The sequence below is a fragment of the Lepisma saccharinum genome, chromosome 1 (assembly GCF_977018435.1).
Source record: "Lepisma saccharinum chromosome 1, izLepSacc3.1, whole genome shotgun sequence".
NCBI lineage: Eukaryota > Metazoa > Arthropoda > Insecta > Zygentoma > Lepismatidae > Lepisma > Lepisma saccharinum.
This window is the reverse complement of record NC_139229.1, coordinates 43,292,790-43,364,878: the sequence shown is the minus strand read 5'-3', so window position 1 is coordinate 43,364,878 and position 72,089 is coordinate 43,292,790. Positions and strand designations below refer to the sequence as shown.

The following is a 72,089-nucleotide window of genomic DNA, read 5'->3' as shown; positions in this document are numbered from 1 at the left end:
TACCGTTTAATTGAATTGAATTGGAATTTTTGGATAAATTGGAATCACACAGACCCTTTATATTGTTAATATATTTGTGTATGTCTGTGTGTGTGTGTGTGGTGAGAGGCGGTAATACATAAGGTTGAAACAGAGAAAACATCTTCTTGTACCCTTGAATTTTTGGAAAGTTCGACTTGAAAACTGGGAATTATACTTGAATTTTATCAAGGTCCTAAAGTAGTCACCCTGTCATTCTTGCATATAGAATTTAAATTTTTCAAAAAGGTGCAGTGTTTCATCTTCAATTTATCCCATAGTAAGAGAAATGTATCTAAGGACTTGGTGAAACAGCGCTTCTTTTAACAAAGGAAATATTGTTTTGTAATTCAAATATATAATACTTTTAGAGGTATACTAATGAACAAATAAGACAGAACTGAAATATAGTGTATAGTTTTCAAGATATGGCATGTTAATTCTGCCACGTGGTCTGGGCAAATTTCAAACATCTGGCCTTTACCCCCCACTCCCCTCCTAAATCCTTACTTGCCGGACTTTGCTTAAAATGATGCTTTTTACTCATTCTTGCTTGTAGAATGTAAATTTTTCAAGAAGATGCAGTAGGAGTCCTCTATCTTATAATATTATGGGGGGGGGCAACTAAGGGAAACAAAGGATTTTTTCAAACGGCACTTGTTAATAATAGTAACAATAGTATATTGTTTTGTAATTTGAGTATGTCATACCTTCATGTCTGTACTTAAGACCGAAAATGACAATGGAAATATCGTGTGTAGTTTACAAGAAATGGCATGTTAATTGCTGTGCTGTACTGTTGGCCAACATGTCAACCATCAGGCTGCTAAACGTTAATCATTCAAAACTAACTCTATGTTATCTTCAGGAACCAATAACTTCTTAATAATTTTAATGCTTTTATAAATAGTAGCACAAGAGTTTCTGTCAATTGCTCGGGGGTAGACTTTGTATAATTTAATCAGTCATTGTCCAACTGAAAATTTACCAGAGATTATTTGTGGAATTTCCACTTATTTTAGCCACAGTGTGTTCATTTCATATACTTCCTCAGCATTCCTTCATGTCTACATTATATTCACAATTTAAATTGTTTATCTAGAAATATATTTCGGGGGTGTCCGACAAAGTGTCTCAATAATAATAATTTATTTATAATAATTATATTAAATTAAATTAGAATAATATTAATTAAATATGTACATTAATTAATATTGTATTGTTATTATTACATGAATAAGTAAAAGTGTGGTAAAAGAATAGAAAGATAACAGTACATATTCATTATCTAGCTTATGTATAGTTAAGATTGCCAAAATTTGTATTAAAAACAACTGTCCTGGCAAGGAAATAATGTCAAATAGATAATGAATTGAATATTTATGGAATATCAAAAAGAAGTTAGATTAAATTTACGAAATGTAAAGTTCCTGATTAATATTTTATGGATATTTTCGTAAAGTAGTGTGCATAGATCTTTGGAACTGTCCTTTAAAACCGTATGATCCCAATTTCTTGCCTTCCAATCAGTTCGGCTGTAATCAATAACCATGGATGTAACAAATGCTAAAAGAGTATATTTTGATTATTTTATTTTAGTACATGGTAAATCTTTCATGGGGGGGGGGTCCGGACACCCCCTCCCCTAAATATGCCTGCAAGCAAACAATTCTGAAAGGGTAACAGTTACAACTAAGACCATCATTATTTTACCAAGTTTAAATAAATCAGTAAATTAATGTGTTTATTTTAGTATACTTTTTCCATTTGATTCTCCATTTTCCATAAGGCCATGTAATTTTAAAATAGCTTTGAAAATTTATGAAATTCACTCCTCAAAACATTTCAAGCATTTTGAAGAAACTTTGACATATTCAAAATTAACATAAAACTAATTATGTGTTTTGTCTTTCAGGATCAGACTACTTTTGTTTGTGTTTGCATAGCAGAATTTCTGTCGCTCTATGAAACTGAACGACTTGTACAGGAACTTACAAAATATGGAATTGACACACACAACATTATTGTGAATCAGTTGCTCTTCCCTCAAAAAGGTGGCCCACCATGCAAAATGTGTGCTGCTCGCTGTAAAGTCCAAGAAAAATACCTTGATCAGGTAGGAGGTCATTTTACACTAATAATTGCATCACTGCATGGTCCTTTTTTCGTTAGTATTTCTACATCTTTCATTTTGTTTTTTAGTGCCAATGTAATTTCTTTTCCTATGCATTTTTTAATATAACATTGAAAACAAACATTTGCACATATTACTTTATTTTGAAAAATGAAAAAGTAATTTAAAAAGTGTTCTGATTTAATTACACCACAGTAGTTAAGTAAACTTACTCTACTTTCACAGCATCGAAACTAAAACAGAAATAAAAATTTCACTTTCAATAAAGTGTATCGTACCCAAGGCATTGGGTAGAAGTGACAAGTCTTCTGTTATTCTTAACCTACCAGGAAGCAGACAAAGGAATGCTTAATAAATAATGACTGAAACGTTAGGTTATTGACTTGAGAGGCTGTTGTGTAATCAAAGGGGGAAAAGAGGTGGAATCGGCAGAGAGCGGGACAGTTGGCGACTGAGCAAGATGGAGTGAAGATCGGGAAATGAGAGATCAAGGAAGTTGGGGGACGATTATTGAACTGTGGTGCGTGAGCAGAGTGAATTCTGACAGGGAAGTCAGACATAATAATTGAGATTATTGAGGACAATGTGTGGAAATATGCTTCATCCAAACGTGAGGCAAGTAAGATCCTTTTCCTAATAATGTCCATATTGATTCAGTCATGGAAAGTATAAAACTCATTTATTGTACATGCCGATTCTTGCAATTCTTCTCAAGTGCGAACTCTCGCACATTCCATATTTAGGCCAAGCGAGTGATGAATTTCTGAAGATGATTGATGAATAGCTACGCCACCCAGGAGACAATTCAGGGTCTCTGGTTCGATCCCGATGTAGTATTAACACTACGTTACGAAAGTGTACTCGGTTCTCCCTTATGTATTTTATACATGCAAAAGTTGTGTAATAGTTGCAGGCCGAGTATAGCACATTTTGCCAAATTTCCATGATGCCTGTGGAATGTTTTTTCTGTTTATCACTTAAGGACTGCATTCATGGTCTTGAAGCGACATCCTAGTAGAGGATCTTGTAGCTTCCAAAACACCTCATGGGGTTGCTTTAGCACCCAATCCCAACACTCAAGCAGTTGTCCAACTGAATTGTAACATGGCATCTTGTGTTGTGGTCCAGTACAATTGAATCAGAAGTGTTGGTTGTTTCTGACAAAAAGCTGGACAAAGGTGATTCTCCAGAAAGTTACTGTGATACTCAATGTCCATGGTAACTACGTTCGGTACTGTGTGGCAAAGGTAATGACTTCGTAGTCGTAGGCAAAAACAGCATCATTTTAGTGTTGCTAAGTTCTCTGTGACACTTAACACCATTTCTTTCACATGCAACTTAAATTTTGATGAATGTAATTTGTTCTTTTCGTGAGAATGTTGTTTTAGAGTGCACTACTTAATATGACTAGTCAGCCTAGTGCTGCCACATGTCAATCTGTGGAACTACGGCATGTCACATGTAGAGGCGGGAATAAAGCCATGATCTGAACCTATGAATAATTGAAGCTACCAGTGAAAAATGGAGGACATATTGTTGAGTAATCACTTTTTTTAAAAAATGTTCTTGTATTTTACTCTTGCATGTATACAGAGCAGCTTTTATCACAAATTTCAAGGAATGTAATATATGCAGTGGCATTTTTTTAGAACATCAATTCCATAAGGGTCAGTCAGTCAGTGGAAAACAGGCCACCTTGCACGACTTGACGTGTAGATGCTGCGGCTCCATGAAACTCTTGTCCTGTCACTCGCATCACAGGCTTGTGTAAAGCAGTGTGAGTGTCAGCCGTGTGAAGTGCAGATGTGCATGGACTTACCATCCGGCATAACATGGAGGGTAATAAGGAAGAGCAGCGAGCAGTAGGGTGGTCCATCATAACACAAAAATAAAATTTTCTCTGATTTGAATGCATAGTTGCTAGTTTTGTTCTGTGCAAAATTTTGTGGCAATAGAAAAATATTTATGGGTCGCTCAAACCTCTCAAAAATGTTCCATGCCGTCTATATGAAGTATATGTTAATATCATCTTGTTATAAAACTTAAAAGAAATATTATAAGTAGGGATGGGACCGATTAATCGGTACTCTATCAGTATCAGCCGATATAGGCATATCGGTGTATCAGTAAAATTACAGATTATTTTACTGATCTGATATATCGATAAATATCTGATAATTTAGTGCAAAATTCTGCCATTTTCTTGTAATTTTTATGGATAATCGCCATGCCCTACTTTCTAAAAAAATAAATGTCTAAATATGCAATTTCTTTTGCACTGCAGTCACCTTGAAACACACATTTATTAAGGAGGTCAATGAGCCTTTCAGGTTCTTCAAGGACCATTTCTAAATTTATATTGGATCAGTAGAATATCGGTTATCAGTATCGGTAAATTTTATATCGGTATCAGCCAAAATTTCATATCGGCCCATTCCTAATTAGAAGTATTATTTCTTAGCATTCAAATAAATGTATTTAGTCTACTAAGATGAAACAAGTGTTTGAAGCACACCAACACTGGATAAGAAGTCCTTCAACAGCAGTATTGATGTCATCCAGTTCATTGTTTCTTTTCTTGTACAAGTGAAGGTGGAAAGGGGCGGGGGGGTGAAATGTTGCCTTGAATTTTTTTTCGAACCTTACATTGTATCAAGCATTCGGACAGAATGCTCATGGCAGCTATTATTGCCACAGCTAATGGCCAGATTCTTGACAGCGGAACACTATTAGGTTTCACACTGAGGCACAAGCGAGTTGTCCATCAAGAAATCATTGACAAAAATAGTTCGTGAGGAATTTTGTAACACCAAAAAAGTTCCCTTAGTCTTGCACTGGGATAGTAAGTTGACGAAAGATCAAACAAATCAAACGAATCTGAAAGCAACTGTGGATAGACTTCCAGTACATATCTGTTTCAGCTTATGAAGTTTACAAAATATTAAGTGTTATAAAGCTACCACATCTGGAACAGGAGAGGTACAACCGTGGAGAAACCATGCAGCAGCTTGCTGCTCTTTTGAGAGGTGCTGCATGATTTTCGATATAACAGCTTTTAAGACATGAACGATGAGAAGTGTCTGCATTCTGTTGGAAAAGGTATTGCAATATATATATATATATATATATATATTTCAAGTTTGTTTAGGAGATTTGGCCAAAAACGTAGTCAATATAATTGTAAGGTGCTGAAAGACTTAACATGCCACAAGATGCCTCAATCAATGACCTACTTATATTCAGGTTGACTGATGATCTGCAAGGAACAAGTTTGAGGCCCACTTGCAGTATCTTGGGAGCTCATCTGATTCCAAGGAAAGGCAAGAAATGACAACCAGTCTTAAGGCTTGTGATGAAAACTGGAGTTCAGTATGCATCAAACTGACAAGAGTTCCAAAGCTTAGATATAAAATGTTAATTTGATTTGATAAATTCAGCCTTCCTTTGCATGTTAGGTTTGTGTCCAAGTGTTGATTTCAGGTTCCAAAATGAACCCAAGAGCTGGAGTGGCTCGCACAAATTCTAAAATGTCAAAGCAATCGTTCAGTCACTGAAGGTTGTCAACAATACTGTTGAACGTTCAGTGGCTCTTATATCCAACTTTAATGAGTCTATAACAAGGAAATAAAGTGAAATGCAGATCCTAATTCAGGTCGTTGGGGACTATGGAAGACATGTCTCAAACACTTCAAACACCATTTTAAAAATTTAACAACTTCCTTAATAAGTAGAGCCCGGAAGTTCAGGCATTTATTTTCGTTAAAATAGGCAGGCAAAAAGGCATTTATAATGTGGAAAATAGGCACTAAAAATGAAAAAAAGGCAAAATAAGCCGAAAAAAAGGCAAAATAAACCGAAAAAATGGCACATTTGGAAGTCGCTTACTTTTATATATAATTTCTGGCAACATGTTAAAATCTACATTGGGAAGAGCATTTCAATTTTCTCCATCTTGATTGCATATAACTACAAGGTGTTTTTTTAAGTTCTCAACATTCATTGATAGTCGTCTGTCAGAGAGAATATTTCTCATAATAGAAAATGATCTTTCTACTTCGACAGAAGTTATTGGAGGATACAGAAAACAAGCTAATGTAGCTGGACTCATTTTGGTAACAGCATTTTCACCTTTTAGAATATCACAAATTGTTTTCAATTGTTTCAAGTCCTTATTTGCACTCACTACCCGTTTGCACTTTTTCGCAACAGCTGACCCCTTTTCTCCTGGCACTTCCATCATCTGCTGCATAGATTCCTCGAAGATTTTCATGGATGCTATAAGAGTCTCACCTCTTTTTTCTAGCTTTGTAATTGTCTCTGGCAATGCACCATAATGTGCAAAAATAAACGACAGTTCATTCTTCAGTTCTGAATAGCACAGGAGTCTTTCACTTCATGAATTGAAGCCGCTTCATTTTCTGGATGAGCATCGATCACCTCACTGATTTTTTCAAGGTTGTTAGCATAGCTGCTGATATCCAGGTTCCCCATCTTGTCAAGACTGGTTGCGGAGGAAAACTAAGCTCAGGCATAACTTCCTGAAATTTTCGGGTTCGAGAGGGAGATTTCAGAAATATCTTATTTGTGTTCGAAATCAACCTCTCCACTTCAGCAGTCAATTATGCACAAGGAAATGTTAACCGAAAGGCTATATCCTAACTCAGCATGAAGTACTTTTTTCTCACACTTTTCTCCTTCAGCAATGTTGAAACATGCGTGAGTTCAATATTACTTAAATAAGGCGAAAATTATTCACGTAATAAACGGAAGAAAAATAAATGCCAACATTTTTTTAAAAAAAATGGTCAAATTTCATTGAAAAAGCCATTATAATTAAAAATAGGCAGTGGGGTCCCAAATAGGCAAAATGAAAAGGCTTCTAAAACATTCCAAACAACATAATAAACGTATATCCGGAAAAATTTTATCAATATATGCAGTAAATAATAAGAGGCATTTTGCCAAACTTCCGGGCTCTATTAATAAGATTATCTTTGGATTTTAAAGAAGTTGATTTTGAAATGAACACCGACTGAATATTTAAATTATCTTAATATTTTCGTAATAAATTGCAATTGTTTAATAAGTAATTGTAGCATTGTGATAAAAATTCATCTCATAGTGCAAGTAGTACAATTTCTTTATTAATTATTGAATTATATGTATATCCCATATACGTTACATATACATCCTTATGGCAAAACTTCATGTCGCTTGAGGAACTTCTAAATTTTATTCAGTTGGGTAGATTATTTTGCAGTAAAATATGTTCGTGGAAAAGGAACAAAATTACAGGGTGTCTACTGACCTGGAAAACCTGGAATTAGCCTGCAATCTACTTTTGTACCTGGATAACCTGGAAAAAGCCTGGAATTTTTCTCAAAATTACCATTTTCACTGCATATGTCCACTTCGCTTAGGAGCTTATGTTTTGTGAGTACGTGGATGGCGACCACGGGGATACCTGAGCAGAGTCTGTCACTGCCTCCACTTGCATTTTGGGGGGAATGCTGCGATTCAAGGGATTTATTCGTTAATTTTGAGGAAGACAGTGAAAGCTTGTTCCTGGGTAACCAAGTATGTATGAGTATGAGTACATTTTGTAAAAATAAAGTAACTGGCTATTCCCCATCCAAGATGAATATGCAGAAACATGTAATTTTATAAATTAACATATGCTTATAATTTTTAGAACTTTTGTAGAAAAAACAAAATGTAAAAAATATACTACTACCAAGGGATATGAATTACACGGCAGTTAAAGGTGAGAACTCAGCTTGCTTTTGTTAGTTACTGCAAATATTTCTCAACTGGCCTTCTGGTAGGGGTTATTAACAATAACAATTTTTCTTTGTTTAAAAAAAATATAGACCTGGAAAATAATATAAATAGACCTGGACAAAACTCGAATTTAAAAACACATTTAGTAGACACCCTGAATTAGCAACTATGTGAAATTCAATTTTTTTTTAAAAAAAAAAAAACACCCTAGCGAGCAGTCATGTGTTTCCTGGTGGCGGAAGGTGTTGGTATGCAAGACATTCACCGTCGAATGATGGCAGGGTATGGGGAACATTGTTTATCTCTGCAGTTGGTGTAGGAGTGGAGTCGGAAGGATGGAGGGGGGGGGGTGGCGAAGAAGGAAGAACGTCAGTGCAGGATGATCCATAACCTGGACCATCCGTCACTGTAGCAAATTCAACGTTGAATGTCTCGCGTACTAATGCCTTCTTCCACCACCAAATGCATGACTGCTTGCTCCTCTTCCTTACTGACCTCCATGTAGAGCTGTGCAATATCAATTGGATATTGAATATCGATATCGACAATATTGATTACATCGATATCCATATCTACTATGCCGATAATATCAATAACGACATCTAAATCAATTGTAGTGTTATCTACAGTAAGAGAATCAGAGAATTGTGTTGTTCTTTGTTGGAAGCAAAACTAATAGCCCCATAACACAATGGCATCTGTAGTTCTTAATCACACTAATCGAGGAACTGAAAATAAGCAAACTTGAATGGTGGTGCTGCATTCAGTACTTGTATTCCGTATATATTGGGTTGGTGCGAATGAAATGTCCGGCACAGGTGCGTCATTGCCAAAGGCCAAAAAAATCAAAACTACAATACCTGGTTAATCAAAATAGTCGCCGTCTGCAGCCACACACTTTTGTCATCGCTCAGCCAACAATTGGATTCCATGGCGAAAGAAGTCTGGAGTCTGTGACGCAAAGATCTCCTCAACGGCATGTTTCACCGCCCGATCATCAGCGAAGGTCTTCCCTGTCAGGAAGTGATCGAGATGCCAGAAGTGATGGTAGTCAATGGAAGAGAGGTCGGGAGAATATGCTGGATGAGGAAGGGTTTCATATTGCAACTCATAGAGAGCCTGCACCGTTTTTTGTGCGACATGTGGGCGAGCATTGTCGTGCAACACGAGGACACCATGTCTGTGGACCATTGCTGGATGCTTGTGGACAAGTTTGTGGTGCATTTCATGGAGTTCAGCACTGTAACAATTTGCATTGATGGTTTCACCTTGCCTGAGAAAGACATGATGGATCACACCCAAGATAGACCACCATACCAGCAACAACACCTTCCGTGGGTGGAGAGGTGGTTTCGGAAACGTTGATCACGATCCAACCATTGTCCTGATCGTTTATGATTGTCATAGCAGATCCATTTTTCATCTGAAGTGACAATCCGATGCAGGAAGCCATCCCAGTTATTCCTTACACTCAGAGAACTGCACACCTCCAGACGGCGAGTCTTGTTGACCGGTGTCAAATCATGTGGTACCCATGCGTCCAACTTTTTCACTTTACTGATCGCACGGAGCCGCCAAACGACAGTGGTATGGTGTATGCCTAACTCGTCTGCAATGGCATGAACACTTTTCCGAGGGTCCGCTTCCACGGAGTTCCTGAGGAGCTCATCCGAACATGATGTTGATCGATGGCCACTGGGTTCATTTTGCAATGCTGTGTCACCAGAACGAAATTTGACAAACCAGCGGCGAATGGTGTGTTCATTTACCATTCCTGGCCCAAATGCACTGTTAGTGTTTTTGGCGGATTGCTGAGCAGAATGTCCCAGTTTGAATTCGTAAAGACAAATTGTGTGTTCTCCATAGTGCACTTTCAGATGACCCTGTTCAGCAACACACTGCCTCCTGACTGTCTGGTTGCTCCAGCCTGTTTGCTGGACATATACAGAGTTTATGACGTTAGACCCGTGACCTCAGTTAATCCCTGTGTTGTGTTGTTGATGTGAGTTTCCCACCAGACGCCAAAGCGGACATTTCATTCGCACCAACCCAATAGAAGTTAAGTCAACCACAAGGTGGTTTATGATGACAAGTAAAGCGCTCATTGCGGGTACAGAACTTGGTAGGTGAGTCATGAGATTTTGCTGCTATGTGCAACATCCAATAAAAAGAGTAAGATTCCTACTTCATAGAACTTGCTGGTTACCTGTGTGTGCCCCATGGGGTTGCTATCGGTACAATACGGGAGATGGCATTTGGGAAAGGCTCGGTCTCAAGTTGTAAATGACTGCCTGGTTCTTGGTCTCGCCTCGATATGTAAACACCGGTCTAGGTCTCGATTTTGTATAAACAACATATACGGCATGTCTTTTGTAATAACATTTTTCTGTTCGACACATTGTTTCAACGCTACGAGCAGTGACAACGCTAGGAGAGGCCCAGTCTCCTCCCAGAGAAAACTAGATAAATAAATAAGTGTTCTTTTAGCTTAAATATGAATTGTTGTATGGTGTTTAGAAGTTTTCTGCCTCCCCACTCATTTTTCTGGCTCTGCTGCTGTCTACACACCCTTGAAAAACATTTGTTTGCTATGGCTGAAGAAAGAGCATAATAAAGCAAATTTGGTTCAGATAAAACTTTTGAATGTCATGAGGCAATGAGGAGACCGAGAAGGGGCATTTGTGAATCATGCACCATTTTGAACTGTTTGCTGTTGCTAAGTGGCATCAAGCACTACTGAAAGCATGTACAGATCAACATGTATTTTAATACCGACAAATATAAGAATGGCTATACAGACATTTGATGTCGATAATATCGATGCTTCGATATTTTGAAAATATCAACTCTATATCGATATATTGCACAGCCCTCCTCCATGATATGCAAGACAGCAAGTACCTGCATGTCTGCACTTCACGTGACTCGTACTGCTTCACACAAGCCTGCAACCAGAATCCCATAGCTGCGCGTGCACGGAAACATGCTTTAGTATTCTGTGCCTGCAACAGAGGTATATTTCTCAGTGTAGAGGTGCGTACTTGCGAGCAGCAGGAAGTTGAAATGGCTGCTGTAACAGAAAATCCCGCCAAATGCGAGGTGAGGTCGGTGATTAGAGTTCTCAATGCAAAAGGACTGAGTGCAGCTGACATTGATCGGGAATTGTGTGCCATTTACGGACCAACAGTAATGAGTGAAGGAAAGGTAAGACAACGATGCCGTGCTTTTTGGGAAGGACGTTCAAATGTTCATGATGACGAGCAAAGTGGCAGGCCTAGTGTTCAGACAGATGTCCTTGTGCAACATGTTGATGAGAAAGTGCGATCCAATCACCGTTTCACCATTACTGATCTAAGCAAGGAGTTTCCTACAGTGTGTGTGTGTCTCTCTCTCTCTCTCCCCTCCCCCCCCCCTCCTGATAAAACATTGCACAGAATTGTAACAGACAATCTGGGTTATCGCAAACTGTGTGTGAGGTTGGTGCCAAAAATGTTGACGGAAATCAGCACGTGTTTTTTGGCCCAGTGGGAGAAGGATGGGGATGACTTGTTTTCTCACATAGTGACTGGAGACGAAACCTGGATATCGTACGTCACTGGTGAGTCGAAGCAGCAATCCATGCAATGGCGTCACTCCGTTTCACCGAAACAACTGAGAAATTCAAGCAAACACCGTCACATTGCAAAATCGTGGCAACCGTGTTTTGGGACCAGAAGGGTGTAATCCTGGTGAATTTTCTGGAACTGGGACGAACTAGCACAGCAGATGTGTATTGCCAAACACTGTCTAATCTGCGACGTGCCATCCAAAACCAGCGAAGAGGAATGTTAAAGGTCTGAAATTCTGCTTATTCATGACAACACCCGCCCACACACAGCTGACCTTACTGTTGCGACAATTCAAAAATTCCGGAGGAAACGTTTTAATCACCCACCATACAGTCCCGATCTTGCCCAAGTGATTACTTTCTGTTCCTTCATCTCAAAAAGTGGCTTGCTTCGCAATGTTTCGAAGATAGTGAATTTCTCAAGACATCAGTTCTCGACTGGCTGGGATCCCTGGCAGCAGATTTCTACGCAGAGGGTCTACGTAAACTTGTTCCATTGTACCAAAAATGCTTGGAGTGTCATGGTGACTATGTAGAATAATAGCCAGGGTTTGCACTTGTATAGCATCAAAATAAAATAAAAATTCTTGCTTGATTTTATTCTCTGTAATAACCAATCAGCCCTTTTTTTTAAATGCCCCTTGTACTAGGTGGCCTGTTTTCCACTAACTGGCCCTTAAATTAGCTTTAGTGGTCACTTTGGATTAATAAATGACTCCTCTCTTTCAGATTGCAGACTTGTATGTGGACTTCCATGTAACGAGACTTCCCTTACTTGACCATGAAGTTAGAGGATCCGATGAAGTGAAAAAGTTTTCAGATAACCTCATGGAACCTTATGCACCACAATAACTTTACATGGCAAATAATTTAATTGATTACTGCAATTTGTCTTTCATATGAGGGATGTTTATCTACCTGAACTGAAGAAAGAGTGAACATGTGTGCATCAAATGTGAATGAAATTAACTTTTTTTTTTTTTTTAAATAATGCAAATTGAGTATTCAGTTTTTCTTCTTTTCAAGTTTGAAATACACAAATATTTTAAGTTTTTTTCACCTTAAAATTGCAAAGAATTATCAAAAGTTTATATTCTGTTACTATTTTTGCAGCTTTCTTGAGTAATAGTATTAACTTGAGCTTCTTTAATGTGAAAAAGGGGAAGTATGCGAAGTACAGGATGAGAAAAAGTAAATATTTTTTATTATTTTTCTGTAAGTGTGACTTTTTCTACTACATTAATGAAATATTTGCTAAATTTGTGTATGACTAATGGACTCCTTAACATATTATTTGGAAAATGAATTAGTTTTTCTACATTATTAGAATATAAATTTCATCTCTTACTGGATCTGTTTATATATATATGAATGTATATATTGTTTATAAATAGGATATTAATTTTGTAAGTAGTGTGTGTCAAAATTTTTAATATGCAGTAATGAATTTCATAAATTAAGACAAGAAATAAAAATGAAAAATTAGTGAATAGTACTTGTGTGTAAAAGGCTATTAGATGAAAATAAAGTATATTAAGTTTTCAAAAATTATTGTTCATTTCTAATAATTTCACTGGCATGTCAGAAAATATATTGTACAGTGAGAAATGCTATTAATAAATTTAAGATATTATTTTAGTAAATGAATAATGTAAATGATTTTTTCCCACACTTTTATTTGTGTAGGATGTGACAGGCCAAATTAGCAGATATCCAAAAGTACATTCAGTGTGTGAAGTGTGACATCCATGGGGTCATACTGCACCATGCTGTACCTCACAGGCAGACAGTCGATGCAGTGTCTGCATAGCTGGCAATGTGAGGTACTGGAACACCTGCTGTATTCACCGAATGCGTGCCTGTTGATTATGATCTCTACTAAAAAAAATATATCCTATACATTGATTTCCCTTCAAAATGGAATATCAGTCAGTTTTGATCCTAAATTTCAGCCATTTGCATTAGATGTGGTGTAAAAAGATACGGAACATAAAATGTAGCCTGAAATGTACTGAAAACAATGTTTTTTACCCCAGATTTCTATAATTTTTCTTAGCTGAGTTATCATAATTATCGCAACTGTCTGCATAGGCCAAAAATGTTGCAAGTCATGGAACAAAAATGGCTGCCATTTCCGAATGAATTATAGTTTTAGAAAAATAATGCCTGTTTTGAACTACCTTTGTACAGGGGTTACAACGACAAACAAATGAAAAATTTTAAAAATGGTCGAGCGACCAGTGCTGGCCAATTTGGTACGGATTGACCCTGAAATTTTAGGCAATTTCCAAAAATCGTAAAAGTTTCATTAAAAGGAATAAAAAAACAAAAAAAAAAATTGTAGAGAAAGAGCATGTCTTTGCAATGATTTTCAACATCAAAAGATTTTGGTTCCATCATACCCGCATGATGAAAATTCAGGTTTTCGTAACCTAGTTTTCCCACCACAAAAATTAGGCTACAAATCCATTATTAGTCTTTTTATAGGCATTTGTAAAATTTTTTGAGTGCTGATGTATTTTTTTCTGAAATCCTCATTATTTCATTGAACTTTGTGTAAAATTTCAGAGAGATCTGATAATTGGTTAAGGAGAAAAGAAATAAAATATAAGCAAGGGTATCTTGTGTCGAGTGTCTCAAGAGTGACAGACAACACTGATTTGATGACATTTCAAAGTGCTGTAAAAAGAAAACCATTTGAGATAGAGTGAAAAAAATTTAGGTGGTTTTTTCAACCATAAAGGAAGGGTGTATAGCAAATTTCATCGAAATCGGAGTTGGTGGGTGTCATGACATCGTTGAAAATGGCTTGGAATGACCCAAAAGGAACCCAAGTCCAGAAATGCATCCAAAAAAGTTTGGGGCTGTCTATAACACCGGAATAAGACTACTGAAAGATGCGGCTTGTAGATTTAATATGGACGTTACTACAATGTATCGTAACACGCTATGACAAAAACATTAAAGTAGGTGTTCAAAATGGAGGTTTTGATGGTGGATAGGACGATGAGGTTCTGTTTCTTGGCCAGCTTGTTTGCGTGATCTAACCTCACTATATTTTTTTCTTGTGCGGTCATGTCAAAAGTGTTGTCTACGAGACACTGGAAGAGAGTGAATGGGACTTGCTGACAAGAATCCTTGCTGCCTGTGATACAGTCAGAACGACTCCATGGATGTTAGAGTGGAGTTTCTTACGATGCTGGGGGACGTCATTATGAACAACTACTGTAACGTTTTCATCGTAGAGTGCTACGATACACTGTATTAATGTCTGTATTAAATCTGCAAACAGAATCTTAAGTTGTCTTATTCCACTGCCATAGACAGCCCCAAATAGTTTTGGCTTGTAACTTTCCTATGAAGCATTTCCGGACTGTTCCTAATCTCATATTGGTAATTTAAGGCAAGAATACAAGAGGAAATTGTCAGGATGCCTGTTGCAATGTTAGGTCGTATCATTGGTCAGTCATCTGTCGGATGTTATCTTCAACAAATAACTCAACAATGGCATACTCTGTACTATTCACCAGCTTCACTAAATGTTTCAAAGGTATCCGTTCTATTTTATTAATCTCCGTTCCAAAATTCCCATTATTTTGAGCCACCCTGTATATTTTCTAGTATATTTATAGCACATGTAGGTATATAGTAGAGATGGATATCGGAAATTTGATATCATGATATATCAAGAAAATATCAGCACAGACAATACAATATTTTTTATGTATCGTGATATTGGGATCGTCTTCACGTATATTGCCAGATATCATGACGATATATTGCTGACACGATATATATTGCCAAATATCGTGATGATATATCGTCTAGTTGCTATCGCCAGGACAACATTTTTTCAATGTCGCTATATATCGCCTAGCATTAGTATATAGTATAATCATGGTGGATTTATAATGCACTGTCTTTTGCACCCAGTTTAACCAATGTAGAAGCTGATCAAAGTACTCTTGCATGTCACTACAGTAGAATTGTTCCAGGTCTTGCAGATGAAGACCTTAGGGCATTAGAGAATCGAGAACACAGCAGATTATTACAATAATATAACAAAATGCTTATGTCGTATTCTGAAAATTTGATCTGGTTTACCTTAACAAATTTATGTATTGTATATATTTATTAATATATTAATTAGATATAATACCGAAGTTCGGCAACTTCAAAATTTCCAGCAATTTCTATGTTCATGAAAAAAGTTGATTTACCAGCAGTAAACCAGATAACCAGTGGCGGCTCGTTCAAAGATGCATGCTACAGGTAGATGTGTTTTCTTGCATTTATAACCCTCCCCCCACCCCCACCCCACACACACACACACACTCACTCGGAACCGCTTGCATACGCGGGATTTTTTCCCGAGGGGACTGGAATTATAGAAGTGGGTATAACATAGCTGCTTTCTAGGTAGGGGCAAAATAAATATAAAATATTTTGTAATCACCACTTTAAATCCTCATTTTAAAAGCTGTTCTAAGACAAAAATGGTAATCGAAATTTTTTTTTTTTTTCTTATTCTTTACTGCTTTCATCCGAAACGTATAATTTCAGAATGGGATGTCCCCATGAACTCTCCTGCCCCAATGCCACTGCTTGGAACAACAAAACACAACTGATCCATCACAATGACTGCATGCCACTCGCCTGACAATGAACCGTGCAAAAAAGAAAAAAAATCTAAATCTGTAAAGTAATCTGCAAACTTTCTTCTTATATTGAGATGGCAACACTTAATCATGCTGGTGATCTGTATAGAACGCTAGCAGACGGTTTTCCGGAGCTGAGATCCCACCTCCCAGAACGGAGGGGCATGACAGGGGTGTATTCAGGCACTACACGAGGTGGCACAAAAGTGCTATGAAGCCAATAGCCCGGTATACATTTTAACAACGTGTGGTATACATACCATGCTGTAAACTTTTGAGCCTCTTAATGTGAAAAATTTCATTTCATTTCACTTCAGTGTGCTATTGAACTCCTTAAATCTATGAAATTTGTCCCTTTTTCCTTTTCATTTTAGCAAATTGATTAAAATGCTCTAGCACTGTAGCACGTATTATGCAGCCACCACTGTAGATAACATAGGAGAAAATGCCACTGGGAAACACAATGGCATGTGTATTAGTATTATTATTATTATGAGTGCCACAGAAATGAATGAAATCCAATGAGTGCAGTATTCACAAAAAGAGATACTGTACCTTCACACCAAACTGCTGGGAGATTAAACTGGCCAACTTGCCTTTTGTCAGATGTAGATTAACCTGTTTTTTCTTCGGAAGAATTAATGACCCTTACTGTATGCTCCACTCTGCTTGGTCTCAACAGCACCAGGGGTGGATGGTTGGGTTTGACTTCCAGCTCTCATCACATTCTATGGACTTATCAGAATTTTCCTATGGATACCATTTTTAAACTTTGGTATTTCTCAGGACTTGCTGAGTTTTCGTCTGTACAGTTACACCATACAAAACTACACTGGCAGAGCTATTAACCCTAGTAAGCTAAAGCGTGGTGCTCATGTGGAGCTGTTTTCTTATTTCACCCCCCTTCCACTAATATCTTCCGCTCCCCGTCAAACTTATGTCCGGTCTACATTAATTTGGATCGGAGAGACTAACAGGGAAGTATTGGTGTCCTTTTACAAGTGTTCCTTCAGTGTGTTTTTAATTTTGTGTCATCTGGCGGACGAAACATTAGTGTCTACGTACACGCAAAACTTCTAAGATTTTGCTAGAAATGCAAAAAAACAAACTAATGCAGATGCTCAACAACAAGAAAGGAAAATCTGTGCATTCTGACCCTCAAACAAGAGGATGATGAACAGATTCTTCTGCTGCCGTTGCTCCAAAGCCATGTGTGATGAACAGCGGTCAAAGTGTTGTTTTGAGTGCACACAAGACTTAATTGTAACATTACATTCCTGCCATGCTGTTCATGTATTTTAGAAGTAAAAACTAACTTTTGTAGTAAATAAAATAGTTTTTGCAAAATTTAGGCTGTGTTTTAATACTGAGAAATCAGTAGACCAGCAGACGAATGGTTAGCTTTAACGTTTGGCACAGGACACGTTAGCTTTCTAGGGTTAATGGCATCAACAACAGCCAATCAATAAAATTGGACTTACCAGGTTCCTCCCAGTCTCTGTGTGTGTGTGTGTGTGTGTATGCAAGTGTGTTGAGAGAGGACAGTGGAACTGGTCTGTCAACCCCTTTCCCTTGAAATTAGCATCATTCCTTTCAATTCAAAAACAAGAGTGGAAAGCTTTGTTATTGTTAATAACTAAGGCCCACATAATTATATGTTTATCCTATTATGATTTTTTGATCATGTTGGTGTTTCATGCCAAATACATTTATTTACATATTTTAGTCCATGAGTACATATATTTCCATATTTCCTGACATTTTCTTATTTAATAAACATTTACAATACTAATCCCTGAAATGACATATGTAATGCCCACATATACAAAATGGAATGAATGGCACAGAACAGTCCGTTTTGAAATTGTTCAGTCCCACAGTTGCTTCTCTGGAAAGTGTGGAAGAATCATGTAGGGTGGGGTTGGGTTGTGCAGTGGAGAAAAGAAGTCATCCCTCTTGGAGATAAACCTGGTTTACCATAGAATCTTAAGTATTAACTGGGTGCTAAGTGCAGCAATAGTTACAATGCACTGCAAACTTGTGAATGTAGCAGAAGATATATGCAAATTTAGATACGCACCATTACTTCATGCGACGCGGAAAGATTATTTAATCAATACAAAGCCCTCTTAACATGACATGAAAATTTCAAACATATTTGTTATTTATTGTTTCTTACTCTTGCGGAAATCGTGTATTGGAAAAGCAACAAGAATATGTTAAATATTGTATTTGTGTTGGTTTGTCCTATTGCAGCAATTTATTTTCATAAAAATAAGATGGAAATGCTGGCAACATAATGCTTTTGATGCTACATATTTCTTACTTTTTCAATGCTTTCATTACATATTGTTGGATTTTTGATACATATATATGTTACAAATTTATCTGGACCCTATTAATAACAGTAATAAAGTTCAGTTAGTATTCAAACAGAATAACCAAACTAAAAACTTTGTGAGATCAAAAAATTGAGCATAAAATACAGGAACCATATTATGTTCTCATTCTACCTTATTATGAGAGAGGCCACGCAACATAAACTTTGACGGTAACAGTATGGTATAGGGAAAACACATTTCTTCAAATTTACAGAAGGTACTTACGGAACTGAGTTTCTGTAGACTCGTGGAAGTGTTTTCTTCCTTCGTTCAACTTATTCGGCTGGTAAATCATATATTTTTCGACATTAATATGTCTCCGATGCACAAAAGCTGTCGCCTCCATTACATTCAACTACGTGAAACAAATGTTCTGTACGTTCGATGACGTAACCCCCGGTCAGTGTTTCTAAACTCGCCAGTTTTGCCAGAACATGACAATTTTAACTATGCCTAACCTAACAGAACCTAACCTAACCTTGTGTGCATGGATCGTGGGGTTATTTGTGAATGGTTTGTGGGGATATCCTGCATGGTTCATGGGGCTATTAGAATGGTTTGTGGGGCTTCGCGTGCATGATTCGTGGGGCTATTTATGAATGGTTTGTGTATTTATGATTGGTTTGTTGGGCTATCTGTGAATGGTGTGTGGGGCTACACGTGCATGGTTCATGGGGTTTTCGAACCCGGAAAAAAAATACAGAATGAGTAACACGAAAGTAGGTATTTTTCGGTGAAGAAGGTTGCAAATGCAAACCCACTGATCATGGACAACGCTAGTCAAGATTTCTCCGCCATATTGTGTGTGAGGGGAACGAACAATAATTACTCGATATGTGGAAAATTGAAGCTATTTTCGTGAAAGAAGTGAAATCCCACCTTAAACAATGTTTCGCAATGCTTAATAGGTAAGTACGAATGTAAAAAATGACTAAATGAACGAGTGAAATATCTTTTCCCTATACCATACTGTTACCACTTTGACTAAAGTTATACCAAAATATAATAACTATGCATTGTAGCACACAAATCAACCAATAAAAAAATATTTTTTGAACTTTTAGGGTTCGGTTTTTAAGATTTTTGGTTTATTTAATTTATACAAAATTTCAGAATTTGCAAAAATATGACAACATTTTGAAATCTCTAAAGAGCTGTAGATCAAACACTATTTGACCTGGAGAGCTCAAATTAGTGTAATTCTCTTCTTTTTTTTTAATTAACTTTAGTTTGAAATTGAACAGGACTATTGTTTTGGAATTTTGTACTCATTTTTTTTTTTAAATATATGTTTTAAAGAGATGTGTTGTGCCTTTTAAACACACAATTTTTGTTACAAATTACAAAATTCAAATACCATAGTCATGTTGCATTTCAAACTACGAGAATGACACCAATTTAAGCTCTCTAGATAAAATAGTGTTTGATCTACAACTGTTTAAAGATTTCAAAATGTCATTTTTTTAAAATTATTGAGTTAATACAGTAGAGCGTCGATTATCCGAACGTCGGTCAACCGAACGACCGCTTAACCGAACTGTGTACTCGCTCACTTTCAGATATCTGTAATGAAAAAAGTACGTGACTTAGCTGCTCGTAAGCGTGTAGGCTTGCTTAGACAGACCAAAATAAAAGATTTTTTTAAACGTTAATTTTGTGTACTGTGTGTATTGTTCATGCAAAATGCGTATGTAATATGTACATATTTTTGTTTAATAAACTGTACCACATACTATATATTCCTACTAAAGTTGCCTTTGTACGTTACTTTGTAATACATACTTAAAGAGATGCCTGTTTTTATGAATAAATTTACTGTACAGTACTTCTTTTTGGCAAATAAACATGTACAGTTCGATTATCCGAACAAACCAGTTTTCCGAACACCCATGTCCCCCAATTACTTCGGATAATCGACGCTCTACTGTAGCTCAAAAGCTAAGCAAAAAAATAAATAAATAAATAATAAATAAAAAAATATATTTTTTAGGTTTTGTCAACTTTACAAGTACTATCACTATAAAATAATATCAATTTCTGGCATGTCTGGAATGACTGAAATGTAAATATACAAGGGAAAACAGTTGTGCTGAACATCCACTGATCTGGTGGAATGAGTCGAAAAGTATCTCCAAGTATATAAAAATAATAAATTTAGAATAAAATTAGTTTATTTTTATCAGTTTATAATAGTTATTATCTACAATCAAAACCATTATAATTATTCTATTCCTAATCAACAAAATTTTCTGGTGATTCTACTTTCTATCTGAGTATGAGTGATTAGTTTAACCTTTAAATTGTCAATAGCTTAAACATGACTGACATTGCATGCTTATCAACAATTTCAGATAAAGAAAAATTAAAAGACAATTACCGAATGATTAGTCAGACAGCACATAATATGAAACTACGAATGTAGAAAAGAGTAACAGATAAATCAGTGAAACCTCATTATGAATCCAATTTAACTTCCTTAACTTGAAAAACCAAATCACAACTTGCTTTATGTTTTTTCCAATGTTTCACTTGACATTCTCGACCACAATACCACTCTTCTTTACACCGGGAACATTTTTTACTTGCTGGATCTCTACATCTTGCACATCTGTAGTTCTCAGGCATTAGAGCTTCCACAATGTCAAAGTTATAGGTGTCGACTAATCTTTTAGCATGTTCAAATACTTGTGCTTCATCACACCTAAATAGAACTTTAGCTTGATTTTGTGCTATTTCCTCCCATTTATTAGCTCCACTTTCCAAGATGGCTTTTCTTATCTCTGGAATAACTTCCAATAGAGGAAAATGTCGAGGTGGTGGTACATTTGTTATTGATAGTTTGTTTATGTAGTACTTCAAATCTAACATGGGAGGTATTTGATCGATTAGAACATCATGGAGATAGCCCTGTAGTTTTAATAACTGTTCTTTTCTGAAATCATTGATTTGATAATATGACAAGCATGATGGTCCAAGTAATAATTGCCGTATGGCTATCCAAGTCTGCCCTTCAGGTTTGATCACTTTAAGTTTGAATGTTGCATCTTCTTCTTCCCATTTTCCATTTTCATAAACAAAAAACTTACCACATTTGTTTTTTCTCCATGGTCGCTTTACTATAAGTTCAGTTAAGAGCAAAAGCACGTCGTGAGTTTCATATAATTTCTGTGCTGCACTCAGAGGGAGGCACTGTAAATATTCTGATATGTAGCGTATGATAGAAATGCAACGAATTCCTATATCAAACTTCAGTTTATTACTTTGTGATACAACTTCATCTTTACTGGAACATGGTTCGTTAACTGTATCCACTTCATTAGTATCGAAAACAACCAGTTCTGCAAGTTTTGGCATGCAGTAATCTATAAGATCAATTACACAGTTTTCTAAACACTCGCAACTGTCTTCATGATATAATATAGTTTCCATTAGTGCAACTGCCAATGCTTCATGATAAAGAACCATATAGGGCAGAAAGGTAGTTGTAGGTTCTTCATTTATACTCAAAAGTATTGGAAACACTTTTTCTCTCCAAACAGATATACAAATTGCTTCATGCACAAGAATAGGTATTTTCCCGCATGAAATAAACATTTCTTTTACAACTTCGTTTGCAAGTTTACCCGCTTCATAAGCGGCTTGCAAATTCAATCTTTGTAATCGTTCGTGTGACTGAAACCACCTCGTAGTACCAAGTTCCTCAATATTACTCCGTTCTATGCTTTGAACACAAAGTTCTATTTCTCCAGGTAACATTAAATGTCCAGCACTTGCTTCCATTTTCACAACGTTTATCTAAAAAGATAGAGAGAAAATTCAAAACTTATACTTGCATGAACTTATTACTGGAGTACACACACCAAACAACTCTACGGTAACTAAGCAACCATGTAAATATCAGCGTTGCCAGAGTCATGCGCACAGAATACACGGAATCAGCTATGAGATTGCCCTCCTCTTGGTCTGGAAATTGCGATTTTATTTCCGTCCAGAACAGTGGAATTATACACATTTATTATTATAATTCGCGATTAAAATTACCACCTGAGCGCTAGTATCGCTTCCAATATGGCATCTCTTTATAGGATAAATCTTCGCGATTAAAATTACCACCTGAGCGCTAGTGTCGCTTCCAATATGGCCGCTCTAAGTAGGATAGATCTTCGTTTACATTCAGCAGTATTACAAAAGAGCAGCGTGTTGTCATGACTGGTATGGTAGAAAACGTTTAAATTACGCATTATTTTTAAATATTGCGAATGCGATGTGAATTCCAGGTACTCTACCAAACGTGAAGCTGTACTGAGAACGAAGCATTTAATTATGATAGGCATAAATAACACGGACAATGCAGACGAAACTATGTATACGCACTGGTTGTCCAAGGCAGTGCTGTATCATCTGCACGTCATGTAACTGGGGTTCTCGGAAATTATTTGAAAATAAAGGAATTGAAATTGACCTGTACTTGAAAAGCTGGGACAGGAGAAAATTGCGAACATATCGTTACAGTTCTTTCTCGAAAGAGAAAGGCTGGTTTAATAATAATATTCACGATTTCATGACCAGGCTATACTCAACGAAAAAGGACATCGTACCCCGTACTGAATGAAACAGTAACATTAGCATATCCACTTTTTTCTAGTTACATTTGACATTAATTCATTCTCAAACTATTTTCATCTTCCATCTTAATCGACTTGCACCTGTTCCTAATTTCACACATACGTAATACCGGTAATACATGGACGCATTGGGTAAGACGCTTCATGATTTTTCCGAAAAAAAAAAGCTTTATTTATAAAGTACAATTTAAAACTTTACTTTCATGGTAATATATATTTCTCTCTCGAAAAATGAAGTAAGCAGACTTGTGCATTCTTCGTAATTTTCTTTGCCGAATTACAGTGTTATATCCCCCATACCAATCTTATGTCAATTACGTTTTCCCTGATTTATTAACAAATTTCATTTTGTTGATTCCACGGGGTGGAAACATGAAAACTTCTAATTTATTCTGACCCATAAAACGATTTAGAGCAAAAGAACCTGAACAGTAGACCTTACTCTCTCGCATATTCCCCATGCTTTAAACGACTTCAACACAACGTATCCTACTTAGAGTACTTCCTGAAAGTCACACCAGATGGCATATCGGTTAATTTTAATCGCGAAATCGACGTGCACCTGTTCCAAAATTTCATGCATAATACTTTTTTTTCGAAAAAAAGTGTTTTATTCATAAATAAAAATTTAAAACTTTAATTTCAAGCAATAGAATCATCTTTCGGAAAATAAAGTGAACAGACTCGTGGGGTGGTGTGCCCAGGATTTTTTAAAGGGAGGGGTTACTTATACTTTATGTTGGTAGTCAGCCCTTATTTTGTCATATTTTCCTACCTTTGGCGTTCTTATTTTTAGAAATACTGGACAGAAGGGGGATTAACTCCTACCAACCCCTTGGCACGCCACTGGACTCGTGCATTCTTCGTAATTTCCTTGCCATATTTTTTCCCGATCCCGGTCCCGACTTTTGTGGTTCTCGCACACCCATAACCACCCATCGACCCTGTTTTTTGGTTCCATTTTGTTGGTCTTGGAAGCACCTCTCTGGCAGCACTGCTTTTCTGCTTCTCACATCTCTTGAACACCTTTTAGTGAAAAATCCCCGCCTTTCGTGTATTAACGTAATCGAAAATTATACTTATTGTTACGGTCTTTTTAAGGCTATTAGCAAAAGTACATCCCATTTTTGTGGACTCTTACTTCAAGAATAATATTTGTACATAGGAACTTAAGCTTAACATAACAACAAAATATATTCAGGCAAACATTAGAAAATGAAGGGCGGGGCTTGACCAATGAAAGGTGTTTGTGAGCTTGAGAATTGTGCGATAAAAGTCTGAGCACATGTTACCCTTGATGTTACCCTGCGACCAATTCTATGGCTGGAGATTGAAACAATTCTTCACCCATTAACGGGTACAATGATTAGGTCGTTAACTAAAAAGTATAGTAAGTAATTGCTTTGCTTAGTAAACTAAGTTGAGTCCAAGTACTCCTCATATAATCTGTGGATAAAACATAACTATTTAGTGTCACATAACTTGACGAGTTGTTTTGTGTTTGCGTACTGATAACGGAACGACTTAAGATGACCGGACCCCTCTCCGATTTTCTTCATATTTGGCATACTCACTAATTTAGGTCTCCTAATCACGAATGTGGATACTAATATGATATTCCCATGACAGATTTCTTTATTTTTACAGAAGAAATTAATTACGGTAATAAGTTCATTTAGCATTGTCTAACATCTGCAAGGTGTTTTGTGTGATGTAACGGATTTCTTCAAATTTAAAACTTTGGGGCCAGGTGACTCTGGCCAATCCCTCAAAAATTTCAAACAAAAATGTTTTTTTAGTTTAAATTTCCCACCGATTCCGGAACGAAAAACGTGAATACACCTTGAAGTATGGGTAATATTATAGTATAAGGGAAACGGATTTCTTCAAATTTGCTGGAGAAAGTATTTATGGAAATCATTTTCTGTAGCGTTGTGGAAGTTCGTGAATCTAGTTTTGATCCATTTTAATGCGAAAAATGGAAGTTCGTGAATCTAGTTTTTGATCCATTTTAATGTGAAAACATGTCTTTTTCTACGAAAATCTCTGTCCGACACGCTGTTTCTGCTGCCGCCATTTGCTGTCTGGGTAACACTTTATTATACCGGAGACGGATTTCTTCAAATTTACAGGAGAAAGTACAGGGTGTCCCACGAACGGCGCAACTGGGAATTAAGAGTGGCGTTACTTTGTAACCGAAACCTGTACATACATAAGTCATACACCAAATGTTAGCCCTGTCCAAGTAGATATTTTTAAACATAGAAACAACAAACGGGGTGCAGTGTTGTTCATGCAGTGTTGCCAAATGTAAGTGAAAGTGTAAATTTATTTTTCCACAAAGCATGGAAAATTGCATGTCAAACATTCGTACGGAAATTTGGACGTCAATTTCCACCTTGGGTAGGTGGACTATTTCGCCATCTATAGTTCAGAGAAGAAAATCGATCGTTTTCGCGTATAGCCAATCCTGAAATGCCTCGTAAAGGCGTACCGGTCCAAATGGGTGTTTTAAAAAAAATATGAGGTACAGTGGCAACACTGTTGATGTTTGAAGGCAACAAAAGGTGTGTTTAGTGATGGTCTATGACATGGAAATACTGGAAACAGGAATAAAGAAAATGAAAATTATGGTGAAAAAAGTGTTACTGCCTACTCCTGGCAATCATGCAATGCGATAAGAGTGCCCACCGAACGAGAACAAAATAATCAGTTAGTTGTGTACTCAGAACTGTTTGAGCCGTGCATTTCGCATTGTTCGTAGGGGAAGATTAGAATTGTTCTGTGAAATGAAGTACTCTTTGGAAGAGAGGGTGTTCATTGTGGAACATTATTTTTGTTCAAAATCGTACGCTAGTGTAAAAACTGTGTTTCGCGAGAAATATCCGAATAACAGTGTTCCAGAAAATTCAACAATATATCGACTTGTTTCCAGATTTCGTGAAACAGGATCAGTTAATGACAAACCCTACCACAGACAACCACCAGTTTTGACACAAGGTGTGCTGCAGGATGTGGAGCAGAGAATATCACAATCTCCCAGGAAATCTGTTCGTAAACTTGCTGCACAGTCAGGTGTATCAAAAACAACAACTCACCGAGCGTTAAAACAATTGCACCTACGTGCATATAAGGTACAGGCTGTGCAAGAATTGAAGGAAGCAAACAAAGGTGCACGTGTAAGATACTGCCAGTGGTTTAGAAATTTTATTAGAGACAATGGTGTAAATATTTTGGATAAGGTTTTTTTCACAGATGAAACATGGTTCCACTTAAATGGATATGTCAACAGTCAAAATTCTCGACACTGGTCAAGTAACAATCCCCATTTGTTACATGAACAATCACTTCATCCACAAAAGATCGGTGTGTGGTGCGCGATTTCACGGAGAAAGATAATCGGTCCATTCTTTTTCAAAACAACAGTTGACGGAATAGTTTATCGTGACCTTATCACACAGTTTATTTCTCTGTTGGAACGTGATGAACGTGATTGTTGATTTCAACAAGACTCCGCAACATGTCACACGTCTAATGAAACTTTAGACATGTTGGCAGAGTTTTTTGGCGATCACATTATAAGCAAAAACTTATGGCCCAGTCGCTCCCCGGATCTGACGTCTCCAGATTTTTTTCTGTGGGTTATTTGAAACAAACAGTTTACACCCAAGAACACTTGATGATCTAAAAATAAACATTTGCACAGCCATTAACAATATAAACCAATCAACCTTGCATAAAGTTGCTTCCAACATGATAAAACGTGTTGATGAATGTCTCAGGGAAAATGGTTGTCATTTTCAACATCTTTTGTAAAGCTACACTGCCTGTTACGTGCATTGCATGGTTGCCAGGAGTAGGTAAGTAACACTTTTTTCACCATAATTTTCATTTTCTTTTTTCCTGTTTCCAGTATTTCCATGTCATAGACCATCACTAAACACACCTTTTGTTGCCGTCAAACATCAACAGTGTTGCCACTGTACCTCATAATTTTTTTAAAACACCCATTTGGACCGGTACGCCTTTACGAGGCATTTCAGGATTGGCTATATGCGAAAACGATCGGTTTTCTTCTCTGAACTATAGATGGAGAAATAGTCCACCTACCCAAGGTGGAAATTGACGTCCAAATTTCCGTACAAATGTTTGACATGCAATTTTCCATGCTTTGTGGAAAAATAAATATACACTTTCACCTACATTTGGCAACACTGCACCCCGTTTGTTGTTTCTATGTTTAAAAATATCTACTTGGACAGGGCTAACATTTGGTGTATGACTTATGTATGTACAGGTTTCGGAGTGGCCGCGGTGGCTCAGTTGGTAACGCATCTGACTACCATGCTAAAGGTCCCGGGTTCGATCCCCGGCCGGTTTAAATCCGGGAACTTTTCTAACGTTGGAAGCGACCCTGGTGCCCACCCAGCGTCGAATAACATGGGTACCTGGGGGAAACCCTGGGGGGTAAAGGCGGTCAGGGGCATGTTGCTGATCACATCACCCCCACTCATGAGCGGATCAAGAAAGTGTGGGGCGTTACCCCACACCCCCTATACGCCTTCATGGCATGGTGCTAAGCACAGGAGAACACTTTACCTTTATTTTTAATTTTTTTAATGTACAGTTTTCGGTTACAAAGTAACGCCACTCTTAATTCCCAGTTGCGCCCTGTACTTACGCAAATCATTTTCTGTAGCGTTGTTGATGTTCGGGAATGTAGTTTTGATCCATTTTAATGCGAATGCATGTGGTTTTCTACGAAAATCTATTTCCGATGCGCTATTGCTGCTGCCGCCATTTGCTTTCTGCACGAGACCACAATACACGATATTGCTGCTGCTACAAGCCGATGTCCGTATATGCTAAATTGAATGAACGGAGTGCTAATGGAACCTAACCTAACAGGCTTAACCTAACCTAGTAGGCATACCTCGTCCCCGTGATGGTTCGTGAGGCTATCGTGAATTTTTGGGCTAACATCAATGGTTTTGGGTGCTACCAGTGGATGGTCTGTGGGGAATAAGGAACAACAGTAAGTACTCGTTATTGTAAGAAATAGACAATATTTTCGTTAGAAATTCATTATTTCACCTTAGGAAATGTTCCGCAATACAGAATAGTACATTAGCAATGTAAAAAAGTGCGAAATACATGATTTATAGGTGTTTCCCTTATGCAGATAGGTAAGAAAAAATGGTAAATATGCGATATCGCCCAGACGGATTTCTTCAAATTTACAGGAGAAAGTACTTACTGAAATGAGTTTCTTTAGTATTCTGGATGTTCTTGGAGGTATTTTCTTTCACGGGAAACTAAAAATGTCGTATTTGAATGCTGCCGAACAAGAATTAATCACTTTTTACGTAAGAAACTGGCATTGCCTGCCATATTTTGCCGTTGTTTCCATTGTGTGCGTGCAGATGGCGAGACCGTCGAAAGTCACACGGTCTCGTCATTGTTTCCAAACGTGCATTTTTTTTACGAGAACTTTTTTTTTAACTATGCTTACCTAACCTAACCTTGCCAGAAATGGTTTCTGGGGCTATCATGAATGGTTTTTGGGGCTATCGTGAATGGTTTTTTGGGGCTATCCGTCAGTGGTTTGTGATGACGTAATGAACACGAAAGTAGGTATTTTTCGGTGAAGAAGGTTGAAACGCTGCATACCCAGAACAAAACAAAAGCACTGCGCGATGATCCATGACTAGTGCATGCCATATTGTCTGTTACCCAAGCAGAACAAGGAAGACAAATGATCACTCGTAATATGAAAAGTTGACAATTTTATGGAAAAAGGCATAACTTCACCTTAAAGAATGTTCCGCAATGCAGAGAATGATAAAATTAAGGAAATAAATGAGTTAAAGGTGTCCGGGCATTATCACATATTTATCGTAAAAATGTCAAAAATTGACAAAATGAAGAAGTTTTAGGTGTCAGGTTATTATCAGATTTTTACCCGAATCTGAAGTTAAAAGTTGTCGGAAATGTCTAGAAATTGCAAAATGAGCGAAAATAAGGCGTTGGTTTTCGGAATAGAAACCGTCGATTTTCGCGAAATTTTTGTTTCACAAGCAACTATATATACAGGGTGATTGGTAATTCGACCTATTCCTGGAAAGGGGTAATACTAGAGCACATTTGCAACAAATATGACCCTATGCACCGGGGGTCGGACATCAATGGGTTTCGAGTTATTGTAGTTTGTAGATTTTCATGACATATTCCGACTTGTGACCAAAAAACTACTAATTGTGAAAAAACTACTACACCCTGTACACTTAATCGACATGTTGCTAACAGCTGACGAATGAGTGACTACTGGGAAAAAAATTCATGCCCAAAATTCCCATACCCACAAAAAGAAACAGTCATTGGAGCACACGTCATGAAGAAATTTGGAAATTATCGTTTAAATCAAAGAGGATTACTCAAAAAAATGGTAACACACTTAGCGTAAAAATTACGGAAAAAACTTCCTCGTTTCATAAGCTCTCCAAAAAGATACAAATGTTGTCAACTGGCACACGGGTTGGGGGAGAAATCTGAATTTAATGCGGAGAAGGCACGTTGTAGACCTCTTTGTAAAGTGAAAGGAAGTTGTCGGTTGTGAGAAATAAAGGAACGAAATTGAGTGAAGTAATAATGTTATTTACCATTCCAGGTTGTCAGAATTAACTGTTACGAAAACTACAAATCCTGTTCGAATTTCCTCCCCGGTTATGTTTGCAAGCACGCAGCCTGCAGCGTACTTCAGACACAGTCACTTGCGTTGACACTCAGTCTCTTATGTATTGGGCGGCTGTCACAATTCTCTCTCTCAACTCTTCTTGGAGCAGAGGGCTGATACATCTTCTAACAGGGCACGGACCATATGGGAGTTACCTCACAAAAATAGGTAAAAGGGGAACCGACGTATGCCGAGACTGCCTGATGGAAAGAGACACGCCAGAACATAGAGTTTTTTTCCTGCCCCGCCTCTGATGAACAGATAATATCGGCCAGAAGAGACCTGCCGAATAGCAACATCTTCGAACTGATAAGGAGCGAACATGTAAAGAAGTTATGCGACCTTGCAGACTTAGTGTCTAATATCGAGTTGCGGAGGTACCTGACGGAACCGGAAACCCGGTGCCCACCAGCCCCCCCGCTCCTCAACAGGAGCCCCGCAGAAGCAGTAGGATACGAAACCAAGTCCCCACACCCCCTCCCCGGAGACCGTCACAATCGCGTCGGGAGCAGATACCAGAGGAAGAAGAGGAGTCTGCACCGGAAGATTCATCCCGAAGGAGAAACTTCAGAGTGTCCACTAGGAGACAAGGAGCTGCCGCCAGGAGAGGGTTACGTCCGCCCAATCAGCCTGGCGAGAGCCATGAAGGTTCCCGGAGAGAAGTCGTCGAAGATGAAGAATGACCTAAAAACCATTTCTAGGGATAAAATAATGCAATAGCATAATAATGAAAAACAAAAAAACTGTTTAAAAGTAATATCAGAACCCCACATTAAATCGTGACTAAAGTTTCTTTAATAATAAATCCAAGATGAGGGACCATAAACTCTTAGAAATTTAACTTGAAAATTGCTAGACTTGGAATCTGCTGGAATCCAGTAGGCACCAAAGAGACTTAATATAAAAGGAAATTTCGAAAACACAAACAAATTAAATTTAATTTAATTTTTTAACAATGTAAGTGTAGTAAAAACCATGAACATAGATTTATATACTTATTATTAATTAATATAATCTAATATAAAAGTTTGTTTATCTTTTTCCCTTTTTTATAATTGTTATTATTATTATTATCATCAAGTCTACATATAATTATTTGCGTATTTTATGTCATATTTATGTATTACATATCTAACAATTACAGTTTCCGCATAGTTAGCATGCTATCAAAACTTAGTATTACTGATTTACGTTAAATTGTGCGGCTGTGATTTCATTCTGAGACCTCATAGCAGCTTCAGTCTGCACGGACATTGAACCTCGCACGGCCACAGTCGCTAGCGTGGAATGCAGAGTCAGCTTCATGTCGCATAACCAAGTTGACACGGAGTGCTGATGCCGGTATCTTATCGAGCGTGTGTCCTCAACACATAACTGCAATAACGGCAAGATAAACAAAACCTCTTACAGTATGTGTATATTAGGAATCGATATCCACTAAATTAATGAACTAGTCCAGTATTTCAGTGTACTTAACTTCCTTCCAAATAGCAAATTCTCACCACACATTACAATAAAGCCTGATCTGGAAACCAGCCGGGGAACTTGTGTCCGTGCAGACTAATCCAAGCCATCATTCACCCCATCACCCCATCATACTCTCCCCTCAAGCTTAAAACAATTCGAGATACCAGAATGGTTGTCCCTCCTGTACATAGCATTTCCTACTATCTATTGCGAAATAGAGTCTAATAACCATTTTGGTGCAGGAGGAAAGAATTAGTGGAACCACCCTGGCACAGAGCTTGTAAATTCAGTGATTTGTAATTTTTAAATGTTAAATTTCTAATAATTCTTTGACTAATGGAGTTTTGTGTACTAGGTGTGCAGTCATTCCCGAAATGGACTTTCCACATGCTCAGATGCCAGACTCATGCACAACCCTTCCTCAGAGAAGTGATGCAAGGGGAGCTTGTGAAGATCGTGGATGCAGGCACCTGGAAGAATGAACATATCCTTACTTCACAGCAGGATGTAGGAGTCACCGTCAAGGGGTATTCAAAGAAAGTACTCAATTTCTGCTCCAATAATTATCTTGGATTCTCAGTAAGTTGTTTTTTGCAATATCTGCTCCATACTTGCATTAGTAATAAATAAGTTCAGGGTGGCTACTCATAGCGAATTCTGCATGAATTTTTCTTTGTACACATGAAGAATTGCAACTTTTATTAATCCAAATCCCATTGAATTTATATATATTTCTAAATGCCCTGAGACAAATTATTCACAGTTTAACTTTCATTTTTATCAAGGAAGGAAAAGAAGGATGCTTGGAAAATAAAACAGAATTCTGACAATCTGTTTACTTTGCAGAACAATTTATCTGACAGCCTGGAAGAATATTGCAAGAATTATTGATGTTGATTGGTTAATTTCAGTCCAGAATTCTTATAAAATTAATAATTTTTCATTGATTAGTATATCTCATAACATTTGTGACTGTGTTTGTAGATTTCGAGTCTGAGTATGTGAAGTGGCACACCTTAAATTAAATATTTTAAATATACAATACTGTTTAATTGAATTGAATTAAAATGTTATGAATTTGGATACATTGGAATCATATTGTTAATGTTTGTGTGGGTGATAAGAGGCAGTAACACATGAGGTTGAAATAGAAAGAAACATCTGCTTGTACCCTTGAATTTTTGGAAAGTTCACCTTGAACACCGGGAATTATACTTGAATTTTATCATGGTCTTAAGGTAGCCACCCAGATGTTAGATTTCAGATCACTAACATAAAGTGAATCTAAACATTTTCTGTATTTTTTTTTTAATGTCTCTAATTACCTAGCGACGTGCTAGTATTATAAGAGGTTTGCAAATAAAATAGTTGTAAAAATATTGTGTAACATGTAAATTGGGTTATTTATCAGCTTATTTACAATTACACCACTTGCATGCAATATATATTTCTGTTCGAGCAAGTGTTCTTGGATTACGAGCCAGGTTAAATCGGTGCAACGTTTCTAGCACATACATTCCTCTCATCCTCATTCTGGAGACTGATGAGACCACAACTGAAGACCAAGGCCCTACTCCTATCTGTTAAAGATGACTCAGAACTCCGTATTCTAAAGTCGTTTTCACGTTCAGAAGACACAACGGTGCTTATGGAGAAACCACACAGTGTTGCCAATACAGCGCTAGCTCATGTCGCCGAGAAATGATGACCTTCCTTCACAATGAAGGTGTTACATATTTTGTATATGTAATGATAATTATATGTAATTATTAATATTATACTGTGAACGTTACAGTAACCCTTTTTACTATGATCCATTGCGATCACTACACACGCGAGTGTAATGCACGAATATGACACTTCAGAAATCACTTAAAAAAGTAAAAATCACTGAGAGCTCACACAACTGAAAACACTTTTTCGGGAGAGGGAAAAAGTCTAAACAGACCAAAGTAGATCTCTCACTCAAGTAAGGGGAACCTGGCACATGGGTTAAATTCAAGTTGCAACCCAAACAAACAAATGAGTTATGGCCCACGTGAACTGATAAGACGTGAATGACTCAAGCAAGGCATGTTATATTTCTATCTTGAAGCCCCATATTTTGTCACGTGTTGGAAAGCCTTTCAAAGGTTAATATGGTATCTATGAATTTATGTGTACGTTGGAAACTGAAAGGTGATCTTCATTTCAGTATTAATGTCGACAGTAATGTAAACAAAAACAATGTGTATTTGCGACAGCACTAATGTTGCTCACAACAGCAGCATTGAAAATAATTGTCAATTATTAAATTTAAGTAATTTCAATTCTATTATAACAAACTGCATGAAGTACATATTTTTACTGAATGGAAATAAAATAACAACTCGAAAACTTGGTGGTGATAGCCGGAATGCTGCGGTGAGTCGGCTCAAGATGGCCAGACAACGTCTCCTTACTTCGCGCGCGGTTCGGGTTAAAAAGAAACTCCAAATGCATGGAAGTAATATTTCTGGGAACCTTTGAGTGGTTATAAAAAATAATTTCATTATTTTCTCCACAACTTTGTCGCTGGAAGTTTTTACTTGGAATTACAGAACAAAAAATGGCCAGCGACGACATTTTCTACTGCACCAATATAAAAAATCTCCACATACTTTATTTGAATATTTTTTAATGAGAATATGCTTTAAAGTATTGATAAATTCTGAGTACCACCATCACCTATGACAATTAAAAAACAGTGTCAATTTTTTTAATAATGAATGCTTCAAGTTTACGGCATGTTTCAACGTTAGGAATGAAAACAATGTAAAAATTGTGTTTTCACGGAAAATTTGCGTTTTTAATTTATCTAAAGTTATGTAACCAATTTTTTGTGTTCACCATCGTATTCTCTACAAAATTTCCTGCAAAACTGCAGGTACCGATTTTACTTAAGCTAAATTTGTAAATCCAGAAATTTCACAACAGCGTGCTCATATTTCCCATAAGAAAAGCATTGCCCATAAGAGCCCATTGTGTCTTCTGAACGTGAAAACGACTCTAGAAGTATACCATGTACCCTGTGAGTGTTGGACACCATCAGGGTTCCCACACACCTGGAGAACCTGGAAATCTCAGGGAATTTGAAAAACATTAAAATATTTTGAGTCCTCCTCCGAGGGAGGGATATTATATTTGGAGTTCATGTAGAAACCGTAACCATATACAGGACAAACAGGACAAACTGTTGAACAGCAACACAGTGAACATCAGATTGTTCCAACCAGAAGAGTCAGAACTAGCAGACCACATCATCACCTGTGGGCACAGTATTTTAGAAAGCAGGTACGAAGGATAGTTGGAAAAGAAATTTCCCTAATCAGCCATCAGCAGAGAGTTTTATTCTCTAGAAAGAACATGACATGAGCAGAAAGAGGCATCACTACACTATTTTTCCATATAGACCCCAGCAACATTCAGGCACTTGTTATACCACTGCACAAGTTTCAAGAAACCCTGTTTGGAAATGTGTGTGTCCTGTTTATTGATTAAAAGACTTTGGTTCAATGTTGAGAGAAATCAGAATTTTCATTTTCATTTCTTTTATTTGTCACATGACATACTGGAAGTCCCACCCATTCGTAGCGAACAACACCTTGCACTTCATCCTTTGTCCACGATTGGAACATACTTCTCAACTATTCCTGTCTTCAACAGCAGTATGCTGGCACCCTCTGCAAGGAAAAGGGTGTGCATTGGGCAACAAAAGAACGAAGATGCCTATATAACCACAACATAGGCCAACCCAAAAATTCCACACTTTCTGGAAATGCACATTCAGGAAACTTTTTTTTCGACTACCCCTCGTATCAACGGGGACAAGGGACTCCAGCTCAGTCATGCCTGGAATCCACTTCTACGTTAAAGCACGTTATCCACCAATAAAACATGAGGATCTAGAGCGAACCGATATGAATACAGTGTCCAAGCTCCTCTCCATCATAGTTATATATTTAATCTCACACTGGTCTCCAATTCTATATTCCCTGAAGATTAGAACAATGTATGTGCTCAAAACATTGCAAGCTAATGGTGACTTACCCTGGCTGGTAACTCGAGAACACTTCTTCGAATCATATCACCATTATAGCTACAATTCCTTCTAATATCCTAACACATTACCATATTTACTCATGTATAATGCACACTTTTTTCCAAAATTTTTGCCCCAAAAAATGTGGTGCATATTATGCACGAAATAATTTCTTAATTTTTACGGAACCGTATCATGTTATACACCGTGTCCCAAAAGTCCGGTAACACTTTTATTAATTCATTATACAAAAACTACAAGTGATATAGCTTTCGTGTATATGTCATATGAAAGAGTATCTCAAATTGTTTTTTTTAATGTATGAGTTCACAATGCCTCAATATGGGAATCATGTGTAACACGACATATGTCTACATGGTAATCAAATTCTTGCCATACTCTTTGGAGCATATCTCTGGCAAGAATTGTATTACCGTGTAGACATATGTCGTGTTACACATAATTCCCATATCGAGGCATTGTGAACTCATACATTAAAAAAAAACATTTGAGATACTCTTTCATATGACATATACAGGAAAGCTATATGACTTGTAGTTTTTGTATAATGAATTAATAAAAGTGTTACCGGACTTTTGGGACACGGTGTATATTGTTGTAAAGCTTGAATTCTGCAGTTTCTGAATATGGCAATAGTATTCCATTCAAAATGGCGACACTTATTTGCAATGCGGTTGAAATAAGTTCATTACAAAATGAAGGAATGTTCTCATTTTTATGGTACTTTGTATGAAATAAAAGATAAGGAAATAGGAAATAATTAAAATGTATTACTGGCCAATTAATATGACATATGAAGTGTGTAAATGCCTTACTGGAGGAACTCTTGTGCTGCTAGCTGCTAACTTGAGGGTCCTGAATGTGCCTCCTATAAATGTTTCGTAGTCATACAAAAAGTATATATTTTGAAATTTTTCTAGAAAAAGTAAAGAGGAAATGAGCAAAACCACTTATAAAAGTTTAAAGGCCATGTGCCACAATTTTTCACTTTGTAATGTAATATTCTCCTCTTGGTCCACATAAGTTAGCAACAGGTGCTTCATTGAATTGGAATGATGTCATTCACTGTTGATCGGCATAGCAACAGCTTTACGACCTACAACTAAGTAAGCCATTTCTTGAACCTGAATTATACTGTGCATTATATACGAGAAATAATTGTTTGTCACTTTTCCCTATCAAAAACCAGGGTGCGTATTATACATGAGTAAATACAATATTTACACATTTTCATAATGCTAATATGTTACTGCTTCGTAATGATGAAAATGATTTCTGCTGGTGTGGGAGTGAGTTGCCAACAAACAAGAGACAATACTGTGGTCAGAGGTAGTTACACATTCTCTCCCTCCCCCCCTCTCCCCCATAGCTGCCACTAAGAAGGTTATGTTATTGTTGGATAGAAAAGTTGAATATTTTCCAAGACCTCAAATTTATGCAAATAATTATTTTGAGCAATTTTTTTCAGAACCATCCTGAGGTGATTTCTGCAGGAAAGGAAGCTCTTGATAAATATGGATCGGGATTAAGCTCTGTACGATTTATTTGTGGAACCCAGGATATTCACAAGGTAATTGCAATTGTAAAATAGATTATGGAAATATAGCACAAGATTGGAAAATTACAGGGTATCCAAATGAAAATTCCCTGATTTCAAATTACAATTGTGAGGAAAGTATTTGACATAGTGCATCGTGTAAAGCATCTCAAATATTTTTTTTGTGTGGAAGGTTGGTTCGTCTCATTTAAGGACCTCTCATTTATTAGCTAAGTTATACAATATTTATTCCTGAACTGTCTGAACACATGCTTCCTATTTTCTTCATATTAATACAGTAGAACCTCGATTTTACATTCTTCAGGGGACCAAGCTAAAAAAAAAAAAAAAAAAAAAATTAAAATGCAGGAAAAATGTAAAAGCAAGGAAAATCTCATAATGTTTTGCTTTGTTGGGCCCATCAAGATTGAATGTATAATGTGGGAGAATCTAAATCCGGGGAATGTAAAATTAGGATCCCACTGTATATTCATATGTAGATAAATCAGAAAAAAAAATTACTACATCAAATGAAAAAAAAAAGCACAGAATGACCTGGTATGAATTGATGATGTATTCTAAGAAGGCTACACACACTTCACTTTTCCACGTAATTTCCAAAGCAATTGAGACATTGATCAAACCACTGGACCAACTTGTTGATGCCATCTTGGTAGAAATCATGTCCCTGCTCATACCACTTTGTGACAGTGGACTGGACATCATCTTCAGACTAGAACCATGTTCAAAACAGTGCACTTTCAGCTGGGGAAAAAGGGAAAAAGTCACTGGGTGCCAAGTCTGAGGTGTATGGGGGTGGTTCCACACTTCCCACCTGAAATGTTGCAACAATTGTTGTCTGGCGGGATAGATGGGCTCTTTCATTGTCATGAATGAATATGACACCCTCACTCAACATGCCTGGTCGTTTGCGTCTGATGGCTTCACGTAACCATGTTAACGTATACCTACACCATTTTGCAACATGTCTACTGATAACACTCCCACCATACACTTCTGTGAGTTGACAAAGAATATCCACTGCCGGAACATTCCTCGCCCACAAGAAGTGTATGACACTTCGCACTTTCACGGCAGACCAATTCTGCAAGCATCTCACTATTGCGTCAGCTATTATGCCATTGATGATACACGTAAAGTTGTCGAAACTCGCTACGAGTATATGATGCCATGTATTGCACCTCCGGGTAAACCAATGACTTATCTAGTATTTTATGCATTCACAGAATGCTTGTTGTAACCTTTTTTTCTGATCCATCCATGTATAATTAAATATATCGATGTGTGACTTCATTCTTAGCAATGGGGATCGCTGGTGACATAGGGATGTGGCTTTGACAGGAAGCAAGAGGTCAGGAAGAGGAAAGATGGAAGAGACAGACTGCACCTCTCTCCACATTTACCTGGCTCAATCACCGCCGGTTGCCTGCAGGTTCAATGTAGACGAATCACCTTATCCTGACGCTTCAGGCATCTTCGGAATACAGGACTGTCTCATGGCACTTAACATGCCCATACTCTCGCTCATCAGAGATTTGTAAACTTTGTTTATGTTTTATGGAAATGGCAACTTTTACTCTGAAATGTTGTCGACCCTGCAGGTTTTCAGTCATCTTCTATTGAGTTGATTACCTCTAACCGGTGGATGAACCTGATAGTGGCGAAGGACTTTCACTGCTTTACCAGCAGTATGCTTGTGGTCGGTTGCATTATTGGGTCAGCATACTGTGTAAAGAGGCAATGTATTATTGTGATTTTCAGTGTTCGCTCAGTCTCCCTCATCAATATATTGGAAGTGTAAAATATTCACCACACTGGAAAAATTTAAATCTTCACAGGTGCAGTCTGTATGTTTAGTTACAGATTAAAGGTGGCAGAAACGAAAGTGAGTGTTTGATCTGCACAGTTGCCAGGCCCATAGTAAATATAGAGTTAGAATGGAAAAACGTTTGAGGCTTGTCGAAAATTGTGGTAGCATGTAAAGAGAATGGATTTTTGGGAATGGCTTTGAGGGGTGGGTATGAGGTTTAGTTGGGAAGTTACTGAATACTGAATGGTTTTATTCATGTCAGGGTGTCAGGTTGCACTCATAGCTGATATGTATGTCCTCACCCATTTCTGTATTATGTAAATTCTGTTGCTCTTTCAGGAGTTGGAGGACAAAATAGCAAGATTTCATGGCCGTCAAGATGCTATTCTTTACCCAAGCTGTTTTGATGCTAACGCAGGACTTTTTGAAGCCTTGCTAACTGAAAAAGATGCTGTTATATCTGATGAATTAAATCATGCATCCATAATTGATGGAATCCGCCTGTGCAAAGCAAGGAAACACCGCTTCAAGCACATGGATATGAAAGGTAAGGCAGGGTACCCTTGCATTGAATGGTTAACATAGAAAAATAAATAGAATTTTCATCAAATACACACAAAAATTGCAGATTACAAACCTACAAAATCGTATCTATGTTTAAGGATAATTTTATTGACAAATTAGACACTTCTACAAACACACAATTTATTGCAAGTGCAGAAAGTTTTATGGAGGTGAAATGAAAACTTTTACAAAACAATAGGCACAAAACATGACTTAAGTAAAGTTGATGTAGTAATAAAATGTAAAAGAAGCTTTATTCATAAAGAAAAGTAAGGATGCTATTAATTGAAAAGGTGGCACCATCCAAGAACATTGGTTCAATCTACAGAATCATATTTTTAATGAGGAAGGTAAATAATTCTTTGTGATTAGAGGCATGCAAATTTTGTTTATGACCAATACACAAAATGTGACACAGCAAACACACTGCAATGCTCATTTTTCATATTTTTGAAAGATGTGAGGTGTATTTTCTTAATTCACCATTTTTAGCACTGAAATGTCATTTTATATACCGCTTTTGATCCCAAAATGTGCCTAGTTTTTGTACTGAAATCTTTATCCTTTATTCACCATAAATAGAAGGGTGATTCCAAAAGTAAGGTTACATGAGCTCTCGAGAACAAACTTTATACTACAGTCAGATATATTGATACACAGTACTCTGCCACCGATACTCACTACTTTTCAACATAGTCACCATGTTTGTCTAAACATTTGATCTATCGGTACACCAAGGCATCAATACTGACATAGAAGAAATCTTTGTCAAGTTCCTGAAGCCATGTCCTGATGGCTTGCTGAACTTCCATATCACCCAGGAGGTTCTTCAATGGTCCGAAAGGCATTTTTCTCCTGTGTCACATGATGCACTCATGTTTCATCCCACAAATCATCATCTGTTGTGGTTGAGCTTAGCCAACCAGATCGTTGCTCATCTTGCACATCTGTCCTGCCATTATCGAACTCAGTGCACCAAACCCACACCTGTTTCCGTGACATGACATTAGAACCATACACCTCAACCAGTTGATGATGAATTTCTGCTGGTGAGATGCTCTTTAGTTGCAAAAACCTGATCACACTTCCACGCTTAACCATGTTTCCGTAAATGCAGCCATCTTCCAACTGATATTGCAAGGGTCTGATGCAACATATGTCCCATGTAGCCTCGGTTGTGTGATAAAGCTGTGCTCTTCTGCTGAGAGCCTGGCGGCAAATTTGAAGAACAGGAGGAATATGAAACCCTTGAGAGCTCTTGTTACCTTACTTTTTGAATCACCCTTGTACGTGGCTCTACTTACGATGTTAGCCGCCATTCCAATAATGGTGTAGAAGAAGGAGAGATCAGATTCTGCATTGACCTGGAAGTGGAAGAGTAAGTGGCTCGCGACAACTTCGTGCTGTTGAAGGTTTTTTAAATGTTTTATTCTCTACACTTAAACTTTTTAAGACAACTCTAAGAAGACAACAGCTGATAGTGAATTACTTCCTCCGTCTTCGCTCGATGCTCTTGCATTCATCACATCACACTGTCTCAGATGAGCATAGGCTGGCAAGGTACCGCCTCCACCCTAGTGCCACTAGACCATTTGGTGTTCTTGCAGACAAGATCTTGTCAGCGCTAGGTGTTGACAGTGATATTCCTTGGTTCTCTCCACTCTTCACTCTTGTCTCCCAACTTGTGAATTTCATGCACCATTCATAGACATGTCTTTAACTCCCCCCCCCCCCCAAATGCAGAATCACCAATGGTTGTAAACCAGCAACGGTTCTTAGAGCTTCGCACGCAGTACCCCAATTTTAACGTGTTTTATACGTATGGATCCAAGTCAGTTGAATCAGTTGGTTGAGCCTTCACCCTAGACTCTCAAAGTTTCAGTTACTCGCTACATCCTGCCTGTTCCATCTATACGGTAGAGTTGTACACCAACCTCAAGGCACTGGACTTTGATGATGTCATTGGTCTGAGGAAAGTCCTTGTGTGCAGTGATTCGACCAGTGTGCTTCAGACACTGGAATCGCCGCATTCCAGGCATCCCATTGTGCAACCCATCTTCCGACGGCTTGTGTCCTTATCTGCCAGTGACGATGTCTGCTTCTGTTGGGTCCCTAACCAAGTGGGCATACAGGGAAACGAAGCAGCCGATGCTGCCACCAAGTCTGCTGATGCACACGGTGGAGTTCAAGTCCACCTTTTGCCAGCTAGCAACCTGCAGAATGTTTCGTTGTTGCCTTGTTGACACTTGGCAGGCCGAGTGGGATGAGAAAATGTGGAACAAGCTTCTCACTATTAAGCCCACCACAGGTGCATGGCATTCCTTATCCCATCCCTCTCATCGAGAAGAAGTAATTCTTAGCAGACTCCGTGTTGGACACAGCCATCTAATGCATAGTCGCTTGCTGCAAGAGCTGGACCCTCGGATGTGTCATGTTTGTAACGTTGCTTTAAGTGTTCAGCATATTCTTATTGAATGTGCCAACTTTGCTATCCTCAGACAGACTTTTAACCTTCCCAGCTGTTTGTCAACCTTGTTGGGTGATGACAACAGTGTCTTATCAGATGTTTTTAGATTTTTGTGACGCACTGGTCTCTTCCACCATCTGTGAGGAAGATTTTAATACATTCTGACTTTTTAATGTTTTGTGCAGGTCTTTTTGCAATCTTGTACTTTTAATTTTTTTCCAAGGGGCTTTTCCACTCTTGGAAACATTGGCGAAAGTCATTTTCTAAAATAGTATTCATTGAGTTTCATTGCTTTTGCTTTCACTGCCCACACGGACTTGAACTGGGCTCCTTTTAGTGCAGATTTGACCTTGGGGAACAAGAGAAGTCAAGCTAAGGTGAAATGCTTGATGTTTGCTTGCTGGGATATTGTGTTTAGCCCTTGAGAGGCAGTGTGCCAGGGTGGCTACTCATTGAGAATTCCTTGAATTCCGGAAATTGTGCATGATTTTTTCTCCGTAGATGTGAAACAATTGCAGCTTTTATTAATTCAAATCCCATCGAACTTACATCATCATCCTTCGCTGTTTCCTGCCTCTGGCTGGGTAGGCATAGAAGTCAAGCCTCTCCATTTTTTTCTGGTCTTCCACCACTCCTCTCTTTCCACGGTGTTCCAATCTTGTCCTCTTCTCCTAGCACTCTCCACTATCTGCTCTCTCCACCGACATCTTGGTCTCCCCCTTGGCCTTATTCCCACTCCTTGCGTATTGTAAGCTCTTACTGGTAGTCTTTCTGCATCCATCCTCTTCATGTGTCCAAACAATCTCATCTGTGCCTGATCTATTTTGTTCACCACCGCCACTGTCTGTCGGGTTCCCTTATTTCTTATTCTATCCCTTCTAGTCTTCCCCAATATACTCCTTAAAAATTTCATCTCCACTGCCTGCATCTTGAACAGTTCTCTACACAACTAAATGCTTGAGGAAACTACCAGAGGAATTTCTCTCTAAATCGAATAGTTGTACTTGTTCTTAGCCTACAAAATGGCCATTCATGAAAAGGAATTTTCGTACTAAATTTTGTACTTATTTTGAAGACTTCTAGCATGTTTTTGTTCACTGGACATTATAGTTGTCCTTAAGTAGACTCCGAACTTCCCAATAATACACAGAAAAAGAACACACATTCGAATTAAAATAAAATATGTTTTTATTTGTCACTTGAAAATACAGAAGTTTGAGTTTTCAACATAGCTTTCTTAATAGCCACTATTTCCTGCAAAGATTTCTAAAGCAAATGGTACCTTATAATTAGAGCCCGGAAGGTTGGCAAAATGCCTCTTTTTATCTACTGCATATATTGATAAAATTTTTCCGGATATACGTTTCTCATGTTGTTTCGAATGTTTTAGAAGCCTTTTCATTTTGCCTATTTAGGACCCCACTGCCTATTTTTAATTATAATGCCTTTTTTGCCTCTTTCAATTAAATTTGACCATTTTTTTTAAAAAAATGTGTATATAAATTATTTTTCTCCGAAGAAACGTTGTTGGCATTTATTTTTCTTTCGTTTATTATGTGAATAATTTTCGCCTTATTTGAGTAATATTGAACTCATGCATGTTTCAACATTGCTGAAGGAGAAAAGTGTGAGAAAAATGTATTTCATACTCAGTTAGGATATTGCCTTTCGGTTAACATTTCCTTGTGCATGATTGACTGCTGAAGTGGACAGGTTGATTTCGAACACAAAGACGATACGTATTTCTGAAATCTCCCTCTCGAACCCGAAAATTTAAGGAAGTTGCATCTGAGCTTAGTTTACCTCCGCAACCAGTCTTGACCAGATGGGGAACCTGGATATCAGCAGCTATATATTATGCTAACAACCTTGAAAAAATCAGTGAGGTGATAGATGCTCTTCCAGAAAATGAAGCGGCTTCAATTCGTGAAGTGAAAAAACTCCTGTGCTATTCAAGTTTATTTTTGCACATTATGGTGCATTCCCAGAGACAATTACAATTACAGAACTTAAAAAAAAACACCTTGTAGCATCCATGAAAATGTACGAGGAATCTATGCAGCAGATGATGGAAGTGCCAGGAGAAAAGGGGCCAGCTGTTGCGGAAGTGCAAGCGGGTAGTGAGTGCAAATGAGGACTTGAAACAATTGAAAACAATTTGTGATATTCTAAAAGGTGAAAATGCTGTAACCAAAATGCGTCCAGCTACATTAGCTTGTTTTATGTATGCTCCAATAACTTCTGTCGAAGTAGAAATATAATTTTCTATTATGAAAAACATTCTCTCTGACAGATTACTATCAATGAATGTTGAGTAATTAAAAAATCACCTTGTAGTTATGTGTAATCAAGACGGAGAAAATTGAAATGCTCTTCCCAATGTAGATTTTAACATGTTGCCAGAAATTATAGATAAAAGTAAGCGACTTCCAAATGTGCCTTTTTTCGGTTTATTTTGCCTTTTTTTCATTTTTAGTACCTATTTTCCACATTATAAATGCCTTTTTGCCTGCCTATTTTAACGAAAATAAATGCCTGAACTTCCGGGCTCTACTTATAATATTGTGAAACTGACATGCAAGAAAAGTTTTGCTACTTTTTGCTAGTTTCGGCTAATTTAGCTTCCTTGTGACCGCTTGCTCCCATGTAAATGGGTCATCTTGCAGCCCTGTACAAAACTTCCTTCAACAAATTGATTGTTTTTGTAGCCAGTTTTCCAAGTTTTGTGAGGAATTTAATATTAACGTGTTGCTAAATGTTCGCACACACAGTCTGTCCAATGAAGTTCTGATACATGGGAAAGTGTGTGCACAAGTGGAAGGGAAAACGTATACAGACATTACTTTTTACAACAAGAAACCTGTAAAAAAAATCAGGTTATTTTGCTGCCACACCTCATATTCTGTGTTTGTGTATCAATTCATCTCTGTACAATTGTCCTACAACTGCCATATTTTTATTTTGTAACTGAACCATTTCCTTCAATTTAGATTTGGAAATGAAACTCCGGGAGTGTTCAGATGCCAGATTGAAACTAATTGCAACGGATGGCGTGTTCTCTATGGATGGGGATGTGGCTCCACTCCCAGAAATAGTTAAGTTGGCAAACTCATATAAAGCTGTTGTCTTTGTGGATGAATGCCATGCTACAGGAGTTTTTGGAAAATCAGGGAGGTTAGTACAACAACAATGTTATGATTAGGCAGAGGACTGGTAACCATTAAACATTTTCAAAATATAGAGACAAAAAGGCACCAAAAATTTCTTCAGATACAAAATACAGGGTGTCCCAAACAAAAGTGTACCCAAAGGGTATGCTTTTCTTTGTGACACCCTGTACAATGTCAATACAATTAACTTTAAACAAACACACTGAGAAAACCACATTTTAATAGTTGTCAGGTGCATTGCAGTTAATTACCAGCTATATTTTAAAGTCTTTTTTGTTTTCTGTGACTGTATTGTGAAAATCTTTCATGAATTGAGGAAATGTTCTTTCAGCTTCGCATGATGTAATTAGGCTGGCCTTAAAATTTATGGTATCCACTGCACAGTGCCCAGAATGCCAAAAATATCATAAAAAATCAATCTGGAGCTCGCTTGTTTGACCTCTAAATGAATATAAATGTGTAAGATTGAGCAATTTCAAGGAAAATGGACACGTTGGGTCCACGGAATTGATGTGAGGTTGACTTTTTAGCTTTTTTATGCAAGAAGTATAATTTATGACCTATTTCAATAAACACTTCAAATCACAGTAATATAAAGCAAGACACTTGAAGACTGAAATACATTCTCAGAAATAGATTAATTAATAATAATATTTCTTAATAACAATAATGATAATAAATAGTGAAAAGTATAGTTAAAATACATATGTTGAATGCCAGAAAAACAAAGACTTCATATCCAATCACTTTCAAGATAAATTAATGTTTTTTTTAAGGCCATTAAATAATATTTATTCCGATACCTTTCTTTCTCCTTCCTCCTTTAAATGTACTTTGGATGTGAATGTGAATTTATTGGATGTATTTTCCCAGCGAAGTTCTTTAGTTTATCTCTAAACATGCACGTCTTATTGATTTTCTTGGACTTCTTGTGAATGCTTCACTTCAATGTTTTCCTCTGATACCTTCCGCTTCGCGTACTTCCCGCGCACCGACACAACGCTTCCAGTTTGTCTTAGTTGTTTATCCCAGTTAACAATATTCACATAAGAAGGAACATTGTTGTGACGTTGAAGATTGATTTCACGCCAAAAAGCACGTTGAACAAGCTTCACAGATTTGTTTTTTGCCAGTGAAAGAACGCAGAACACTTTCTGCTGAACAGTCCACTCTGCCATCACGTCAACTCAAAGTACTGGTGATTCTCGCAAATGACCATGTACCTGAAGTTATACTGTTTTGTAATGTTAAAGGTTTAAGCCGAACACACTATATATAGTTGACCCTTTTTTTGCTGCAATTTTTTAGCTGGATGAAATTACTTCAACTTCCTATTAGATTTCTATAAGATGCACTGATAATGCAAAACAAATGTAATTTTGTTCCAATATACAGAGTATTGGGCATTGCATATGTGCGATGTCATGAAATGAGGTAGGGCAAAAAGCTGTTTTAAAGTAAGATAATCTGTGTAAAATAAACTGTAAGCTTAAGTGTAACCCTACTTCAAATAATAAATAATAATAAAAATTTTATAATGGAAAAAAATTTGTTTGCCTTCTGTGAAAATGATTTTATTCTCACTGAAACATACAATACTTGCAATTTTTACTCTCTAGAGCAATAGTAACATTATATACTATGAGCACTAATTGTAGTTTCAATTAGACATCGTATCATGCTGTGCTAACCACTTTATCATAGAGGTCGGCTAATGCTTCATTGAGTGTGATCAACTTTCCCAGATACATAGTGTAACGTACTTACCTATATCAGAAATGTAGCATAAATGTGTTAGGACAGATTCCTAGGTAGAAAGTTGTAACTGATTTTTTTATAGCCCTTTATATGGTACACTAATAAAATTATCATAATTATATATGACTAATAATTAATTAACTATATGACATAATTAATAACTCCAACAAATCAAACCAGAAGTAAATTCCTTGCAGTTTAGTTCCTAACAGGATATGTGATGAACACTATCACATGGAACACTTGGTTGAAATATGACAGCATTCCCAAGTAAAATATTATTTAAAACATGACGTAAAAAAACCCTACTTTTTGTAGTGTAATAATACCAGCACATGAACACTTATTGTACTGTTTGAAGCAAAATAATGAAGAATGTTACTTCTTTGATGTTAATAACCCAAAAATCAGAAAAAGTTACCATCTTAGTATGGTTTTAAACATATTTTTGGGGTGTTGCAGATCTACAATGTTAGCAAAAAATGGGTTAAATAACTAGACATGGGCTCTCCATCTAGTTATTTAATCATTTACCTTTTACTTTCATCTCCCAGTTGGGTAACTTCACCCTATTTTCTGTAAATTTAATGAAAGTTCCACTTTGTGGAAGCCACTTAGTTGTGATGGTTGCATTTCCCACTGATCCTTTCTTCAGCAAAGTTGGGAGCATAGATGTTATCTTCAGACACACTCCGTGGCATCACTGTTAAATTACTTCATCCTACGCAGTTGATATCAACTGTAGAAATTCCAATATGAGCATGATAGGTTATTCTCAAGGAGTTGAAACAAACAGCAGTGACATCGGCAGAAAAAGAAAGTAGGGGAGGAGGGGAAGGGAGTTTTCTTCAACATACCAGGCTAGGTTGATAAATTTGTGACCTCCCCTATGAGATGTGGATATGGCCAACAGTGCTTGGTGGTTGTATTCAACATATTCTCCTCCTAACACAATGCAGTTTTCACATTACTGCTGCAATGCTTGCGGACTTTGCAAGATTGCTCTACAAAGCAAGCTTCTGTCCGATTAATGATGGCATTTGTGCCATCAAAATGCATACCCTTCAGAACCATTTGGGAAAGAAATAATAGCCCGATCGTGCCAAGTCTGGGTATATGGCAGATGCTCCTGTATCTGAAACTGCAGCTGCTCCAGTTTGTCCATTGTTTGACGTGCCTTATGGATGGCACACTTTTGTGGAGAAAGATGACCCCTTTCGCCAGCTTTCTGCATTGCAGCTTTCCTTGAGTGCCACCTTCAGTTTGTCCAGTGGAGATATATAATACCTGGCATTGATGGTTGCGCCACATTGGAGCTAATTGGTCAGCAGGATGCCCTCACAATCCCAGAACACCGTTCCTAGATCTTTTGCAGTAGACCACTGTACCCTGGCCTTCTATTGGCATGGAGAACTGCTGTGCATTCTGCTCACTGCTGTTTTGTCATGAGATCGTATCAATACAACCATGTTTTGTCCACCATTACCAGTTGTTGCATAAAACTAGAGATACCTACTTGAAATCGGGCCAAAACATCCGTGCACTTCTCCACCCATTCATGCTTCTCATTGGTATGCGCAAAATTTTGGGAATCCATTTTGCCACACATCCTTCCTCATGCCCAAGTTCTAGGGTGACCAAAATATTTTGACCTGAAAATTGGACATCCCAAGGATATCAGTTTACCCCCTCCTTTCCTGAAAATATTGGTTCAACGTAATCATAAAATTATTGTTAATATTAACGTATTGTTGTTATTTCAAATATACAAATAATAATATTATTATTATTATTAATAATAATAATAATTATTATTATTATAAGTAGTAGTATCAAAGATTATTATCCTCATAAATTACGCAAAAAAGGGGTAGAAGTCTGTGCTAAAGCATTTGCGTTCGAACGGACGATTTGTATTATTTTTTCAACACGTTCAATTTCACATTAATAATGAAAACAAACACCCAAACTATTTTTGGAAGAAAGAAAATGCTTGATAAATGCATTCCGAATATAACTGCCCCATCAGTTCCACATGGAAGATTTATTATCAATTAGTTTTGTACTTAATATCTACAATATTGTATTTCCAACCTTTGCCACATCTTTCAAATGATATAGCTTAATAATTTAGAATAGACCAGCATATTATTATAGCTTTCTGCATTTTTCTTTTCACTAATAGTGCATATGTTCAGTTGAACTATTCTAATAAATGTTTGGACTTTTTTCTTTTAATTTCTTTTGTGGTGGTAATATAAGTTCGAATTGCAGTTTGAATTAAAGTAAGAATCACGAACCTTCTGACCTGTAAACAACCGTCTCACTTCGAGTAACGTATCACTCTGCGCCAGCTGTTCGTGAATGGTGCTCACTCGCAACCTTTAATTTTACTAACATGGAAAAACGTATTCTTATTTTAACTGATAATCTACACATTGAAGTATAATAAATTTTCTACAAGTGATTAAATACGTGTTCTTGTTCAAGAATGAACATATTTTTCTATGCCAAAAGTTCAATTTATCTGACACTGGGTTAACAGATCCCCCTTCCCCCCTCCTCTCTCAGTATGACAGCGCCAAAGTTATACAAGAGAGAGAGATTCGTTTCAGTAATTCAAGCCTTTTGGTTTTATTTCCAGCAAATTATTGCCCAACATTGTTGACATGTGGAGTATTGTTTTCTCCTTTGTGCAAAAATATACCGCCAGTTTTAGCAGAAGCTGAACAAAGATAAGCCAGGGAATGAAAAGAGATTGTTTATCTTTCTCTCGGTTTCTCGTGCACTAGAAAACAAGAAGACGATAATAAGCACATTATTTACGCTCGTCTCATGCAAGTAATGTATTTCTTACCTTGATTCAGCAGTTCCTTTTTGAACATGAGGCATTTTCGGCACTCGACAGAGTACGGTCTGTCAAATTTGCTTCCCAAAAAGGAACTCAAATTGGCACAAGAGGCAATTTAACGTCGACTGCTAAAATTGGGGAGATCGTCATCAATCATCACTATCAACATCTTCTCCACAGTGGACAGGACGGCTCTTTGATTGAAAGAATACGAAAGCACTTCGCTTTATATTGCGCTTATCTCAAAATCGGTGTACTTGTTTATATGAGCAACGTGTTTTTTCCGCGGGACTCACAACTTGACCGGTCGTTTTCCTTTCTTTCACCACACCGAAAACACAAAGACGCAGACACACAATTACACTTGGACACCAACTTCAAGGCTTGCTTATGATAGTACCGACACAAGGTCACATAAACGTTAAGAACAACCTGCTTCTTGTCACTTTTCAAACGGCTGTATTTCCGAAAGACTACTCTGAAAACACGGGAGACCTTCCTGCACGCATGGAAGTCGCCATGTTCGAAACTGACGCTATTTTCTGTTCACGTGATCGATTGTAATTTATACAATAATCACGTATTATTATTATAAACAGAAACCTTTAATGAAAATATATTTTAAAATGTATAATCCAATGTAATTTACACGTTTTTCTTCCATTAGCCTACTTTCATAGAACGGACTACATGATGCGGAAGAAATCCGTTATTAGGCTGTTGCCAATCACAATACTTCTCACTAAGTACAGAAACGGAAGTGGTATGTCGATTGTCGGCCTATGATAGTGTGATTCCACATTGTCAGTGACGATCCTCCGGGGATGGGGAAGGGGGTGGGACGCGGGAGTCGATCTATAATACAGAGGTGTTCACCATCTGGATGGTGACATCCTCACACTCCGGAATACTTTTGCAGGTGAAGGAGGGCAGGCCGTAGGGTGAGGGAGGTTGATATAAAATGAACACCTCACAACAAGAGAGAAGAAAAATGTGACAATATTTAAAAATTCACCCCCCCCCCCCCCATATGCATTTTATTTTATATGTAGCTTACAATAAAATGTGACTGCCTCAAAATATTTCTGTATTCTACAGTCTTCGTTCCCCACTTTTATGCTTCTCTAAATTGCCGTTTTAGTTTCCCTTGGTATCTTTGCTGCATAATTATTAATTTAGTCAATCAAATCATATGTATTAGCTTACTTTCATTATCTATAATAATAAATCATAACACTTTCCAACATCAAATAAATTTAATGAAGAAACCCCGGTTTCAAAACGTAATTTATCTCATGTGTCACATTCTTCTAGCAATGTTTTTTTAGTAAAATATGAGAGAAAATTAATCCTTTCGTACGGAACCGTCTTACTCCTGGGGGATAAGATGTAAATTTTGTATTTGATTTTTTTTATTTAGCGTTGCTTTTCTTCCACTTTTGGCTAATCCCGACGATGAGAATGAGTGATCATCAGATGAAATTGATGAAGGGACACTCACAAATAACACCCATGATGGGGTGAGCCAGGGAACTTCGGTGATGAGTCTGAAAGTCGGCCACCAGGCAAGATGTACATTTTTTAAACTTTTTTTAAACATATATTCAATAACTTTCAACAGGTCATCACTCAGTGATACACTGCATATTCCGCATCTGTTGACAAATGGAATGTTTTTACACCTTGTAGGCTATGTGGATTATTTTTTCTTTCATAAGTTTGCAACACTGTTAGGGTACACGTGCTTTTGTTTACAGAAGGTCTGAAGTTCTATGATTCTCACTTTAGTTGTTTTAAGTCCATTTTATCCCAGATAGGCTATTAGGGACTGGACCTAAAGTGGGATCCGAACCACTGTGCAATGTGCCTCCCCTGAGTATCGAACCAGGAACCCATTGATTACAAGGTGATGGTTATACCTCACAAGGTCTAAGGTCAGTATTCTGATGGGGTCGCCCCTGGTTGGCATAACCAGAACCGAGCCAATCAGTGCCTTGGAGCTTACAAGCCTTGGCACATAGAATCTCTCAAGAAGGAAAGAGACACAAGACCTTCCGTGAAGTACATTTATTTAACACAATAAAAATTATTCCACTTTCAGTAATTGTCTTCCTCCTGATGTTGGATCATGTCTGTATTACATTCATGATCATTCTGACGATATACTGATTGCGCTAATATGTATCACTAGTACATATAAAAGAAAGGGGTTTCACTCAACTTTGCTGCACACATAAAAGCACTTGCTCCTGCTTCACATACATAATTGCTAGGTCAACCATGTGGCCTCACTGTCCACGTAAGCACAGACTGATTTCTGCTGCTCACTACAAGGCACTTATTTAGGCCCATCATAATTTTGGCAGGATGCTACTGCAGGAATTAATCTTTGTTTCGTCAGCCATGTTGTTGGTCTCACTGGCTACATGGGAACTTGCAGACCAAGTTTTGTCACATACCAGGCACTACCTCCTAGAAAAGGCTTCCCAATCACTGCACATGTAGGAGACTTTCACTTTTGAATTCATGTGATTGCTGGAAGAGCTCTGATTGGTGTGTGTGACCAGCAGTGATGGCAGTTGTGCTGCCCATGCTGTTGTTGTATGTCCGCCATCCTGGAAAAATCCGAGAGTGGCTGAATTTGTTTACATTTAGTGTGAAAACTTTAATTTTTTTTTTTACTTTTAATGAATGTGAGTGCCTGGAATTAATTGTTCACTGTTAAAAAATGGTTTTCAAAGCAGTTTTGGGTCTGTAGGCTTGTCAGTTAGTGTTTAATTTTTCAAAATTTGGAAAATGAGTGACCATGTGCTTGGAAGAAAGGTTTGACCCTGAAAAAGTTTTAAATAAATTGGGAAGTATTGTATTTTGTTTCTCCCCCTTTATATATGTACATATATAGGATTGAAGTTAAATTTATAAATAATAAATTTATTTTCTGTCCTAGGTTAAGTTGTTAAAGACTAAAATGCCAAAAGAAAATCAGAAATTGCCTTGAAAGCTATGTGGAAATATATGTATTGTACATCCTACTCTAAGGTTGGTTGTAATGGCGTTACCACTATGCCATCGGGAAGGCTTGTGGTGATAAATGTAAGTGCCAAAATAACTTATATTTCCCACTTCACTAATTAGTAATAAGATATAAACTATGAGATTTATATTTTTTGTGTGCATGAATATTTATTACAGTAATGTTATTTTGTCTTGTAGGGGAACAGAGGAACATTTTGATCTTTATCCCCATATTGATATTATCAATTCAACACTCGGCAAGGCTCTTGGGGGTGCTGCTGGTGGCTACACAACAGGACCCAAGGAGATAATAGATCTTTTAAGGCAACGTGCACGGCCATATCTTTTCTCAAATTCACTTCCCCCTGCTGTGGTTGGTGCTGCTAATAAGGTAAGTGTTGCAGAGAAACGAAGCATTAACACGATACTGTCTTACTCCTCGTGCTGGAAAATGTAGCATGTATCAAAAGTAGTGCAACCCTAATGTTGATTGATTTTAACATGCAAACTGCAAGAGATATATACATCAGGTTTTGTGTATTATAAAGCCTTGTACACCCAACGGCGAAAGAAACCATAAGCAGAGAACAATGCCTTCTTCGAACCAACATAGTTTCATTCCTTAAAACAACACAGGATGTAGAATATAAAAGTAGTGAAAATAGCGGTGGACAATTTGCCTACCATTACCTTTACCGTTGACTGTACATTGAGATATAGAGATACTGTGGAACCTCGATTTTAGGTATTTCAGTGGGCTAAGGTGAAAAAACTTAAAATGTAGGAAAATGTAAAATCAATAAAAATTTGATAACAATTTGCCATGTTGGGCCCATCAAGATTAAATGTATAATGGGGGGAAATGTAAAATGGGGGCTCCACTGTATATAATTTTCAATTTATTCCATGCAAGAAATTCTATAAATGAATGGCTCAAGTTAGAGTAGTTTTCTTTTGAGAATGGCCATTCACTTAATGGATTTAGGAATAACCATTTTAAAACAGGGTGGCTACTCACCGGGAATTTCTTGAATTCCATGAATTATGCGTGAATTATTGTTTTTGGGAATTATGAGTGAATTCTGCTTGAATTTTTCCCAATAGATGTGAAAAATTGCAATTTTTCATTTATTACTTATTTATTAATGCCCTGAGGCAAGTTTTTCAGTTTAGCTTTCATTTTTATCGAGGAAGGAAAAGAAAAGAAAGCTGCGTGGAAAATAAAACAGAATTCTCTCAATCTGTTTGCTTTGTTAGTGTCCTTTGCAGAACAATCTATCTGACAGGCAAAAGATTATTACAAGATAAGATATCTTGAAGTTGATTAGGTAAATTTGAAATTCTTATAAAATTAACAATTTTTCGTAGATTACAACATCCCGTAACATTGTGAAAAGTTTGTAGATGTATTTCTTGTCTGAGTATGCGAAATGGCAAATGTAAACTCCGCAGCTTAAATTAAATATACTGTTCAATTGCATTGAATTAGAATTTTTGCGTACATTGGATTCACACAGACCCTTTATATTGTTCATATATTTGTGTGTGCAGGGGGGGTGGGGGGGTGAGAGGTGGTAATACAGGTAGAAATAGAGAAAACATGTGCATGTACCCTTGAATTTTTGGAAAGTTCATCTTGAAAACCGGGAATTATACTTGAATTTTATTATGGTCCTGGAGTTGCCACACTGTAAAAGGAAGTAAAAAGGTGACCCTTTTGATCAATGAACCCTTAACAACAATGCTAGGTAACACCATTCAACCAAGTGGGGAAAATAAAAATGGAACCCTCTGTCGAAACCCATCTCCACCTGCATACATTATGTTATTAATACTGTATTCCCCCCCCCCCCCAAAGTATTGAACTATTTTCAGTGACTTTGCACGATTGTTGGAATATAACAGGGCAACATACAATATTATTTTCATTCACTTTGGGTATTTTGATGAACAGAGCATCCTTCCGAATAAGATTGTTTTTAAAAAAATTTCAAAATTTTTATACTTTTTCTTTTGTTAACTTTCATTATTGGGAGATAAGATGTTTAAATTTCACTACCGCTGAGAGTCCTGTCATTCCACTTATCTGTGATAATAATTAGCTCTCCTTCCAAGATTATTTTTTTGTGCAGGAAAAACGTGTGCTTGATAACCTCCTGTCCTTGAAGGTTAGCCATGATCAGAAACAGATATCATCCACTAAAGGGTAAAAGTGTTGTTTGCCAGTGGTATTTGTTTAACAGCAGTGAGAAAGTTACACATACTGAAGTTACCTAGAACCATTTTATAGACCTCTTTACAACTTTTCACTTTTAATTTCAATTATGAGTCTTTTTACACAACCCCCTTTTTCAAACTTTAGACATGGATTTTTATTCAAACATAATGTGATGGGTACAAGTAGCATTAGCTGCTAACACATGCATACCATGTTATTAATACATGTATCTACCAATTTGGGTTAACAATCCTGCCAGAAAGCACGTGCGCATGTGTGGCATACCTACATCTGTGGAGAGTTGGGAGTCCGGCAATGAGTATACCATGAAGCGTTGGCCGGTGCAGACGCAGATTGCGGCGGTGGAACCCTTCATCCATGCAGGCACCAGCACTGCAGAGGATCAACAAAAGTTGCCATGCACCTGTTCCAGAGACGCACAACATTCTGAGGTGGGGTAGATAATGGAGAGCCGCGACTAATGTTGTGAACCGTCAGTTGCCGTGAAATATGCTCTATTCCACAGGACATGTTGAGACACGCGTCATGAAAGCCTTCCCACATCATTACGAGCAGTGCACCCAAGCAGAAGGAAGGACATTTAGAGGATGTTATTTTCTAGGTGCACTGATGTCTGTATTATTGTCCATATTACACACTGTATTAAATGCCTATGGGTATATTTCTATTTCATAGCCATATGAAGTTGCTACTAGCACTCACCGTCTTTCCATTGTCTTTTGAAGTTGGTAGATACAATATGCACCACCCTGTACATTCATTCACTGAGTCATCTTGACCCAGTCCCCTTTAGAATCATATTTTTATCTCTGTGAAACTGTATTAATTTCAAGAAAGAGTTCATTAATCGAGTTGGGTTCATTTTACTTCACATTTTCTGCCACTCTTGGCTAATCGCGAAGATGAGTGATGATATGATGAAATTGATTAAGGGACATTCGCAACGAACAACCATGCTGGGATTTGAACTTGGAACCCTTGACATCATAGTGCACAGTGCCAACTTCTCCGCCACGGAGGTCGGCTAATTTCTAGAGATAGTTGTTGTGGATGGTAATGTTGCGATAGGTGTTTGAACTCCACCTGCTAAACCCCATTCTTTGTTACTTCCTTCCCTGGCTATTAGTGCTAGAGTTTTCATTCAACTTTCAGCGGTCAGTAATTGGCAGCAGTTGTGGTGTCTGTCAAATTGGAGAGATTCATAATAATTAAATTGATATAAATATTGATTACAGACTTGTTGAAATTTTTCACTTGCAGGATTTTGTGAAGACAAGCAATGACAGTCACTTATAAAATGAATTGTGAAAGTTTGCCTTCTTCGTTTCATGTTAATAATGTGAGGAGGAATCATTTACATTAAGGGAACTGTCAACATTAGCAAGTTTATATGGTGCTGGACCACTAGACCAATTTTTTGGAGGGAAGGGGTCGTTACATTACATTGACACGACTACTAGTTTAAATTGCAGAAAAATGGCTGTGGGTGACAAGTGAGACTAAAGTATTAGAGTGGTGGTTGCTTTTCTATGATTATGATCATAGAAAATGGCCCTATATTGCACATCACCTTTCCCCCTCCTATATCTGTCACACATACACACTTGCCTTTTTTTCATTGCTCATGATCTTTCGGATTGTCTTTAATTTACATCTAGCTTCATTATGTTCATGATTGACTCTAAGCGATAAGCAATGTTAACTGCTGATGAAATTTCATTGTAAGTGTTGTTAATATTATTCTTGTTACTTTGCATTTAGGTAATGGATATGTTATTAATTAATTCTCTACTGCCAAGAAGAGTTGCAAGCAACTGTGAGTACTTCCGGTACAGAATGACGAAGGCTGGATTCCAAGTGATGGGGGCCTCACATCCCATTTGTCCCATTTTAATTGGTGACGCTCAATTGGCTAACACATTTGCTAAGGAGATGATAGGTAAGATCTTTCTAGGTGATATTTCAGCATAAATATTATTTTTATCATAAATCTTACATAAATGGTGAATATAGCCCAATATTGAATACATATTTATGTACAATAATATATCAAGATCTGGGCCGTGTTTTGGAATCAGGAGCAGTACATGTCAAATCAACAAGATTCTCAACCTTACATTTTTTATTCATTCTTGATTTCAATTTGTCACACTTAAAAGACCAGCTGAGTAGGAAAATATGCAAAGTTGCAGGTCCATATCTTTTGTATTTCGAAAGTTACAGGGGTGCAAAATGTGCGATTTTGACATTTTTTTTTCAACATCTTGTTAACATTAAATTGCAATATTTCGGCAATCAGGGAACTTCACACATGTTTACATTTTCCAGACTTTTGAATCACCCCGTATTTCTAAAGACTGAGAATGTAAATATCAGCTTCATATATGGTAATTCAAACATTATTGTGTTTATATTTAATTCTCGTTTCTGTTTTACTTTGGAATTATACAGGGTGTCTACTAAATGTCTGTTTTCAAATTCCAGGTTTGTCCAGGTCTGTTTATATTATTTTCCAGGTCTATATCCTTTTAAGCAAGAAAAGTTGTTATTGTTAATAACCCCTACAAGAAGGCCAGTTGAGAAAAATTTGCAGTAACTAACAAAAGCAAGCTGTGTTCTCACCTTTAACTGGCATGTAATTCATATCCCTTGGTACGAGGGTCACTATTTATATTTTGAGCCTAACAATGAAAAAACAGGAATTTGGCATTGAAAACTGCTTTATTGTTTTTCGAAGTATTCTCCTTTATGGTCAATACACTTTTGCATTCGTTCGAACCATTTGTCAAAGCAGTTTTTCCAATCTTCTTGAGGCACCTCCATAATATGGTTTTTGTACGCATCAACGGCGCGCCGACGAAAATCGTTGTCCATGCAATTTATTCTTGACATTCGGGAACAAGAAGAAGTCATTGGGTGCCAAATCAGGACTGTATGGCGGATGACCCATCAATTCGATTTTTTGACTGTTCATAAAGTCGGTTGTTAGACGAGATGTGTGACAGCTGGCATTGTCTTGATGAAGAATGATCCGACGGCGTTTGTTTGTTTTCCGTATTTGACCGAAGACCTCTGGCAAACAAATTGATGTGTACCATTCAGAGTTGACCGTTCTACGTTCCTCTAAAGGCACAGTTGCCACATGACCAGTTTTCCCAAAAAAACAGGCGACCATTTGTTTCAATGTGCTTCGAGCACGAACAACTTTTGTTGGATTGGGTTCATCTTGAAACACCCATACAGTCGACTGCTGTTTAGGTTCCGGCTCATATGCATATATCCATGATTCGTCACCTCTTACAATCTTATATACGTCTTTCGAAGCACCACGATTGTATTTATTGAGCATTTGTTTGCACCAATTGACGCGAGCGTCTTTTTGAGTTTTTGTCAAATTGTGTGGGATCCAACGAGAACATACCTTTCTCACAGCTAAATGATCATGTAATATTTTATATATGCTGGTGGAACTAATGCCTATGGTTGCTTCAATCTCACAGTATGTCACATGACGATCTTGCAGTATTAGGTTTTGCACAGCATCAATGTTTTCTTGAACAACAACTGATTTTGGACGACCTTTGCGAATCTCGTCAGTGAGTGAATGGCGGCCACGATTAAATTCGTTATACCAGCGTTTCACAGTGGCAAAGGATGGGGCTTCATCGCCAAATGTGGAAGTAAGTTGATCGATGCACTCTTGTCTTGATAATCCACGTCGAAAATCGTAAAAAATCATCGCACGAAAATGTTCACGAGTTAATTCCATTTTAATGTTGTCGCGCAATCTGCAAGGCAACATAAACAACACAAATGAAGCTATTGACAAAACATTTGAAGTACGTTATGGTCAATAATGCCAGACCATTCCGTTCAAACGTCAAATCGCGCCTAACTTCAATCAGTGTTGCCAAGGCTCAAAATATAAATAGTGACCCTCGTGGTAGTATATTTTTACATTTTGTTTTTACTACAAAAGTTCTAAAAATTGTTAATTTAAATTCTAAGCACATGTTAATTTATATAATTACATGTTACTGCTTATTCTTCTTGGATGGGAATGGCCAGTTACACTACAGCAAGAAAGAGGTGAATGGCTGTAGAGGGGTAGTTTAACCTTTTGGAGCCCAAGGCCATTTTCACAGGTATCCCCCTTGGTGCCCTAACCGATTTTGAGCAAAATGCAGAGTTTCAATTAAATGAGTGTAGATCGGAGGCTAAATTTCCTAGAGAGATGAATGATATACCATTGTATGCGGAATGAACCAGAGATTCAGACTATATAAAATTTATGCAAATTCGGCGTATATGTGGTGGGGAAGGGGAGAACTCCCAAAATTCCAAAATTTCGGAAAAATTGGGTATTTTCCCCCCTCCCCCAAGAAAAAAGTACATGACAGTGTCTACATGCACATGGAAATTATCGCTGGCATGTAAGGAACACAAAAATATTTGCATTATTATCGTATGACCATTGTAACGTGAGTTGTACCCCCTAAAGGAATGGTCAACATGCCACTGATTCAAGCTTCAAAATGCAGCGTTACTTTGAAATGACTGTAGCTCAGATGCTAATTGACCTAGAGAGATGAATGATATACCGTTGTACGCGGAATGAATCACAGATTCAGACGATATAAAATTTATGCACATTCGGTGTATATATGGAGGGGGGAGGGGGAATCCCCCCAAAATAATTTTTTCTTTAAAAATTGGGGTTTCCCCCCGTCCCCGAAAAATGGACATGAAAAAGTCAACATGCACATAGAAATTATCGCTGGCATGTAAGAAACAGAAAAAAATTTGCATCATTATCATATGACCAATGTAACGCGAGTTGTACCCCCAAAGCGAAAGGCCTGCATGCCACTGTCTCAAGCTTCGGATTTCAGCGAAATGCAGGGTTACATTGAAATGACTATAGCTCAGAGGCTAATTGCCCTAGAGAGATGAATGATATACTGTTGTACACAGGCCATTTTTTTTCCAAAATCGGTGGACAGTGATTACATGCACTCAAAGATGGTCTTTTGTCGTGCTTTCCTTCAAGTTTAGTGCATCCAGCATCCATAGAGTCAACGCTAAAAGCTAATTTTGGTGCACCTTTTCTAAGATGAAACTCACTGTTTTTTGTATAGCTGCAATAATTTTTTGTATTTACTGTATGCGCTTCATTATTCATGGGTTGCTGACAAAACTGTGTTCGGTTGTATTTAGTTATTCGTAATACAAGAATGTTTTTTTTGTTTTTTTTGGGGAGGGGGGATGAAACAATTATCAGTTGCGCAGGAGGCCTCCAATTTTCCAAATTACCATAAAATTAAGATTTTTAAAACATTACGTGCATAATTTCAGCTCTTTTTCAAAATTTGGAGACTTTTTTTTTTGTGCTTGCAGCAAGAGTGCACGTGAAATGTTCCTACGCCAAGAGACCAACACCTGGGAGAGGCAGTTTATTTTTGCACTCCACTAAAAATATTATTTTAAATTAAAGCACAATATATACCATTCATATATAAAAAGGGATACATTAAATTTCGTATGAAGTAAAGTAAAAAAAGCAAGAAATTTAATGTATCCCTTTTTATATATGAAGTGAACGATATATGTTGTGCTTTAATTTAAAATAATATTTTTAGTGGAGTGCAAAAATAAACTATTGTCCTTTTTCATTTCCTTTCTGTGAAGGTAAAGTACATTCCATAGCTTGCTGTCACTTGTATCTGGCTTCGCCATTTCACTGACACTCAATACTGTATTCACTGTCACACAGTCGTGGAATGTCTGTCGGTGCAGGTACGAGTCTCCCTACTCAAAGATGATGAGACAGGAGTTTCTCAGGTAAATATCTGGTCACTGCCGGGGTGAACGTGGTGCAATTGCAAAATACGCACAGAACAAAAAGGGCTGACAGTGATCGGAAAAGGGTCAGATCGCTTTGAGAGGAGAGCTGGAGGTCTTAGAGATAGGTGGGGGGGATTGAGAGACTGCATGCTCGAACAGGGTAAGTTTCATCTTCCCTTGTGTCTGCCATTCTCAGTCATAGCGGTTATGAGTCTAGAAAACATGTTTCGTTTTGTTATTTAATCTGGTCAGGTTTGTACCTCAAACAGTTCTTTTGGGGAACATGAGTGAGCGAGTGCCGAGCCATTAGGGCCACGACACGCAGTAAAGTTAATACTATTCTAAAAAACTTCATAATAAAAGTCTAAATTAAGCAGATAAGTACACTTTCAACTCAACAGGCATGGCGCTTACAATGTGTTCGTTACTGCTTAAGCCCAGATCGAATTGTTCCAACAATCGCTGCATCATACTCCCAACACTCACGGAGGGAAGATAAGGTAGAAGGGTTTCTTTCTTTCCTCTTAAGCTTCACCAAATAGACAATTGCTGAATGTTTTGTTTAGGAAAAATACAGTCGTATAAAATATCTTGTCAATAAAGGGACCAAGGAAGATTTTTTTTAAAAGGGGGAAGATTTTGGCTGAAAACTAGTCAATTAAGGGACCAGAAAGGAAAATGTTTTTACAAAAGGGAATAAAGAGGAATGTGGGCTGAATAAGGGGAAAAAAGGGAAGTCAAAACCATGTAACCTTGTTGGTGGAAGATAATTATCAACACTGTTGTTATTTATTCAATGATCCTTGTTGTAAATAAATAAAAGGAATTCCCTTTAAGGTCCAGTCTAATAGTCATATTACAAAATCAAACAAAGATATACCGATATTTGATTGCAAGTTAAACTAATCATTTTTATTTTCAGATTCTGGAATCTATGTGGTTGCATTTAGCTATCCAGTGGTTCCCAAGAATAAGGCCCGTGTTCGTGTCCAGATTTCTGCATCTCACATGGAATCAGATATTGACTATGCCGTGAACTGCTTTGTCAATGTTGGCAAGAAACTAAAATTGATTGAATGAAGCATACTCTTTCAGCTCTCTGACAAAATACAACTACTGCTTATAAAACAACGCCATTAATAATTACGTAACTATATTTTTCTATATTTGCCAGATTTATATTTTTTATAACTTTTTTTTCCCCTACAGGGTGAACTTTGCTATTTTATGTGTGTAGCCCCATATTACAGGTTATATTTGTTGCAAAATGATAAAAAGAAAAAGATAGATTATACCTAACATTTATGTTTCCTACTTGTAAAGATGTAAGAACACTGCAACAATTATGGTCAACAATAAAGATAATATGGTGTGGTTTCTGATGAAAATGATTTATTGAGTCTTTCTCTTGTAGCATTTCTAGGTTTGTGAACTAGGTAGTAGATTCTTCCACTTTTAATATACACTCTTTGTTTTCTTGCTTTCAACTTGAGAACCCACTGTTGATTCTGCTCGTATGAAAATCACTTTTTTCTAAAATTCTTGTGTACAAAATGAATACAATTTACATGTGGATACATTCCAATAAAAAAATTATATTTCTACATGTAATGCATCTCTACGAAAGATGCAGAAGAAAATATAATGGTGAGTTAAATCAAACTTTAGGAAAAGATTGGGGGGGGGGAGGAAGAGGGGAATGTAAAATGTAGTATGAATTGTGACAGTGAAGCACACTGATATTGTGAAAATTATTTGACCTGTCAGAATGTTATCTGCGTTTGATTCGTCCTTTTTATAATAGCATATTCAATTAAAGCATGGCTAATGTCTTGTGTGAACATAATTTGTAATAAAGTAATAATTATGTAAAAATCACTAGGGCTCAGCCGATATCTCTTTGTTCAAAATTTTGATTAATATTTGTTTGTAACTATTTCACTGCAATTGTATGAATCAATTTACCAAGATATTTTGCTTTAAAATATTCAGGAATTACATCAGAATATTAAACTACATATTATGTCATCATAAAATTAAGTTTCCACACAAAACTGTTGTAGAACAAAAATAAACTTTGAATTTTGCATAGTTTCAGGGAAAATTACACTCCGCCAAAGTATCGCATGTCATTTTTGAGGAGGTTGTAAAAGACCAAAAATTCCGGAAAAGTATTGACCGGTATTGGTAAATACAATTCCGACCTATACTTTCGATACCGATATCTATACATTGGCATTGGTATCTGCTCACCCCAAGAATCACTTATTTCAATTTTGGCATGTATTACCACTTTAGTTCATAATATTTACTGTGTCCCAATAGTCATCATTATCATGAGCAAGACTGCTTGAAAGATATTGTGTAGGAAGGTAATAATATGTTCCAGACCATAACATCATGGTCCACTATTTAATTTATGAACAGCACATACAGGTAAAGTTATGAATTATAGCATTAATTTTGGAACAGATTGAAACCACACAGGTTTCCTTTTCCAAACTTCATTCATGTGATTATGCAAAATCAGAAGTTTGTGAAATACCTGTTATATAAACATTCAGTGTGCTGTTTATAAATTAGTGAAAAATAAGGTATTTACCAGCTTATTATAATTGTATCAAAGAATTAAAACACTTAGATTTTTATATAATTATTTATTAGTGAATAAAATTATTTGATTTTTACTTTGCATACAGTGTTGATTGTGTTGAAACAAGTCTAAGCTTCTGTAGTGGTTTGTACATTGAAATATTATTTTCAATCTGTTCAAGAGTACTATATGCACAATACACATATGCTTACTAGTTTTTATGGGTTGCTGGCTGTATACAGTATATTGAATATTTCGTGATAACAACTGTAAGTAATGTAGACCAGTATTTTGTTAAGGATTGGTGAGACATAAAACAAAATCATTTATATTATGCATAAAACCATTAATTGATTTGTGGTAATTATCTCAGACAATTTCTACTACCTTAATCCACCATTTTACTTTTCTAAGTTAAGATTTTCAGTATTGTATTGAGGTATTTTTTCAGAATGAATTGTTAAAATCTCAAATAACAATAGTTACAAACTCAACAATAACAGAAGAAAATATATTTTCGTACACAAATACTGTGTAGCCTCGATTTTATGTTTTTCAGGCGACCAAGCTGAAAAACTTTAAAATATGGGAAAATGTAAAATCGAGGAAAATTTATTAACTGTTTACTATGTTGGGACCATCAAGATTGAAAGTATAATGTGCAAAAATGTAAAATCAAGGAACGTAAAATTGGGGTTCCGCTGTATATATTAATTCCATGCTTTACTTATATTTGTGTAAAATGTGAGTTTCAACCATGTTTGAACTGTGATTTAAAAAGTAATTGTGTTAGTTTTATTTGCTAGGAAATACAATTTTTGCCTTTGGATTTTGGGGAATATTCTAAATTATGAATGTATGTCATGTGGTGTTAAGTTTGTATAAGGATTTGGCTTTGTGTGCATCGTTCCAGTGTTCCATAATCTGAAGGAACCTTAGCATGAAATGAGGATGATAAATTTACAATGTCAGAGTTCCTAAAGATCAGTTAATTTAACGAGAAGTTGATCTGGCAAAATGTACAGGACTTATGCTGTATGCTTATTCTTCATTCATTCGTACATTTACAAATTTTATGAAGTTCATCAATCGGTCTGCTATCTTCTGAAGTTCAGTTAAGCAATATGAGCAGTTTCTGTTGTCTTCAACACTTCGTGCATTTACAAATTTTGTCTGTGTCTCTCTTCCAAATATCATCCAGACTCATTTCAAGCACTATTGGAAGAGAATTATTTTGTGAGGATTGGGATAAGAGAGTTTCAGAGAACTGTGGTCCTTTATTCAGTATTAAATGAGTCGTGGTTGACTTGCATGCAAAATTTTATCATTATCCTGACATCATTCTAATCAATATACAGCACAAATCGTACAGATATTGTTTTTCAACTACACCAGATAAGAATCTCATTTACGTGAAAGATGCCTACATATATATTATTTTTTAAATATATTTTTACCTTGTGTAGAATTAATTCTTCAATTGTGCGTAGAATAGGTAGGAGATGGGCTAGACTTCAGTTCTCCCGTATTTCCGTGGAACTTCCGTATGAGTTATTATTTTCATTCTCCTAGCTCCTGTATTGACATTCTATGTATTGACATGTTATTTCATTAACAATCGACATTGCAAAATTTTAATTAATTTTGATGTAATATGAGTTCGATGATATAAAACTTCAAGTCAACTGCAAAACGTTGCACGTTTATTAGCCTTCAGGGAGCAGAAGTAATGTCATATCTTGCAGTAGTGGATTGACACTAGATTCATGGTTCTGCAGGATCAGTGGACAATTACATATGGCTTAGGACTAAGCAACATGGAAATTTGTAATTTTTATTCTGTATTGTGACCTGTAAACTATACAAAATGTAAATTCTTTTGTTAAATATCCATTCCATTAACATTTTTCTGGAGCAGTACTGCTGATAAAAATGCATAATATTTGTCACGATTAAATCTCCTGTAAATTCAATGCTGAAAGTTGGAAATCTCCCTTAAATTCATGGCTGAAAGTTGGTCATCCTAGTAAATGTCCAATGTAGTTGAGAAGTCTCTATCAGTTGGTTTTCTGGTACACATACATAAACCTTTAATGATGGCCATTTCCAATGAAATATGTCAATTATAAATAACTTTAATGTTTCGCACAGAAGTTTGAAGTAGAAGTTTTGTGCTTTAAACTTCTATGTGAGCAATGAGCAAGTTGTTTAGAATCCATTATCTCCATCTACGTACCAGAGAACTGATATTTCGAACAGAACATGAGGTGATGCCTTTTCATCAGCATCTGATGGGTCTGTTGTGTACCCTATTGATGCCCCTCTTTACTGACTTCATATGCTCTGTCATCACTACTAGGTGTAATGACTAGGCTAAAAGGTGGAAAATAAACATATTTGACTACATACATCTAGTACTTCTTGTTTAAGTCATTAACTTATCAATCATCCGATTTTTAAAAATGTGGCGTTTGTAATAAGGCCATGAAGAAAAAAAACTGATTATGGAAGAATATATTTTTAAAAAACACAATGTTTTCATAAATTAGTTCCTACAAATGAAACTATTGACTGTGGTAGAAACTGAAACAGTGGTCCAAAAAATTCTTTTAGCATGAGACTAAACAAGCAATATACAGTCAACTCTCGATTCTACGACCCCGGGTATAACGACCCTCTCGAAGTAACGACCCTTTTCCCGGGAACCGTGAAAAATTTAGAAAAAGATAGAAAAATTTGAAAAAAAAAAGTTTAAAAATTGAAGGAAATCGGCCGAAAAATGCATTGTTTTTTCCTCCACTCATTCCCTTTACGAGCGCTCTACCGCTCACAATTAGGTCTGAACTAAAAATAGACACCACCACACCATGCTTGAGTGATATCCAATAGCACTTGACCTCTGCCCTCCCCTCCCTCAAGTGCACCAATGTTACCCCACACCCGACTGCCGCTACCCAACGCACCAGGCTTGTTTTGTCACGCTTGCTCTTGGATAAGTGAGAAGAGAAGATCGAATGTGCTTGGATGTTATTTTAAATCGACTTGACTTGTTTCCTTGTCCTAAGAGCTGCTGAAAACTCGCGGGGAAGGGTGGGAGCAGCCCGAAATGACTGCTGGACTTGCAGTCTTTGCCAATGTGTATGGCAAGGTCAAGCTCTATCATCGATAAATACACCACCTTGAGAGATAAGATATCGCAGGAATGTTTGAAAATACAGATGTGTGGCGCCTGGAAGTCTGGCCCATCTGTCCAGCTCTGACCTAGAGTTCAGCAGGTTCCCGTGAGTGAGCAACTCTCGGCCTTGTAGCCGACAACTTCCGGTAACTGCTTTCATTCAAAACGTGTTCTTTGTTCCCTGCAACACTTCATAAAAAAGCGAAACTGTTAGATATAATTAAAACCACATAAGTGAACTAAAGATCGTCAACCCGCTTAATGCGTTGTCATCCAGGTTTCCACAAATGTTTACTTCGCTCTTACGTGCATCATAACTCCTGCTTCTGTTTTCCACTTCATACGTTTTCCTAATTGTGTCGATGTCGTAATATCTGCCAAAAAAGTGTTCCGTTGGCTGACTGATTTCTCCCTCTTTTCCTGTCAGCAAACGTAGGGGGGGGGGGGGGGGCGATGCAGATTGTTTCAGCCACGATTTTCTTTCTGATGCGGGCTGATTACAGGCGAGGGTGGAAAAGGACCCACCCCTCTTCCTTTCCTTTGACGTCTAAAATGGGGTAACCAGTTCTGGATATATTCTTGAAAACTAACAAAAACCATGGAACAAGTAAAAAAAAAGGTGACCCTCTACCCTTTCCCCAGTTCATTCTCCGCCACTGGTGTGCACGGCAATGTTGAGAATTGCAGAATTCAGTTGTTTTTTAAATTTATTTATTATATATTTTTTTTAATGCTGTTGTCTGCATAGGAAATATTGCCCGTGGTAAAACGTAAAGTAAGGGTCATTTCTTTCTTCTTTACGCTGCTGTTAAAAGTTTCGTCTTCGACAGTTGCGTTATCTTTAAAATGCTGGGACTTTTCTCTTCCGCCACCTGTTGCTCGAACTTCCAGCCGGTCTCCTTGTTTTTACGATGCAGCTGGCGCCAGTGTTTTGTCTAGCGTCTGCAAAGCCCTTGCTTGCCGATAACAGCGATGACTCATCCAGCGCGAAGAAAAAAGTTATTGTTTTGAATCTCGCAAAGCTGTTTTGATTGAAGATAACGAAATTCGATCTCCAGAAAGCGAAACAAGAGTTAAAATAACTTCATGTTCTGCGCCTTCTGATAAGCAAAACTGTAAATTTAATTTACTTTTCTTCAGAACCATTCATGTGAAAAAAATAAAAGTGTGTTCAATGTAGGAATGGTCGCTGAGACCGATTAAAAAGACATTATTCAAGGGGAAAGCATTTGGAGGGGTGGGTGTTTGACATCGAGAATACTCCTAAATCCAACATTAAATCGTCAATTAACGTGAGAGTAAATAACGATCTACCATTTTGATATGTGAAAATGCGCAGTTTCATAAAGCTTGTTTTCAGTTCATTTTATGCTGATGGGCTAATCGGGACTAAATATACAGTTTAAAGTGAAATTCAATTCCAAACCCGAATGATTATCAACTGCCACGTTGTTTAATGACCTGTCCTACAATACGCATTGGGTGAAAATAGATCGCAAGTTGCGCATTTCCTTTTTCACGCTGGGTTACAATGCAAGTCAAGGAAGGTGTTTGGACTGCTCCCTTGAATGGGGAAGGAGGGTGAATGAAGTTGGTTGAAGCAAAGAAAAGTGACTTTTTTTTTACGATGTATTTTACACAGCCGAACCAGAGCGAAAATTACAGCCCTGCCTTAATTTTTTTTGTCTGGTACCTAGAGAGGTTGTGTTGTTTCTCCCGAGAGATCTAATCTTACCAGTTAATCTTGTAACAGACAATGCTCCAGTAAACCCGTATAAAATCCAACATTCATTCTGCCCGATTATCTCCCGACTTTTGCTGGCACCAGTCTGACTGGTGTCAAGATTCTTGGAGTTTCACTTGCAATAAGCGAGAGATTGTTTACCTTTCCATAGGTCTCAGTGGAAACGGATTTCTCATGCACTAGAATTGTAAGAATTTCCTGGAAAAGCAACGACTGTGCACAATTGAAACAAAGTAACATTATTTTAAATTCTCTTTTTTTTAAAAAATTTTAATGTTCTATTTTCCTTCTCACAACACGCATCCTGTGCATAACAGGTTGTATAACTACCAGGATAAATGGTGTTACCATCTCCTAGGCATCTTAGTATCCGTATGAGCTCCCTTTAAGCTGAAAATTGGTGCAAATTCCAATAACGACACCTTCGAAATAACGACCCTTTTCCCGGGAACTGTGAAAGGTCGTTGAATCGAGAGTTGACTGTATGTATGTATTATGATTGACAATTTTTGTCCTTTCTGTGGTAGACACCATGTCAGGTGTCCACAAGAGATTTTGTGTGTAAAAGACCATTTTCATTTATCAAGGAATAGATGACACGTGCCACTTGAGAACAACCAGTCAAATGCTACATTTTACACTATAGCCACATGGTTTATATTTAAGCTACGTGTGCTGCTTACCACATGTGAGTGAAAGCACCCTGAACAGCAGGCTGGAAATAATGTACGTTCCGATAGGCTAGACCTGATATTGCTTTTAAGCAATACAGATAGCTATATTCCTACCAGTTTCCATAGCAATCCTTGAACATTGAAGTAATTTAATCAGCCAGGGTTTAATTTGAAATATTCATGATCTAACTGTTGTATGCATACCCACAGGGGTACATGAATTACTTGAAGGAGGTATGTGATCAGCTTGGAGACTGGTCTTTCTTCCGTGGACTACCTTTATATTATTCGTGTGGTAAGTGTTTACTGTCTCCTTCATTATTTGTATTTGTGTATATATATATATATATATATATATATATATAATGGATAAAAGCAAGGAGGGCTAAAAGGGCTAAGTAAAAATCAAAGAAGGTAAAAGGAAACACTCACCGGACAGTAGAAAAATTCAAAATTTTCTCTAATTTCATAGCATCATCGGTGTGAGGAGAAATAGACGGAACCGGAAGTTGGGGCCCTGCAGAGTTGGCAGGTCCCCATCGAAGAAGAAGCGGTGCGTAGAACGAAAAAAACACTGTTTCGTCACCAGGCTCGTCGTAAACTGTGAGTGTGTAGGATGACTTGGGAGGGGGGGGGGCGGGAGGGGGGTTGAGGGTTGGGCATTAAGGCTCGTCGTAAACTGTGTGTGTAGGATGAGTTGGGAGGGGGTGGGAGGGTGGGAGAGGGTTGGGCATTACTGGGTGGCCTTGTTCAGGCCAGGTGGAGTGGTTGCACTCATGGCCGATATATAGGCCCTCTCCCATCTTTTGCGAACAGAGGTGTTGGCTGGTTGGGGTAGGAGATGGATGATCGCTACCCGGAAGCAGTCGTTGAAACTGATGTTGTGGTGGTTGGTGTGGACGGTGACAGTGAAGTCCAGGTTGTGGGTGGAGGAGCGGTGGTTATTGATGCGGAGGTTGAGGGCCGTTGATGTTTCCCCCAGGTAAAAATCACCACAGATGTTGCAGGTGAGGATGTAGATAAGGTTTGAGGCATGGCAGGTCCCTTTGGGATGGAGGGTAAATTTGCCAGTGGCCGTGTGCACCTGGAGGGTGTGAGAAGTGATGAGGATGGGGCAGGTCTTGCACCTGGGTCGGTTGCATTTATGGGCAGGGGGGTGTTGGATGTGTGGTGAAGGAGTGTTGTGGACCAAGATGTTTTGGAGGTTGGGTGGGCGTTTGAAAACCACTCTGGGTTTCGGGATCACTGTGGATAATTGGGAGAAGAGAGTGCAGTGTGTGCCTGATTTTGTTGAGCTGGGGATGATATTGGGTGATGAGTGCAGGTGGGTTGGCAGCAGGTTTCTTGGTGGTGGTGGTATGTGAGGCAGCTCGCGATATTTGCTTGGTGACCAGGATGGAGGGATATCCACGGTTGACCAGGGCCTGGTGTAGGCGGAGGTTATAATTCTGGCGGGAGGTGGGTGAAGTGTTCAGGCGCTGTCCCCTGAGGGCCGGAGAGAATGGAATGGCTTTTTTGGTGTGGAACGGGTGGGAGCTGGAGAAGTGTAGGTATTGCATGTGGTTGGTGGGTTTTATGTGGATGGAGGTAGTCAGGTGTCCTCCCTCGATGTGCACGTCCACATCCAGGAAGGTGATCTGGTTGGGGGAGTGCGTCCAGGTGAATTTGAGGGAACGGAAGTGGTTAAGTTGGTCCAGGAAGGCTGACAAGGATGGTTCTCCATGTGTCCAGAGCATGAAGATGTCGTCGATGAAGCGGAGCCAGAGGAGGGGTTGGGTAGCCAAAAACTCTTGCTCAAGTTTGCCCATGAAGAGGTTTGCATAGGATGGGGCCATTCTGGTACCCATGGCTGTACCTCGGATCTGTAGGAAATTTTGGTTTTCAAAGGTGAAGTTGTTACAAGTGAGGACAAGGTGGGCTAGGTGGGTCAGGAAGTTGGTGCTGGGGTTGTGAGGTTTGGGTCTGCTATTGAGATAGAATTCTATGGAGCGGAGGCCATGGGAGTGAGGTATGTTGGTGTAGAGGGAAGTGACATCAATGGTGGCAAGGATGGTATTTGGGGGCAATGGTGGGAGGGTGCTGATTTTCTGGAGGAAGTGGGTGGTGTCACGGAGGTAGGAGGGCAGAGCTATCACAAGAGGCTGGAGATGGGAGTCAACAAAGGCTGAGATTCGTTCTGTAGGTGAGTTGTAGCTGGACACAATGGGTCTACCGGGGTTTCCAGGTTTGTGGATTTTGGGCAATAGATAGAAGGTGGGGGTGCGGGGATTGTCGGGTATTAACATGGCGGTGGTACGAGCTATTAGGCCTTCAGGGGGGCCGCGGGTGTGGATGAAGTCCCGGATTTTGGTGAGGTGTTCGGCGGATAGGTCAACTGTGGTGGGTTTGTAGGTGGAGGGGTCCGCCAGCTGGCGGTTGGCTTCCGCCAGGTAGTCTTGAGAGTTCAAGACCACCGTGGTGGACCCTTTGTCAGCTGGGAGGATTTTGATGTTTTGGTTGTTGCGGAGGTCTCGGAGAGCTTTCTGTTGGGGAGGATTGAGGTTAGGTTGGTTGTGAAAGTTATTTAAGAATGAGCCGTCAGAGGTGGTGGAAATGACGGCAGTGATGTATCTTTCCAAGGGGTGCTTGGTGGGCAGGGGGGGGTGGATCTTGGGAGGAGGGGGGGCTAAATTGAAGGAGGCTCGGGTGGGTTTCACTGGTGGTAGTTTGGAGTGAGGGATTTTTGGCCCAGAAATGTTGCCATCGGAGGTTGCGAGCAAATGTGTGTATGTCAAAAAGTAGACGGAATTGGTTGGGGGGGAGTTGTGGGGGAGAAGGTGAGGCCTTTGGATAAAACAGCTATTTCATCAGTGCTCAGTTTATGGCTGGATAAATTGAGTACAGTCTGGTTGTTTTTGAGTGGGTTAGGGTCATTGGTGGTCATGGATCTGGTAGGGGTGGGTTTGTCCGTGGACTGGTTGTTTCCCAAGGTGCGATGTGTGGGAGTGCAGTTTTGGTTTTCAGGGGGGGTCTGTGGTGGTGTGGGAGGGGTGGGCAATGGTAGAGGGGGGTTGGGTAATAGCGGGCATGTTGGTGTGGGACTGAAATTGGGCGGCAGTGGAAGGGGAAGGGTGCAGCCAGTCTGAAAAGCTTGACGGCAGAG

At 37.8% G+C, this 72,089-nt stretch overlaps 3 protein-coding genes across 3 annotated transcripts in view; 2 read left to right on the top strand and 1 right to left on the bottom strand.

The window, feature by feature from the left end:
- The window catches only part of LOC145991367 (ATPase ASNA1 homolog), a 48,866-nt gene extending 36,347 nt beyond the window's left edge, over positions 1–12,519 (top strand). The window contains exons 6-7 of the mRNA XM_083127391.1: positions 1,934–2,134; positions 12,270–12,519. Coding sequence (XP_082983517.1) covers positions 1,934–2,134; positions 12,270–12,392 — 324 coding nt within the window. The 3' untranslated portion in view covers positions 12,393–12,519. The remainder of the gene's footprint in view (positions 1–1,933; positions 2,135–12,269) is intronic.
- Positions 12,520–20,818: 8,299 nt separating this feature from the next.
- LOC145991292 (zinc finger MYND domain-containing protein 10-like) lies at positions 20,819–22,361 on the bottom strand. Its single transcript, XM_083127321.1, has one exon. The coding sequence runs from the start codon at positions 22,357–22,359 to the stop codon at positions 21,034–21,036; it is 1,326 nt and encodes a 441-aa protein (XP_082983447.1). The 5' UTR covers positions 22,360–22,361; the 3' UTR covers positions 20,819–21,033.
- A 2,146-nt stretch (positions 22,362–24,507) lies between these two features.
- Positions 24,508–62,418, top strand: LOC145991220 (2-amino-3-ketobutyrate coenzyme A ligase, mitochondrial-like). Its single transcript, XM_083127207.1, has 8 exons — positions 24,508–24,594; positions 31,760–31,983; positions 36,954–37,055; positions 39,193–39,400; positions 44,875–45,058; positions 52,877–53,069; positions 56,679–56,856; positions 61,684–62,418. The coding sequence occupies exons 1-8, from the start codon at positions 24,567–24,569 to the stop codon at positions 61,839–61,841; spliced, it is 1,275 nt and encodes a 424-aa protein (XP_082983333.1). The 5' UTR covers positions 24,508–24,566; the 3' UTR covers positions 61,842–62,418.
- The last annotated feature ends 9,671 nt before the right edge of the window (positions 62,419–72,089 follow it).

Bases quoted from the DNA above. Each gene is read 5' to 3' on its own strand.
- LOC145991292 (XM_083127321.1), bottom strand. From the start codon at position 22,359: ATGGAAGCAAGTGCTGGACATTTAATGTTACCTGGAGAAATAGAACTT.
- LOC145991220 (XM_083127207.1), top strand. From the start codon at position 24,567: ATGATTAGGTCGTTAACTAAAAAGTATA. The intron at 45,059-52,876 runs GTTAGTACAACA...TTTGTCTTGTAG, and splicing joins GTTTTTGGAAAATCAGGGAG to GGGAACAGAGGAACATTTTG. The intron at 56,857-61,683 runs GTAAGATCTTTC...TTTTATTTTCAG, and splicing joins ATTTGCTAAGGAGATGATAG to ATTCTGGAATCTATGTGGTT.